This window comes from Gavia stellata, chromosome 30, assembly GCF_030936135.1.
Source record: "Gavia stellata isolate bGavSte3 chromosome 30, bGavSte3.hap2, whole genome shotgun sequence".
Taxonomy (NCBI): domain Eukaryota; kingdom Metazoa; phylum Chordata; class Aves; order Gaviiformes; family Gaviidae; genus Gavia; species Gavia stellata.
In genome coordinates this window covers 4,035,751-4,104,338 of record NC_082623.1, presented here as the reverse complement: position 1 = coordinate 4,104,338, position 68,588 = coordinate 4,035,751, and the positions used below count along the sequence as shown (strand labels likewise).

General features: G+C 51.6%; 4 protein-coding genes across 6 annotated transcripts in view; 2 read left to right on the top strand and 2 right to left on the bottom strand.

Moving 5' to 3' along the window:
* The window catches only part of TAF8 (TATA-box binding protein associated factor 8), a 5,428-nt gene extending 4,273 nt beyond the window's left edge, over window positions 1–1,155 (bottom strand). The window contains exon 1 of one of the 2 annotated variants that reach the window (XM_059831164.1): window positions 1,096–1,155. In XM_059831164.1, the coding sequence (XP_059687147.1) occupies window positions 1,096–1,155 (60 nt within the window). Of the gene's footprint in view, window positions 1–1,089 lie in introns of both variants that reach the window. The other variant, XM_059831165.1, reaches the window with a different exon arrangement.
* A 32,516-nt stretch (window positions 1,156–33,671) lies between these two features.
* CCND3 (cyclin D3) lies at window positions 33,672–47,899 on the top strand. The gene is made up of 5 exons (XM_059831166.1): window positions 33,672–33,869; window positions 35,676–35,891; window positions 43,977–44,136; window positions 44,732–44,874; window positions 47,732–47,899. Exons 1-5 carry the CDS (start codon window positions 33,672–33,674, stop codon window positions 47,891–47,893), a joined length of 879 nt encoding a protein of 292 aa, XP_059687149.1. The 3' UTR covers window positions 47,894–47,899.
* A 3,310-nt stretch (window positions 47,900–51,209) lies between these two features.
* BYSL (bystin like) lies at window positions 51,210–54,304 on the bottom strand. The gene is made up of 7 exons (XM_059831223.1): window positions 54,031–54,304; window positions 53,780–53,948; window positions 53,547–53,685; window positions 53,045–53,178; window positions 52,744–52,904; window positions 52,100–52,202; window positions 51,210–51,862 (listed from the first exon to the last, which is right to left on the bottom strand). Exons 1-7 carry the CDS (start codon window positions 54,302–54,304, stop codon window positions 51,514–51,516), a joined length of 1,329 nt encoding a protein of 442 aa, XP_059687206.1. The 3' UTR covers window positions 51,210–51,513.
* Window positions 54,305–54,471: 167 nt separating this feature from the next.
* Window positions 54,472–59,159, top strand: MED20 (mediator complex subunit 20). Of its 2 annotated transcripts, none has more exons than XM_059831124.1 (4): window positions 54,472–54,497; window positions 54,650–54,804; window positions 56,524–56,777; window positions 58,506–59,159. In XM_059831124.1, exons 1-4 carry the CDS (start codon window positions 54,484–54,486, stop codon window positions 58,719–58,721), a joined length of 639 nt encoding a protein of 212 aa, XP_059687107.1. In that variant the 5' UTR covers window positions 54,472–54,483; the 3' UTR covers window positions 58,722–59,159. The 2 variants fall into 2 exon arrangements, with proteins under 2 accessions (XP_059687107.1, XP_059687106.1); XM_059831123.1 differs by having other exon boundaries at window positions 58,479–59,159.
* The last annotated feature ends 9,429 nt before the right edge of the window (window positions 59,160–68,588 follow it).

The following is a 68,588-nucleotide window of genomic DNA, read 5'->3' as shown; positions in this document are numbered from 1 at the left end:
TATACACATGTACATATGCATACACACGTGCATACATAAATATACACACATCTACACACACAGATCTACACATACACATCTACACACACATATATATACACATGTACATATGCATACACACATGCATACATAAATATACATACATCTGCACACAGAGATCTACACATATACATCTACACACACATGTATACACACATATGCATACACACGTGCATACATAAATATACACACATCTACACACACAGATCTACACATATACATCTACACACACATATACACACAAACACATATGCATGCACACATGCATACATAAATATACATACATATACACACAGATCTACACATATACATCTACACACACATATACATATGCATACACACGTGCATACATAAATATACACACATCTACACACACAGATCTACACATATACATCTACACACACATATCTACACATGTACATATGCATACACACGTGCATACATAAATATACACACATCTACACACACAGATCTACACATATACATCTACACACACATATCTACACATGTACATATGCATACACACGTGCATACATAAATATACACACATCTACACACACAGATCTCCACATATACATCTACACACACATATATACACAAACACATATGTATACACACGTGCATACATAAATATACGTACATCTACACACACAGATCTACACATATACATCTACACACACACGTATATATACACACACGTACATATACATGTCTATATAGACAGGGTGCTGCAAGCACCACCCAACGCGGAACGCCTTTTGGGGCGCGGCCCCTTTAAAAAAGCCGCCCCACGGGCACCCCCGCCTCGCTGCCCCCTTCGCCGGCCAATCCGAGCGGAAGAACTTGAGCCAATCAAGCCCCGCTGCCGAGCCCCGCCTCCCTCAGGCCATTCAGCCAATCAGCGCCTCCCTCCCTTCAGCCTCCGCCTCAAAGCCCCACGGGCAGGCCATAGGCGCCTTAGCGCCATGGGAGGAACAGGCTGCTGTCGTTCTGCCCGGCTCCCGCGGGAGACGCCCTCCACAACGACCCCGCGTCCCGGCGAGCAGCCGCCGTTACCGTGCCGGAGCTACCGGACGCTGTGTCGGCCATCTTGGAGCCATATGGAGCTGTGCGCATGCGCCAGGTGCGGACGGGGGTGTGTGCGCGTTGAGGCGCGGGGCATTGTGGGATTTGTAGTGTGGGTGGGAAGGAGCGCGCCGGGGCTGCCCGCCCCGCTGCCCGGCCCCGCCCCGCCCCGGTGCTCGCTGCCCGCTCCCCCCCGCCGTGCCCCCACGGCAGGGTGGGGGTCCCCTGGGCTCTCCCCTGCACACCTGCGTGCCCGCAGCCGCTGCCGGGTGGGCCCGCGGGAGAGGGGGGGTGCTGGTCTCGCAGGTGGGCTCCGAGCGCCGGCTGCAGCCCGTGGGCCCGCCGGGTGGCGTGGGGCAGCGGGGCGGGGGTCTGCAGTTCGGTCCGCCTTGTCCCGAGGTTCAGACGGGCGCCTCTCTTCATCGCCTGAGGCGTGTTGAAGCTTGTGGTTCCCCACTTCTCTGGGCACCGTGGGGGGAGAGCCCCCGCCCTGCCTCCCCAGCCCACCCAGGGAAGCAAAACCTGGCGTAATGGCGTTGCAGTGGCACCAGGATTGCCCGCGTTCCCATTAGGAAACTATTTACTAAAGAAGCTTGAAAAGGACTAGCTGCGTGCCAGGAACCCTGTAACCATGGGAGCGCTTATGGTTTTCCTGTTGTAAGCAGCATGTACTTTTAGCTGAACCTCGGTGTACCAGCTTGTGTGCTTAGATCTTTTGATCAAAGCTTTGGTGTCAGTTGAGTGTTTCAGAAAGACAGAACAGGAAACCCCCACACTACAACTCCCACCCCTTGCTTCCTGTTTTAAGTACATGTGTGGGAGAGCAAGAACATTGTAAGAACCAATTACTGCATGTGAGAGGGGGGGGAAAAAAGTGATGTAAACAACAGCTGCCACGCTGGAAATTAAAGGTCCTGATCTCATTTGGTTTGGATGGCAACGCAGCTTCCACATGCTGCTGGCTTTTCAACAACAATAGCAGCAAAATCTGTTAACAGATAGGGAATGTGAGAAGGCAGAGGAAGGTGGAGGCTGGATTGTTCAAAGCAAACACGCCTGCAGAAGCAAATTTCTTGATCATCAAAGGTAGGAGGCAACATAGTTTCAGAGACTGAAAATGTGTCATAGAGCGCAATCTTAAACCCTGTGTGCTCAGGGACAAGCAAAACTGTTGGTGGAGTAAATTGTGCCAAAAATATTAAGAGTACTTTGAAATGGCTGTGTGTGAGGGGGTCGGTGCTGACTAGGGATCTTGCTGCAGTTTGCCTATGTGAATTCCCAGGGTGTCAGTGTTCTGCCAAACTGAGGCAGCGACTTTGCCATCCCTCAGCAGGGATGTCTGTCTCTGCCAGGGCTTTGTCGCGGAGGTGGGGCAGGCTCTCACCCCCCTAGCATGTTAAGGAAAGAGAGAGATGCTGAAGCCGTGTAGCTTCCAGCTGATGAACTTCTGGAGGTCTGCATGCTAGTGAGTAAGCTGACATCGTGGATGAAGCTAAAAGAGGGGAAATGTGAGCGCTTAATGTTGGTAGGTTGCAGTTTGCTGGGTAACTCTTGAAGTGTCAGACCCCAATTGTTTGGTTGATAAGGGGAGTGAACGCTGGCAGGTCTGGACTGAAAACATTGGTGTAGCGCTGGTGCTGCAAAGACAGGCTTGAGTTGAGCCAGAAATGTCTGTAGCAGCACTGGGGGAGTTTCAGACTGGTTGGTACCACACATGGTTCCACAGGAAGCGTTGTGCCCCTTAGGCTCAGCTTGCCATCAAGTTAATTCAACCAATTTACAAGTTGCTCTTGTAGCAAATCTAGGGGATGAGTAAATGGGGAAGCAAGTGTGGACAGGTGCTTTTGCTGATGAATGTTGTGTGCATCAGAGTACTAAGTAAAGCAGCATTTTCTACTTGTAATATGCCAGCCATCACACTCAGCAGGGGAAAAAAAGAAAAATAAATGGTGATTAGTGGTGTGGTGCTAGATCCTGAAATATTTCAGGCAGAAGATCAGGTAGGGGCCCAGTGTGGAGTGAGGGAGTAGCACGCACGTGTTTGAGATGCGCGCAGGTCAGGACTTCAATCTACTCTTATCTCTGCTACTAGGTCTTTCCTTCACTCCCACATCTGTGCTGTGAGGAGGATGAGTGTGTTATTTAGCTGAGTTATCTTACTGAGATTGTGAGGGGTGCAATATAAATACAGCAGATGATAATTGATCCATAACTCCTGGTTGTTTTATTGCATGAGGACAGTCTCTTCTTGGTCTCTTGTCACCAGTACTTTGTAATGTCACTTCTCAGCCTGTTGTTTACAGCACTTTCCTAGAATGAAACAAACCTGGCTTTCAGTCCCTGCCTTCAGGAGTGTTTATGCATGTAACTGCTTCATGTAAAACACTGACACAATCCTGAAGAGTACAGACTGAGACCCAGCACCCTTCTCCTGCCCTGGAGAATTAACTGCTGATCTGTACAGCCACACAGCTTCTCTCTGTGCCAGTTGACTCAATTTTTTTTCTGTGCAGTGCTTGTTTCCGTCCATATGGATGGAGGGCATCAAGTGTCTTCCTGAGCAGACCTGGAGCATCTTTCTGGGAGTTGGAAAGTGGAGAGGCTGAGCAGTTAATGAGAACATGGGCATAGCATTTCTTCCTCCAGTTTTTATAGGAAAGGAGGAGCCTTGCAGAGGCAAGATTTCAGACCCCCCCCCCATCTGTCAGCAATTCCCAGCTAGTTATTTCAAGTCTTTCTGAAATGCCCAGCTCACACCTGAGCATTCCTGAGGGAGCCTTGCCTGACCTAGCCTGTATTCCTGTCAGGGACCAGATGCCCCACAGGACAATTCAGGCTGGAAGGGACCTCAGGAGGTCTCTCGTCCAGTCTCCTGCTAGAAGCAGGCTCAGCCATGAGGTCAGCCGAGGCTGCCAAATGTAAACCTTCCACTTGCGTCATGCGTCCCCACAGCCGTCAAGAGCAAAGGGACGCCAGTAGCTGAGCTGTGCACCAGCTCTCCCAGCTCAGGCAGGCTTCAAGGAGTTTTCCCCAGGCGCAAGCTCCTTCTGCAGCTGAAGAATCTGCCTGCCAGGACAGAGGCAAGGCCAGTGCAGTGCCTTCCGTCACAGTGTCACACGAGTGTCTGCGACCAGGCAGGGTCCACTGCTCGTGTGTGTGTGCTGCCTCTTTCCTTGGTGTGTATGCTCATTCAGATGAGCAGCCACAACTCTTCAGTGCTCACCTGGCACCCACTGTCTCCTGCTGTGAGCTCCCTCTACGGAGGTGGGTTGCAGCAAATGAGGCTGCTGAAATTCCAGCACAAGCATTTATTTCCTGCTCTGGCTGAGCTGTTTGGTCTGGCTTGTGCATGCCCCTCTGCATTTGATGCCTTTTGCTGATGCTTTCCCTGTATGTTCTGCATTACCTGATTTATTCATGTGTGGGAGCTATTGTGTAAATAAGAGTACTTCACAGGCCTGTGCTGCCTGTTTTTTACTCTCTTGGGAATATTCTTTTTTCCTCCTTTCCAAAACTTCATAGACAAATTTCAGAAAACAAAACTATTTAAGTCTCTAGCTCTTAGCTCTCTAGGGGCTTTGGTTTGGGAAGCGGGGGGGGTGGCAGAAGTTCTGCAGTGAGGGATGCTAGGGGAGGCTGGGTGCTGTGGTTAGTGGGGCAACACGTTGTATTATGGTGGGCTCTAGTCCTGGCTCTGCAGCCAGCCTGCTAAGTACCACAGGCAAGCCTCTGCTCCACTGCATTTCATTTTCCCATCTATAACTACTGGCATTCCTTGTGAGATGCTTTCAGAGCTGATAAAAAGCAGCATCTGACATTAAAATATTCTTGCTGGTGGCGCAGTACCCTTAAAAGCTCTTTGCAGAGCAGTGCAGTCCATGTTGGACTCATCACGGGCAGAGTATCCAGAGCCTGGCAGAAATCCACCAGTCCACAAATTTGCAGACAGCCTTAAAACTATGGGTACAGTATCCCTTTTTTTGGTGTGGGTACGTAATTCTTCCCTTACGCATAGCTCCCCTCTGACTGGTGGGGTGGGAATAAAAAGCTTCTGTAAAGGTCCAGTTACTCAGTGATTTAAGAGCTTCTTGCATGTCTCTGAAGTACTGGCTGCTCTGAAGTAGCTGTTAGCAGCCACCAGAGGAGACTCGCCAGCCGAGACAAGGGGACTAGCAAAAAAGCAGCACTTCAGTGACATGCTAAAAGATGTTGCCAGGGATCCAGTTTGAAAGGGATGGAATTTGGAAGCAGAACCATGCTGGCAGCTTGTGTCCATAGGCGGAGGGCGGCATCTTATTTCAGAGCTCGTGGGAAGTGACGCTGCCACTGGAAGAATTTGCCAATTTAATGTGCCAGGTTCCTCTGGAGTGCTGTGAAATCGCTCATCTGGCAGCAAACCGAAAAAATGCAGGATGGTGATAGTCTGTGTGCCTTCCTGGGCATGTTGTGTTTTCCCAAAGATTGGAACATTTCCTCTTGTTTCCCGTTTTTTGTTGTTGCTAAAAATACTTTCACATTGATGTCAAACTGAGAAAGGAAAAAAGTTCATGTGTTTTTACTGAATCGCATGCAGATTATTTAAAACAAGAGGTAGGAGTTAGGATTCCCAGGTCTGCTGATGCTAAATAGTTGTGTGAACCCAGACAAGAAGAATATTAACCTTGTTGAGATACAGCTGAACAGTTATTCTGATATGTACAATCCCAGAGAGGAAGCTGTAAAGCTTGCTGAAATTCATATTTGAGAAGAATAACAGGAACTGACAACTCTGGACTCTTTGGGCAGGGAAAGCCCAAGGCTTTGTAATTTTTTGAGCCTGGGAGGTGCTCAGCGTAGCAGAAGAGCCTGCAGAAGGCTGGCTGTATGACCCTGATGTTTTCAAATCACAACTTTGAGAGCGGTGGTTAGTCAGATGGAAATTACTGAGCTCAATGTAGGGGTGCATTTCTGCAGCGTGTGTTAGACGGGAAGCCAGGCCAAGTGATCTAACGTCCCTTTGTGCTCTTAAATTTCACTGTGCCTCTGGCTTGTCAGAGATCTGCCTTGGACAGGCCCGGAGCAAAGCATGGGGTTGCTGCAGGTTGGTTTCCTTGCAGCACCCGGCGCCGAGAGGAGGCAGCTGCCACCTGCATGGTGCTGCTGTCCCCTGGCTCTGCCCCAAGCCACCCAGCACCGTTGCCACCAGAGGGCATGTCGTGACCGATGTCGTCGTCTTTCTGAGCAACTTAATTCAGAACCCACAATAGCCAACAGTGAATTAATTTACTCTGACACCCCTTAGCTGTCAGGATGTCACCAAAATCCTCCCTGCACCCGTTTGTTGCTGAAGAGCTCCTATGAAGCCCCTAAATTCCTTGACTGACCAGATCTGAGGGGTTTTGTCACGCAGTTTAACAGTGACAAACAGTTGATATGCAGAGGAAGCTGCTGCTGGGCAAGGAGGGAATAAACTGCACATCTGAGAATGTTTGGGGTTTTTTTTTCTAATGACATTGGCTTATGCCTTGCAGAAATGAAAACTCAAATGCGGAGAGCTTATAGCCCTGTTGCTGCTATTGTTTTTTATTATTTTATTTACTATTTTGAGAAATGTTATTTGTTTGTTAGTGTTATTATCCTCCTCTCTAAAACAGCAGTGGTGTTATTGTTGGCAATATACATGTATATTAATTAAAGCCTCTTGAAGTAAAACCCTTGCAGATTTCTTGCTGGTTTTGTTATTAGGTAGAGAAGGCTGATGCCTTGGCAGAAAGGACTGCCCTGCCTAGGCTCGTAGTGAGGCATGGGCATGCGGATGAGCTCTCCGGATAGTGCTGAGGGGTCACATCTGGAATTTACATTCACCTTTCAGGAAGATGTAACATGCACAGAGGGTGGAGAAGAGTTTCCAGAATGCAAAATGCATCTCAATGTGTGAGTTAGGTGTTCCAGCCATGGAGTTCTTCAGAGCGAAGCTTGAAGCCGTTTGCTCAAACCTATAAATAACCACAAGGGGAGAAGGTGTCTGGTGGTAGAGGGCTCTTTGATCTAACAGAGTCATAACAAGATCCAGGTGCTGCAAGTGTGGGTCAGCACAGTTAAAACAGGAAATAAGATGCATCTCTTCATAGGGGAATGTAATTGGGCTCCTCAAGGGTGCGGTATGCTCCCAGACATGTCAAGGCTCCAAATCGAGACTGACTATCTTTCCAGAAGATAATGCTGTAGTTCAACTGCAGGTTGCTGCACTAGACAGGGAAATGAGTTGTTATAGCCAGGTCCCAAGCAGACAGCCAGAGCTAGTATCCCTTCCGAGGTTATACTACATGGCAGTGTCTGTGCTGGAATGGGACCCCAAAGGGAACCTGGCTCTCCTGCCCTGCACTCAGGCAGGCTCCCCCCACCCACTGTCTCCTTTAGCACATTTTGCTCCTTAAGGGTGAGCCTGCAACATCAAGAAGGTCCCAGGAGCTCTGTTTGGCCAAACTGGAATGTCAGAGCATCTTTACTGCTTAAAGTGGGCCTGGGGTGATTGATATCTGCTGGGCCTTTTATTTCAACACTACTCAGCTGATGTAAAAACTGTTCCTTCCCATTCCACCAGCTCATAGCTATGTTTCTGAGTCAGTGCCATGTCTAATCCACCAAGCATGTAAACCCACACCTCCAGGCTGTCCAGAGTTTCCGCTGCTGAGAACTATTGCAGACCTCTGGTCAGCTTGTCCTGCCTCATTAGTGACTCAGTGGATAATGTTCTCCATTCTGTTCCCTCTGTTTGCCTGAAGCTTTAGGGTCCAAAGGTGATGAGGAGATGGGTTAAGTCTGCTTTTGTGCAACCAGTTAGATGTGAACTTTATTTTCTGAGGGATGGCAGATGTTAGGGTTTGCTGAGAGAGCAGGCAGAGGAACACTGCCAGGTTTAGGGTATGCTTTCCAGTGCAGATTCTTACAGACAATGCAAATGGTCCTCACCTTCCCTCCTGCACTGGGGAGGATAGTTCTCTGCCCAACCTTATCTGCAAGCTGTCATTCTGACTTCCCATCCTTGCTTTGGGCAAACTGTTTCCAGCTGCTTTGGACACACCAGATGCTGGATGTAACAGCCACTGATGCAGTCCCTTGTTGTCAGGGATGCTGTAAATCAAAATACCCCCAGCGGTGTCAGGGAGAGCCAATGGCATGTTCACCAGAGAGCCAGTACTTGTCTGGCCCAGCCTCTCTGCCTTGTCAAGGGATGATGATGGTCTGGCTACTGGGGACCCTTAAAACCAGTTAGAAGGACTCTGGGAGAAGAGATGCACTGCCTCTGCCTTGTTACTAGCATGGACTGATCGCAGTCAGATCCATATGTATGACCCAAAACTTTCTCAAATCTTGACTCCTCCTCTTCTAATTCATCCTTGATCAAGAAGTGGCAAATGCAATGTGTAACTGCAGCAAAACCAGAATGATCCCTGTTTGCTGACCCCTGTATCCACATTTGACATATTTTAGAATCTTAGAATCATTTAGGTTGGAAAAGACCTTTAAGATCATCAAGTCCAACCATAAACCTAACCCTGCTAAGTCCACCACTAAACCACGTCCCTAAGCGCCTCATCCACATGGCTTTTAAACACCTCCAGGGATGGTGACTCAACCACCTCCCTGGGCAGCCTGTTCCAATGTCTGGCAACCCTTTCAGTGAAGAAATTTTTCCTAATATCCAGTCTAAGCCTCCCCAATGCAACTTGAGGCCATTTCCTTGTGTCCTATCACTTGTCACTTGGGAGAAGAGACCAACACCCACCTCACCACAACCCCCTTTTGGGTAATTGTAGAGAGCGATGAGGTCTCCCCTCAGCCTCCTCTTCTCCAGATGGAACAACCCCACTCCTTCAGCTGCTCCTCATCAGACTTGTGCTCCAGACCCCTCACCAGCTTCGCTGCCCTTCTCTGGACATCCTCCAGCACTTTTGCCTTGGGCCCTGAGCCCATTCCCTACCTCAAGTACCTGCCTGACTTTTAAACATCATCTTCAGGGGGTCAGGCCTTCAGGCTGTCAGAGGAAGTACTGCACAGCAAGGTGGGCACTGTCTCTCTTGTAAAGCAGATTCAGCATTAGAGCTAGGCCAGGACCATGTCTGTCTCCCATTTGTTTTTTGCACGCTTCCCTCTGTGGCTAACAGCTTGCCAGATAAAGCCACCTCTGCTCCGAGCCAGAGCTGCATCGCATGTGCCTTTGATATTTTGCAAAGAGTAAGGTGTTGCTGCTGGCCTTACCCAGGGTGAGGTGACAGCCTTACCCTGGAGCATGAGCACTGGCAGCTCTCAACTCAGAAGAGGCCACTTACCACATTTGGGTTTCTTACTGCTGCCTGACAAATATTGCTATCGTTGCAGGAAACCACATGGTGGGTGTTGCCTTTTCAGGGTAGTGGAGGGGGAAAGAATCCTGCTCCTCCACACACAGGCCCGGGGATGGGGCTGTGGTGGTGGGACACCTCTGCTCTCCAGGACGGGCTGCGAGTAGCACCTCTATCAGAGCAGGGCAAAGCTGTCCACGCTCCCCCTGGCAGGGAGCATCCAGGGCCAACATGAGTAATTCCTGCAGCAGATCATGGGCTGTGCTGTGAGTGGGCTGACCTGGCTCTGCATCAGAGTAGAAGAACGTGAAAGTTTGGAAAATTCCTCTGAGCTGTGGTTGTGTGACGTTGCCTATCCCAGCTGGGCTTGGGGTCCTTTTTTTGAGTGCTTCCTATTTCCAAAGGATAGGAAAGCTGTTTGGATGAGTTCTGAAGAGCCCCCACACCTCAGCTCGGTCTCATGCATGGACACGGCTTGCTAAAATTCTCCCAGGTTGGACTGAGGGGTTTTATTAGCTTTTGGAGATGCTTCCCACCGTGATGGGTGACGTGGTACGAGCTTTTGTCTGCTGCTGGGGTGCAATGCCTAGAACACCAGCCTCAGAGGGCCTGGTTCTGGCTCTGCTGTTGGTCTCTGCGTATAGAAAGACACTTCCCTTTCTGTGCTTGTTTTTCCCCCATCTTTAAAAAGTGGTGGTGGTGGGAAATAGCTTAAGAATCATCAGTGATTTGACTGGAAGAGTTGCAAAGTTAGATAACTGCTTATTGTTACAAGAGTGGGTGACAACAATGGGGTTGAGAGGGACTGCTGTCACCTTTACTTGCCCATCAGATCTGTCCTTTCAAGAATACTGGTGTTTCTTAAGAAAGCACTTTGAGCAAATGTCTATATCTGTAAATTTGAGCTCAGAGTCTGATGAAAGTCACTTTTTTCTTCCCAGTTTGATCCTGGAAATACAGAAGCAGTAGCAACAGATGAAATGTAGGAACTTTTGTGAACTTTTTGGACCTTCTCAACAGGTTCAAGCTGAGTTTAGAGCTTGGGTTTAGACTGATTCTTGTTTGATCAAATCCAGCTCCCCATCCCCATTTTCAGTTGAAATGAAAATCGTCACTATCAGGGCGAGAAGCTGGTAAAAGATTCTTCCTAAGAACAAAGCCTGAAGTTTATTCATCTGTGCAAAAAAAAGGATCTTAAGGGAAAAGGGAGGCTTCTTGGGAAGAAATACTGAAATAGGCAGTGGGGAGAGCAAGGAGAGGGAGGTTTGTTAAATCACTTAAATAGCATTACTTTTCTTTCAAGGACTTTTTTTTCCTCCCCCGAAGAAGCTGGCTCTTTCATGGCCTTTCTTGATTTCAGAAGGAGCTGCATTGCTTAGTGTCTCTAAAAATCATATACCCTTCAAAAAGTGCTTCCTTTTCTAGCACAAAGGCATATTCAAACTGGAATTAGATGCTAAGTATCTTTGCGCAAATGGCTGGAGAGACCTGGCCAGCTGTGTCTGTATGCACCTCCTTCTCTACCTGTGGCCATGGAAGAATCCTATTGCCCCTGCGGGAGGTACGGCCAGGCCACCTTCACACTAGTAGCTCCATGAAAAGCCTTGGGTGTTGAAAAAACTCTCTACCCTCTCCTGCCTGTTCTCACCTCCTTGACAAGAAAGAGAGGCTCCAGATCATGTCATGGAATAAGCCTAAGCTGAGAAAACTTCCTTTTTTTCTCCAAACGGCTCTTTCCACAGAGGCTTGACCCAAAGGCTGTTGGTCTATGGGAAGTCTTGAATCAGTCAGACCGAATGGGAACTTGGAACTGAATCCCACCAGACGTCTGCAGTCCTCCAGACTCATGGTGTAATGTCACTCCTCAGGCCCTCCCTGTTAGCCAGGTGGAGCAGTTTGTTTCTCTGGGGGCTTCAGAAGCAGCAGTGAGACACGGGGTGAGGCCGAGATAGAGGGTGGCGGCAGCTGTTCAGGATGCATTGCTGATTCTGTGACATCTCCCACCCTTTTTGGAAATCGAGAGTTTGGAGCGAGACAGAAAGAAAGAAGAAACAGCTGCTGATAAAGCTTCACATAGATGACAGCCCTATCCTCAACGGGCTGTGACCCACAGCCTGTCTCCGGGGATCCACACCAGCTGGGAGGCAACGATAGGCTTCACTGCTTATTCTGTCTGTTCACCTCCCTGTTCTGAGCATGGGGACGGATATCATCTCCCTTCCTTCCTCCTCCCTCCCTTCCTCCCTCATGTCTCCATCTCTTCCTCTCTAAGTCTGAAGTTTTCTCCATAAACTCTGTTAACTTACCCTGGCAGAGTTTCTGGTTTGGCTCTGCTTGCCGATCCTCTGTTGTGCAACTCCCCAGGGACTTGTGGCCTTGGTCCCCTTGAGGGTCCCACCTAGTGATGGTGGGCTGGGAAATCCCAGAGTATTCTCCGTCCTAGGAAATGCAATTTTGAAGAGGCAAAAAAATAGAGTGAAGAAAATGTTTGTGGCTAGAAACTGTTGACCCTGGACTGTGCTCCCTGGACAAAGTTGTCCTCAGAGCATGACTGTGTGTCACTTGGGTTTGTTTGTGAGGACCTCCATCAAGCCAAGAGGATGCTGGTGCCACCCCAAGAACTGATCTTCCCAGGAATGGTGGCCATAGACACCTACTGAAGCGTAATGGAGAGATTATTTGCTGGACCTCAGGGCTTGTGTGGCAGAGAAGTTGCTTGGACTAGGAGCAAGGGAAGCTGCTCCAGCAGCAGATGTGGAACAAGTTTTCTGTGGCTGTGAAACTACCTAGTTTGGCTGGAGGGAAGGGGATCTCTGAGTCTGAGGGCAGCAAAACCTATATTGGTCCATGGAGATGGGGAAGAGCAGATCTGTGCTGGGGAAGGCTCCTTGGGCAAGGAGGACTGAGATCTGCACTGGCTTGGACTTGATGATCTTACAGGTCTTTTCCACCCACAGTGATTCTGTGATTCAGAGGGAGGGTTGTACAGGAGAGCGTGTGAGTCTGGTGGAGCATGCACTTCCTCAGCCTCACTGGCAGCAGGGTCTATTTGGGGGTAAATATTTAAGACTATGTCTCTGAAGGTCTGATAAATTCAGTTCCCACGACCCAATCAAAGATCCTGTGGCTTCAGAGTATACGGAGGGCTTCAGGCCACGTTTCACGTGCAGACAACTGTCACCACATGTAATTTTGTTTCTTTTCTTTCTTTTTTCTTTTTTTTCTATAATAAATGAAGGGGGTCCCCACATCTGGCTGTGGCGGTTAAACAGGCTCGATTTAATCACAGACTGATATAGGACGCAGAGAGAAAGGAGGGGAAAGAGGTGAGAAACACAGAGCACCTGCTTACCCCCAGCCAGCGTGCCCCGTTCGGGGTCAGGCTGCGCATGCGGGAGGGCCAGGAAATCCACAGCCGGTAGCGAGGGCACGGGGACAAGTGAGTTGCCCAAATCCTGCCTGGGTGGAAAGTCAGATGGTTAGGACCTTTTGCAAAGGTTTTCTGCAACCTAAATCTGAGTGGAGTGGAAGTATGACAGGGACATTGCAAAGGGGCTGGGACTGGCAGGGAGGGCTCATGCAGATTCATTGCATGGCAGGAAGCTTCCGAAGGGGCTTTTGCAGCAGCATGATGCGTGTGTTGGGAGGTGAGACAAATCTGATGCCTCATCTGTCTCCCAGAAAACAGGAAACATCTTCCCTGTGAGAGCAGGTTGCTCTCTAACTGCATATTAAAGATTGCCTGCTTAAGCAGCAGGAGCAGCTCTTGCGGAGAGCGACAGCCGGCTGATCCGGTGGTCCTCGTGTTCTGGCTGCTGCAGTCCTCTTTGCTCTGCCCCCAGTGTCAGGGCGAGCACCATCTTTCTAATCCAGGGCAACAAAGGAGTGGGCAAAAAAACTTTGAAAACTGCACTATCCTAGTGCCATTTTCCATACCTAGTGGGAAGGATGCCAAAAGTGTGACTTCCCAATCTGAAACTCCCAGACCAAGTCTTTTTCGTGCAGTCTTCAAAGAGTCATAGCAGTGTTGATCCTCCGAGCAAACGCAAGGTGTTGGTTCTCTGGGATGTCCCGTGTGTTAAGTGGTTTCTTGAGCATGGGTCAGTGGGTTCCCCTGCTGAACTCTGAGGTGCTGAATTGCACCTCTCTAGCCCTATCTATCGGGTACAGATAGATAGGTCACTGTGTATCTGTTCCCAGATGCAGAAGTGATTCTCAGTTAGGCTGGCAAGCGGAAATGTCCCAGCTGGGTGGAAAATACACAAGGTCCAAAAGAGAGATGAAACTTGTCTCTTCCGTGAGGAATCCCTCATCATCAGGATTTTGGGGCTGGAACCCAGAATTGGGAAATGCCATGCAATCATCGAGGAGCTGGTCTTCCCACCAGGAGCCAAGTGTTTTGCTGAGAGGGTGATGGGTTTTGCCATCCAACCTAGCACTGGGTTTCTTTTTTCCCCTTCTGCTCATCTTCTGCAGCAGCTGAGCACATTAACTGAGACAGCAGTTTTTCCTAACCCCCCCTTTTCCTCCCTCCCCTCCACCCCCAACCTGGTTATTGATGAAAGTAGATTTGACATGTGATAGGTCCCAAGATAAAAGCAACATTACAAGAGAATGTAAGCAACAGCTCGGGGAAAGAAAAAAAAGCCCCCAAAGAGTTGAGCAAGGCATGACCAGGGTATCTGGTGTCAGCCCCAGCCGCTCCTCGGCCCCAGGTGCAGCTGGGAAGAGGCCACTGTTCTGGAAAGGGTTAATGCCAGGACTCCTGCTAGACTTTGGAGCCCTTCTGACAGCGGTTTTGAAATCTGATTTTTCTTTCTGCAACCGAGTGAGGTTTTTATCAACTTCCTATTTGAGAGCAGAAGTCAGAGCCGGTGCAAGAAGGTTGGTGCAGGAGTGCTGCCTTGTGTCCTTCTGCCCTGTGCCTTTGCATTTATTTGAGGTAACCAGTGCGCTGGCAATGCAAGAACCACAGCTTGGGCAAATGGGAGATTAAGGGTCAGGAATAGTCCCGGAGTTCAGCGAGATAAAGAGCCCCGTTTTATTCTTTGCATCAGACCACAGGCCAGCCTGCTCCTGGTTGCTCGCTGCAGCATCGCTGGTCTCATCTCGCCTGTGTGCAGCGTTCAGCTGTCCATGGCTAACGGCCTGTGTCAAACTCCCTGTGCAAAGCAGCGAAATAACTGTTTGTGCCTCTGCCTGTGATGCCCAGGTGCTGAGACCCGCGGCGCTGCCTGAACTCCAAAATCGACGAGGCCAAATCAGCTCTGTTGTGGGCTTGTAGCCTAACACCACCTGTATCGCCATCACGAGAGGGGAGAAGCAACACATCCCTGTGCAGATGATCCTGCACTTCTATTTGCAGCCACAACAGCGTTGGCTGCGGGAGGCCTTTTGCTGGGAAAAGGCAGGCAGAGTGGAGCAGGTCCCCCATTTCATGCAGAGGTACATAAACCTGCTTGCTCTAACCCAGGCATCATTTGCACAACTTGTGTTGTTCCTTTCCATTTGTGGCTGGGGCTTTCTCTTGCAAGGGCTTTTCATCTGAAATCACTGTCCTAAACTCAAGTATTCAGGGACTTACGCTCGACAGGACAGCTCGGGTTTCTATACAGACACGTTTTATGGGGGAGCTGGGCCCAGGCAAGCACAGATGGACTCAAGCCTTATGGAAAGTACCTTTCAAACCAGCCCTGTTTAGATTTCTAGCCTGAGCCAGAAAATAAATAAATAAATAAAGATGGGACGTCTGGCCTTCTGTTGGCTGATGTATTTAGTTGCATTGACAATCAGAGCCCGTGTCAGCCTCTCCATTGGAAATACCCCAGAAAGTCTCAGATTTTGCAGAGATTTCCCCAAATTCTTCAGCTCGGGAGATGACGCTTCTCATCTTTACCCAGAAACTATCTCAGCGTTTTTTCTGTTATCTTGCACAGGAGAGAGCCTGTGATGGCTGTTCAGGCCACCTCTCTAGCCCTAGCCTGGTGGGGTACAGATATCTAGGTCACTTCCCCTGTGTCGCATGGCTTGATCCAGGCAGGGAAGGATGCAATCCCAATATTGCTTGTGATGTCCCCAATCACGAACGCCTTCAGGATGAGCACGGAGTTCAGCAGAGGGGAGTCTCAGCTCTGGCTGGCGTCGCGGTGCTGCTGACACGCAGACAGCTAATGGAGTATGAGAGCAGCAGTGTCAGCACCAGAACTGGAAAAATCTTACGTGCTTATAGCTGTGACAGTGTGTACAGGGAAACTACTGTTGAGATACGTTGTGTAACGTTCATGCTACTGTCTCTTTTCAAAGGTCTTGTGCCACATTTGTTTTCTGCCTCCCTTGCAGTTGTTTTTCAACTCTGATGCAACTGTTACAGCTCTTTGAAACTGTCAGCTTGCAAAGCTGAAGGGTTAAACATAGGACACATAGAGTGGGCCTAAATACAGCAGACCTCTTTGGTGGCTGAGGACCGCCAGCGTAATCGCTGCTCTCAGAACGCTCTCTCTGCTCCAAAGCAGTGGTTTGCAGATTTAGCTCAAAGCATCATCCACGTGTGCAACCAGACATATCTTCCTTGGGTACCTTGCTGTGCCTGCAAGGGCTTGGCTAAGCCAGATCTGCAGGTGTGAGAAGTGACAAGAGATGGGGAGTGGAAACTAGTCTCTCTTTAGGGCACCATTGTAGTTTTCAGCTGTGCATCCAACCATCAATCTCTGCAGGTGAGCAGAGATCGTTGCTGAGCATCTATTTTCTCCTTCTTAACTTCTACTGTGCAGGAAGTAAATAAACACTTATGCATACTTTTAACATATTTGTCAGGTAATGGTGGTTAAAAATAAGTTTGCATATTGTGGGGCTGAATGGCCTGAGAGCTGCTTCACGTTGCACATGGGACTCCATTGAAATCAATGGGGTCTCAAGGGTATAACTGATGGCAAACATCAGCCCTGTCTCTAAGCCTTTTGTATCTCGCGTCTCAGCTGCTGGCACACGGGAATGGTACCCTGCAGCCCTGCCATCATCAGGCGTAGGCTAACCTTCCCGCTCCTGGGTGTGCGGGGGCTGAGCGCTCTCTTGCTCGCATCAGAGAAGGAATCATCCAGGATTTTGATGGTTACAACTGCAAAAGATAGGAGTCTGGTCTTTGTCTTAAAGCATCTCCTTAAACCTATCTAGGAGGAGAGCCCTGTCAGGTTCAGAAGTACAAACGCACAGTTCCTGGTTTACAGTTTATGAGCTAATTAGGATCAACAGTAATCTCAAGCAGCGTATGCCTGAAAATGAAAGGTCTACAGCTTCCATGGACATCAAATTGGTATACAGAGCTGAGTAAATCTACTGGCCCGAGTAGGAGTTTCCAGGGAACGCAGTTAGTGTTTCTGGTGTCTCTGGTTGATGTGTTCACAGTAATAGCTGACACTTAGATGAATGTGTCTCCCCTCTTTCAGATAGATCATAATCTCTGTCCTGAAACAATTCATGCAGACACTTGGCATCACTTCATAACAACCCAGTAGCAGGGGACAGTGATACAGAGGAGAGCACGGCTGTAGAAGAAGGGAGCTGCCCTGGCAGGAGACCGAGGAGTGTCTGCAAAAAAAGGCTTTTCCCTGTGGAGACAAAAAAAGTGCAAATATTAGTATTGGAGGTTATTGAAAATCTCTTGCTGTAATGCCCCCAGCAGCATGGCTCTCTCCAAAGCACTGTGCATACAGACAGTAAGGCAGAATGGATTTACCGGGGGAGTGTAAGGGGCCAAAGCAACCGGTATTGTGTACATTTTAAAGTAAAAAGATTGGGGGCAGAGACTTGTCACACATGCTTTTGGGTTTGAATGAGCTCTCTTGAGTCCTGTCCCAGCCTTTGGCTTTGGCAGCAGCCTTTCTCCTGGGAGCAGAGGGGACTGAATATCTCAGTATTTCTGTAGATTGTGGTATAGCAGTTGTATACAGTGGTGGGGTGCTCTGTGCAGGTAGGATGTTTTCCATCAGTGTTTACACATGCTGATTTCCTCCTCTGCATTGTGCATTAGGTTGATAACCAAGATTTTTAACCTGGTCACCACCTTACTAAGCAAAACCATAGTGCCTGCATTTCCTGTTAACCTGGTACCTTCGTTTCTTCAACAAATTCAGCACAGCAGAAGGGAGAAGCAGCATGTCCAGCTCACTTTTCTGAGAAAATTGTAGCAAGGGCAGAAAGAGGTGGTTGTCTAACAGCTCCCAGCCATACCATACAAGAGATTTTTGGATAGGAAGTGAAGAGCGACTTTTCCCATGGGAACTACAGGGGGAAGCAAACTGAACTGAATGGAGGCCTCATAAATCAAAGACGTACGCCTTTGACTTTCTGCACTATAGCCTTGGGCAGCTGGTATTTATATGCCCAGTCAAGAATTAAAAAAAAAAAAAAAGGCCACAAAATGCAAGAATTATAAAAAATGCTGAGTCCTGTGAATGTCTCCTTCCATCAACCTCAAAGTACTGCAGAAGGGGAAACTGAGGCAAGGTGTGTGGAGTCCATTTGCTGAGGGTCATGCAGAACCTCTGCCCCACAGGGATGAACACAAACTGATATAGCTGTTCTTAGACATTCACGCTCCTCACCTCCACTCTTAGTGAGAGGGGAAGGGGTCAGGCAGTACGACTGGCAGGGACATCTATGTTTTGTTCCAGTTATAAGCTAAACATGTATTCCATGTGTTTTCTTCATCCAGAAGCAGCAGCAGTATTTCCACTGCCTGCTTGAAAAATCTACACCATCAAAGCACTTTGCAGGTATTAACTAATTCATCAATGTTAAACTGCAGCAATGGGATTTTCCAAAGCTGTCATTATTGGCCTAAGCTGGGAGCAAAACTCGCAGCAGCTGTGATGGAAATAAAGTTAAGCACTCTTTAAAATACACAGGCCTAGGGAGATGTGATTCAGTACGTATGATCTTACTTCTCCATCCACCATCATCAAAGTACCTTCTAACTTATCACTGATGAAAAGCAGGTTATTTTCACTCAGTTCAGCAATCGGTTCACAGAGCCCTCTGGTATTGTCTCCGTGATAACTGCCCTTCCCCAGCTCACAGCCGATAATCAGCAATGGCTTTTTCTCTGTGCCTTAGCCTAGACCCTAGCTCAGCGTCCCATCCCTTTTACCCATCGCCAACCTCAGCTTGGGGTGTGGGGGTAAGTCTGAGGCTTTGTGCTAGCTCTCGGGGCGAGATTCATCCAGGTGATCTTTAAATGCTCCTTTTGTTCATAGACCGTCCTGCCAGCCTGCGGTTCGCAGCAGTTGAAGTGCGCTAGTGCAATGCATCTTTACCTCTTACAGGCCACGAGTGGATTCTCTTGTGTCTGTACATATCTTCTATGCAAACTGATCGCCTGCTTGGCCTGCAATTTTGATTGCACAGATATCTCTAAAAGTACAACCATCTCTTTCGCCCACCTTGCTGCCCTCAGTCTTCTCTGTGCGTAGGGATATGAGCCTGTCAATTCCTTAGGGCAACCTCTCCCTCTCACCTGGGCATTTAAAGACAGTGCCAGGGGCGCACTGAAGCACTATCAGTCACTGTACCGGTGCAGTTGTTTGTCTTCTTTCTCTTTTTGAGGGCAGCTAGTTTCTAAGAAACCCAGGCAGGGAGACAGGAGCACAAAAGGACCTTTTGCTTATCTCTGACCCTGCTGGCACGGACCATGTCGCAGGGTGGCCTTCCTGGCCCAGATAATGCAAAAGCTGGGATGCACGATTAGGCATTGAGACGCCATCTGCAAAGATCTGGTAAAGACCTGCGAGGTGGCAGCGAAGAGAGAAAAAATAAATAAGGGAAGTTTCCTCTGCAAAGCGTGGTGAAAAAAGGTGGAGGGACGTGTGTGAGGTGGTGGGGCAGTGCCCTGGTCTGGGGAGCAGGAGGGGCTTTGCCAAAGAGTCAAGGGACCCTACAAATGTTTGTAGCCTTTGCAAGTTTCGTGCCGATGAAGGGTGTAACGAGCTGGATGCTGTGAAGATCTGTCCCCGACCAATGCCCGCTCTGTGCAAAACCCAGCCTCGCTCCGCCAGCTGCGGGCAGTGGTGAGCAGCCCACCCCCCGCTCGCTGTGCCTGTACTGGAGCTGGCTGAAACTCCCCAGTGCAAACAATTGGAAGAAAATGCTCATTTTTCTTTATGTGCTTGGAAGTCTATTAGGACGAGAGAAAGGGTGACCCCACTGCCCCGGCTGTAGCCACCCCTTTGGGCACAGACTGAGAATCGTGGCCAGGAGGAACCAAGTCTTGGACTTGAGCTTTGCCCTCCCAAGTCCCAGGTCATGCCACGGTGTGTAAGAGCTTTCCAGACACCATTACCATGAGCAGCAAGGCCAGGCACGGCTGGTTTCCAGCGAAACTGAAGCTCTTCTGTGTGTTATCTGGTGTCTGCAAAGGACTGAATCTATTTCTCAGTGGAAGTGTGATTTGGGTCTCTTTCCTCCTGAGCTGCCTGCTTGTATGAGACTTGTGGGAATGTAACACTGTTGGTACCTTTACCTGATCAAGTCAGACTCTGTTGGAATTGGCCAAAGAATTAAGAATTTATGGGAAAGGGAGGACAGACACATGCAGCAGGATTGCATATGGCTTGTTTCTTTAGAAAACAAGACTAGAAGCACTGAAAGGTCTTGGGTTCATCCTGATGCAGAACAGGAAGATTTTTGTGGGATGGGAAAAATGTTTCCTGCCCAGCTCCAATCCCTGCCGCAGCGTAGGGAGACCCATTGCGGTAAGCCTGGGCTGCAGCGATGGGGCCTGGACAGACAGAGAGAGGACCACAGGGTGTGTTTATGTCCAGCGGCCTCAGTAAAAATTCCCCTTTATGGTATCACGGCCAAATCCTGCTTCTTCCACTCCACAAAGGACAGGCAGTACAGCATGACCTTGAGGTAAACAAGAAGAGAGAGATTAACTGGGCAGAATATAACATATGTATATATTTATTTTCAGGTAGAAAAATCAAACACTTTCCCAGCCTCTTTGGAGAAAAACATCCTCTAAAGTTTCTTGTTTTGCTGAGGCTTCTCTTTCTCGAGCCGTTTCCAGCTGCTGCTGTGGCGGGCGGAGGGACGGATCCCCGGTACAGATGCTGGTGGCCCCACCCTGCCAGCTGAGGAGTTGCACTTTCAGTAGCCATGTACCAGGGTGACTTGGGGTCAGCTGGGGTGTAGCCTGTGATAGTTATCTTTGTGGGGCCTTGAGAATATTATTATTATTTTTTCCCCAGATTGTGGGTTCCCCCCCCCTTCTCTGTTTAGGCTTTAGTGACCTAGCTCTGATTTCCTTTTTTAATTAATTGCAGTAGTCTCAGTTTCTGTGTTTCACGTAGTAATGAGCATTTCCTTTATTATGGCTATCACTTGTGCAGCGTATCTGTCTGCTCCCCAGAATGGCTGCCTGCTCTGGTAACCCCTGGGGCTCAGAAGATGTAGGTCTAGTCCATACTTCACCAATGTGAATAGCTCCTGAGCTGTGGGAGGTTTATTTGCCAGCATAGTTAGACCAGTAGATGCTCTTATACAAATACGGTCATACTTTACATTAACATGCTTTATTTTACATATATACTAATTTAAATGTAGTTATACTTAAATGGTTTTGCCACCACAATATCCTTTGCATTCCGAAAAGAGGTAAAGCTTTTATCTGGATGGAGCAAATGGAGAAGCCCACCTGATTCTGAGACAAAGCCAACCTAAATCTCTCCCGGGCAGGGCTTTCCTGTCTGCACTTGCCCATTCCGTAACACAGCTTTGCAGCCAGCCAGGTCTTGTCCCTGATCTGGCAGAAGTTAACCTGGTCAGAACAGGGCAGCCAGCACAAAGACCAGCTTCCGTGCAAGGAAGGGAGGAGGACTGGCATCGGGCAGGGGGGAGAGCGGGACAGCCCCTTTGGCAGCAGCCCGGACTTCAGCGGTTTCACCCAGGAAACCAGATCCCAGATTGTCCTTGCCCTCCCTGTGCAGTTGGCTTCTCACGCAGCTCCTTTGCCTGCCTTATCTAGCGAGGTCGGCACCTCCTCAGTCCCTCCTTGTGTGCATCAGGACCCAAAAGGCCCAGATCTCAGGGTGGGGGTGCTTCTAAACCCCTTGTAAGGCAAATAATAGCCGTTGGTTCCCCAGTACTGGAGCTTGTACCACTTCAAGCAGGCAGGCCACTTCAAAGTATGTTCTGGGAGTTGTCACTATAAAAGCTTGTACTCAGCTATTAAAGTCTCTAAATCCTGACTGAAACTGGTTAATTTACACCCAGTTAATTACTAGGTCCCTTTCCAAGGGTCTGATCCAGTCATTCCATTGCATGATGTCATTTTCAGGGAGAATTAAATCCTTTGCGTACATGTTTATAAAGACATAATCTTGTAGCATCTTTCACCTGGGAATTTTCTACCATCTTGAAGCCCTTTAACACCATTAATAAACGAACACCATTAATGATTAATCACCTAAATATGAATGGAGTAGGCTTAGTGCCAGGTAAGCGCAGAATAAATGCATTTGCCGAGTTCCATTTGCACATGTGTACTCTGGAGTACCTGGCAGCAGTTCCACTGAATTCAATGCAGACTTACGTACCTCCATTATCTCATTTGGCTGGAGGGAAACTGAGGCATGTAGCAGCTAAGTGGTCTGCCCAGGCTACTGAGCAAGGCAGAAAAGAGCTAGGAAATTAATCCCCAAGCCCTGATGCTTCTTGGCTCTTTCCAATACGTACTTTTTCTTTTCACTGTGAACATTTATGACAAATTTTTTATTGTACATCATATTATCTGGGTGAAGGGAATAATGCTCCTCATTCTCTCCGGGAAACTTGTTAAGATACTGGAAAATAGAAATTGCTGTGCTGATGAAACCTAAGGCTCATTTAACAGTCTCCTCTCTCTGAGAGGCCAGTATTAGCTGACTCAAAGGAAGGCAGAAGAATCCTGCACAAACAGACTAGGGATAATTTGCAAGAACCATTATTGGTGTTGAATCTGAAGCATATGGTTTAGCATCTCCTCTCATGCATTTTTAGAATACAAGATAGTCTTGATATCCAGAGAATATCCAAGCTCTTTCTGGCTTGTAATCTTGCTTAGGAATCACAAGAAGTTGGCATTGTAGGCTCAAAAGGAAGTGGCAGGAGCCAGGAGTGGTTGTTAGCTGTCAAACCCCAAAAGGTCATGCTTAGGTTGGTGCACTGAGAAGAACGAGGTAGGAGTGCTGTTGCAAATGGAAAACATTTCCATGCACTACACTGTTGTCTCTAGGAAACCTTTCAAGCACTCCCAGGCCCAGCAGTTTGCTAAGAAGACCAAGATCTCATTCCTTTCACTACGGTTGCCAGCAGAAAGGGCTTTTTTTTTCCAAGTAGAACCTGCTCCTGGCTCCACTGAAGCTGGTCACAGCTTTTGTTCAAAAAATTAAGCCCTTCCGTATTCAGCTGTGCTTTACACAGTAATACATCGCCTGATCCTTGCCTGGGCACGAGGGAGCTCCTGCTAACCCTGCATGCATGGAAGGGGACTGACTGATTCCTCCGAGCGACCAAACAGCTGCGTCTTGAACCAGGCAGCCAAGTGGTAACTGCAAATGTGCGTACAACTCTTCTGCCCTGGAGCGTGACCACAGGAAAGGGGCTCCGTCCAAAATAGCAAGCAATGCATTGATGCCCTTCAGCAGCTCCAGGCGATTCAACGGATTTCACGGGGGGACCTCGGGCTTCGGCGGGGTGGTGGTGGCAGGGGCTGGGGGAGGCTCCCAGGGTCTCCTTACTGCTTGGGTATTTGCTGGGCACAGCTAGTGCGGAGGAAACATCCTTCCCCAGCCAGTACTGAAGGAGGGTCTTGCTTTCTCTTCTCTCATGCCTCAGGGTGCAACCCCAGCATCTCCCAAGAGGCTGCTCCCAACATCAGGCAGGGAGGAGAGTCCTCTTTCAGTAGCTGTTTCCTCACAGGGACTCACAGGACCGGGGGTAACTCCAGTTTCCTTGGCTAAGGCCCTTGAATTACAGGGCATACAAGAGATTTAAGTAGCAGTGAGGTCTAACTGTCATCTCCCATCGCCTCCAACTTGTTTACATCCCTCTAGGGCCTCCTGTTCTTTCCTCCTCTGTAGCTATTAAGAGTTTGTTCTTTTCTGGCACGGAAAAGGCAAGATCCCAGCTGACCTGGAGTCTTTTGGTAATTCTCGGAGGCAGCTGCAGACTGACTGTACTCCTCAGCCTCGATGAGGTCAAGTCAGGAGCTGAACTCATCAGTCGCCGTTTCCCAGGAATTAGCTGCTGTGCTGTGTGTTTGACTCCCTCCCGAGTTTTCAGACCATTATCAAAAGGCTGGCTCGGCCAGGCCCCCTGTCTTTACACTCACATTTTGCACTACAAGGTTTGTCAGCTGCCAAACAGGGCAAGACAGTGGTGCTCATACATTGCAGCCCATAACTGAGAGGCCAGGTCCTCCAGAAGACAACGGCCAAGTCACTTCAGAGCGCACTGGGCTTGGCATGCATTCCCAGATGGCTGCTTTCAGGGGGGCACTGAGTCTCTTGCAGTTTCTGTTCAGACACCCAGAACTGTGTATTACATCCATGACCCCAGGATTATACCTTTAAATCAAACAGATCTTGTCTCTGTGAAATCTTCATCATAGGCATGGAAGGGGAGAGGGCAGGTTTCTAAAAGAGCTCAGCTTTTGCTGAGAATAATCCAGACCCTGCTTCTTCCACCACTGCCTTGAGAACAAAAAGATTTGCTGGCTGCTGAGTGCCTTTGAAAATTCAGCCTGTGATCTAGCTTTTATTTTTCTCTCCTTGTCCTCCCTTTTCTTTCTCTTTCTGGCTCTCTAAGCATGCATGCATCTTCCCAGTTTCTGTCTCAGCCTGGGCTGAGAAGTCAAAATCTCATGCCAATTTGACGTTTGCCTTTTCTGAATGCAGGAAGCCCCTGGAGCTCAGGTGGGAGGAGAAACAAGTCACTGCTTTCTATCATATGCCCCGCTCAGAGCTCAGCCTGGGAAATCAAAGTTCCTTGGCTGAATCTGACCAGCGGTCTCCTGCTGTCACCTTGCCGGCTGAGTCTCACACATTTGTCACAGGATGAGCAGAGCGATGCAGTTCATCTTCCTCGCTTTGCCCAGTTCTCCGCATGCTTCCTCCACTTGCTGTTTGCAGCTCTCCACCCGTTCAGTTCTCCCCTGCTTGCCCTGGTGCGCTGGGTGGTGGAGGTGTGTCTCTCCATTTCCTCTCCCTAGGGTCACATTAGCAAATTCAGCTTGGCCAGGGGACTAGGCTGGTCCAAAACACAGAAATCCAAAGGAGAGACTCCACAGATCTCTGTTCCAAAGTCACGCTTGCAGAACAAAGGCAGGGGCATTCCAGGTCAAGGAACAGCAAAGCTAATGCCGCTGCACCCGCCGGGCCGTGACGACCTGTGTGTCCTTGTCCCCACATTCCTTGTGTGTTCGTCTGTCACATGTTGCTGATTCCCTCATAGGCTTTCAGCAGGCAAGGACCACGGCTTCCCGGAAAGGTCACATCCCCTGGCACTGCTCGATAATCCCTGTGGTGCCCCTGTGACAGCCATTTATCTGGCCGTGTAACACCTTACGTGTCCAAAACAGCATCTCTAGTTCCAGCATCTTCAGCTGCTTCTAAAGCTGCTGGGTCAGCATCATTCAGCTGCTTGCAATGGGCTTTGGCTCAAATGCACTAGGAAGGAGGGGATGTTTTTATGGTAATGAAGTTCCTAGTAGGCCTGGCAAGCCCTGCGCTCCTTTCTGCCTGACTCAAGCTGTGCAGATAATCAGTGACTCCGATGATGGGGCTGTTCAGCAGTTCTGCACTTATCATTGCCCTGAGCCTGGACGTGGACTGGCAAGGTGGCCGTGCAGCAGGGAGTCTCCCTCGCCAAAGGGGCGAAGAAGAGCCAACAACAGTTGCAAGGTCCCCTTGTTTGCTGGAAAATCACCCGGGGAGGAGTGACTGCTCAGCATCTTTACAGCCCTACATCGCAGAGCAGTGGAAAGTATGTGCAAGTGAGCGCCATACGGATCAGTGCCCGGGGGAGAGAGCTGTGTCACCAACACCAAGCACACCAGAGCACGCCTGAGCAGGACGCGGTGCCGATGTTGTGTATGTGACCTCTTCCATTGCGGTGGGGCTTAAGCAGACAGAGCACCACGCTGGGACTTGGAAGTTGCAGGCTCCCTGTCTAGGCCTGGCCCTCATCTGCCGGGGAGTGATGAGCAAGTCATTTCAGTGCCCCAGTTTCCTCATCGGTAAACGGGGATGCTCCCTTTGCAGGTCTGCTAAGCACTGCCATCCCCTCATCTTTTCTCCTTCCCCAGCGGCTTATGTTGTGCAGTTTCAAAATACTGATAGCAACAGAGGGTTCTTCAGTGTGGACCAGATACCATGGATTCATCCCTGCGTCAGCAGCCACCCAGGGTAGGGCATATCCAGCTGGATTTCAGGTCCTCCCCCCCGAAAGCTGTCCGGCCCAGCCCCTAACACCCGCAGCAGGCTGTTCACTGTCCAGACGTTAACACTTGTTTTGGGGACATGGTCTGCCAGCTCACCTTATAAATAATGCTGAAGAGCGACAAAAATAAACTCAGAAGCACTCATGCCTGATTGCAGGAACCTCTTTGTTTGTCAGTTCGCAGTGGGAAGGAAGTTCATATTTTAATTGCTACAGACAATATCCTGGTAGGAGGCTGACTCTGGTGTCGCACTGTGGTAGATCTGAATCCCTTCTGCTCAGGCCCTTGTAGTCAAGTGAGAAGGACAGTATTTCTGCTCACACGTATAGGGCAGGAGTGTAAGCTGCAGACTTGCTTTGGGCAGCAGATCTACTTGAGGTGGCTGAAGCCTGGCTCTCTAGCAGGAATAGTTGAATAGGATACACCACCACTATAGGATACAGCCATTGAAGCCACTACTGATTTCAGCTTGTGATGTCTCAGGAGGCATCGTCTTCACTGCTGTGATGCTAGGAGAGGGCAGGGTGGACAGGCAGGAGCAGCAACTCCTATGCTGTAAGGATCAGAGCAAATGCAAAGCAGTAGGTAAGTGTTGGAAGAAACGGTTAACGTATCAGGCAACTGCTGGAACCGCTCCACCAAAGATCTGCCTAAATACAGCGGGAATACTGCTTGCCCAGTGATGTGTATGCATTCACAGAATGTATCTCAGTAGCATGTTGCTAATGTCAGTAATTATTGATGATATGAATGCAGAAGCATACCTAGATAATACACAACTACCAGAACTGCTGGGAGAAATGCATCCGTATTTTATTACAGGTACTAGCATCTCAGTGAATTTGATCTCTATACATCTGTTGGGATATGCAGAAGTACCTGGCTGTGACAATCACAAGAAATACAGTGACATTTGTGCCTTCAGGGAAAGGCATTCTGGGAGCATAGTCTAATACTTAGAGAAGGAGACTTGTCTTCAAAGCTGCAGGTTATCAGAACAATGGCTGTGCTGCTGTGTGGATTGTATTTTATTTCCATTTATTAACACAGGGGTGTGACATTCCTCTTCGCGGTTTGTAGGTCCTTAAAATTTTCCTCCTTTGGCTTTGCAGTTTGAACTGGAGGGATGAGCGTACTTCTTCGCTGCCTAGGTGGGGGAGGACACATATGCTATGCATGTGTTGACTTAATGTGGTAAAGCCGGGTTGGCAGCATGGATGTGGGGCTTTGGGATGGTCCCTGGGGTGTCAGAGCGGAGGGTCTGCGACGCACAGACACAGCTGCTGTGCTGGACGTGAGAGCGGCTCAGCTCGGTGCCCGCTGGCTGCGTAGGCATATTCTGGCTGATGTGGGGTTGGTACAAGATGTTTCCTTTCAGTTACACCAAGGGTGAACCGAGCGCAGCCAGCACGCTCATGGTAAAGGCTTCTCGCCTGCAAGGTCTGCCTCTAGTTCAAAGCTCTTCTAGCGTATACTCAGCCTGCGCTGGAAGGCAACAGCAAGCCAGGTGCACCACAAGTGGGGGAAATCAGTGGGGTATCAATTGTTTTCATTCTACCCCCCAAAACACTTACATGCACGCAGCATAGTCCTCCCTGCCTCCAAGGAACCAGATCTAGCACCGACTCGACTGGTCTGATGAGATTCCTGCCTGCCCATCGCTGGCACTCCAGAGCTCGGTCCCGCAGTATTTCCACTGCAACGCTGGCAGCGGGGTAGCGCACCCCCTCCGAGCCCACCCTCCATCCTGTCCTGACGTGATCCCCTCTGCCCTTGTGAAGGGAACAATCCTCCTTGTCCAGACTCGGGCAGGTACCCACCCAGTCTCCATCCCTATTTACCACTTGGCCAAACCAAGATTAAAATCCAGCCATCCTGCCTGCCAGTCCAGTGCTCAGTCTATCACACCCCATTCCCTCGGGAGTGCTGGCTGGCTCCAGCCCTACTGCCGTGATTCTCCTGCCTGCTTTGCTTTGTGGGGTCCTGGAAAATGTGGCTGGGTGCTACTGTGCAGCGAACCACTGGGACGCAGGCTTGAGGTGCTGCAAAGAGCCTCATCCCATAGCAGACCCAACTTCTTGCAGCAGGAGCACCAAGCCCAGCTTTCAAGGATTTTCCCTTCTCCCTGCTCTTGTTCCAGCTGGGCCAGCCCCCTGCTCCTCATCGCTTCACCAGGCAGGACTCATCCTTTCTCCAGTACAACCACAGCAAATTCCCTTTCTGCCTGCACTGCTGAGAAACCTTGAGCTGGCTCTGACTTGCTGACTGGCAGTTTGCGTTGGCAAACAGGCGCTAGGCACCGGGCTTGCCACATCAAATGAAAAATATCATGCAACCAAAAATTCTGAGAAAAACCCAAACGCATCTAATCTACCGAATAGGGTGCACAAGACGTAGACAACGAGATCAATTCAGGGCAGGGCAGGAAAAGGCAGGAAGGATGGACAAGGGAAGGGTGTTGTAAAAAAAGATGTATTTTATATGTAAAATTTTAGGGCAGTATTTTTAACAATTTGCATAATTGGGGACCACAGATAATCCCCTGAAATGAACTAAATATATCACAACTGGGGGCTTTCCAAGCCCGGTTTGCTTTCTGAAATTGATGGTTTCAGCTTTGCATTTGTTCTATGGTCTGTCTTTCTATCTTTACCAGCTTAATTTGGCTGGTTTCTAAAATGCCTGTTTTGGGAGCAAAACTGAACATTCACCTGGGGATGGCTCACCATGGTACGAATTTGAGTCAATGAAAATGTGACTTATTTTAGATTTCGTTAGGAAAAGGGAACTCAGGCAGAAAGCAGCTGCTAAAATGACAGATGAAGACAAACTTGTCCAAATGCTTTTCATAAAAAGTCAGGTGAAACTACATTTAAATCTCTGCTGTCCTAAATTGTTAGATGAGGCAAACTGAGCTGGCTCCACTGCAGTCAAATCTGGCCCAGCTGCTCCGAAATGGAGACACTCCAAAGCCACTTCTGGAAATTTTCTCCTAAATGATTTGCCAAAAGATGTAGTGACTTGCTTGCTAAGTGCTTGTTTACAAATGTATCATCTCTTTTCATCCACTCATACCTCTTTCCAATCACTTTGTTCTGTTTTGGAAGCCACCTAAGCGAAGGGCTTCCCTGCATCCAACTGTTTCCCTCCTTTACTAATCCTGGTTAAGGAAGTCATATTATTAAATTGATATATATCCCAGGAACAGGGACGCTTAGATACAGAAGTGATGGATATAGCGTAAACCCAAACAGTATCAACAGTCACACTTTTGTTTAAGTAGACAATTGGTCCAAACTGTACTAAAAGCTGCTCCAATAAGGGGATTTAAGTCGATGAAACAGCTGTATTTTGATATTTGAAGCAGCAAGCTTTCTTCTTCAGAATTCTCGTGTTTATCATTACTGGATATATCTAAGCATTGCTGAGATTCAGTATTCAGATGATATCACTCCGAACTAATTAGCTGTACTCAAAAGTCTGACCAAGTCAGAGGAAAGGGAATGCAGTGGTTGCCAGTAATGGGAAAGATATTAGGAAACACGTCCCCTGGGTCAAATGTTAAACTTGTACTCAACCAAACCTCCCTTCAATCAGTGAAAGCATTTTTTCTAAGTTAAGAATGAATAAGATATGAGAAAGGAGAGCCAGCTACGGAGGGAGACAGCAGTCTTGTGTTTAAGCACGGGACCGAGAGCAGGAAATCCTCAGCTCTCCTGCCCACTGGACCAGGGAATGGCTGAATGACCGGCAAGATGCCTCAGCTCCCTGTGCCTGCGGGCTCCGATTCACGTGCACTAGAGCGAACATCTGCGACGGGCCGACGCGCTGCGTCCCTGCAGCGATCTGCCCTGCCGCTGCCGCGTCAGCAGGTGAAGCTGTGCACCCCACGGCCTGACCTGCTGGGACTGGTCCATCTTTATCAGCAGTTTAAGTGCGTACCATGGACCGTAAACTGGGCCGTCTCCTTCTAAAGCAGCAGGGACTTCTGGCAGGCACAGACTGTGACACCAAACTGCCACGGTGCGCTTTGCTAGCCCTAGTATGCCAGAATCCTTGCTCTTTCCTGCTGGGAATGGTTGCAATTTCTCTCCGCCTTAGGGAAAAACGGATGTGAAAAATAACAGGTTAGGATGTTTGAAGTGCTTTGAAATCCTCAAACCAAAAAGTGTGCAATACTGTCTTCACTCTTTCTCACACATGCACAAAATGGTACCTGTTTTTCATTTAATTTGGGGGATTTCCTACAGCAAATTATATAGTTATTTGCTCATTGGATTTGGTTTTCAAGACCTTCACGTATGTTAAGCAGTTTCATTTTGCTGTCACTGATGACACTGGAGTTGCAGTATGACCAAGGAAGAAGATGGCTTAGCTCTTGGTAGATCGAAATTGGACGGAAGGTAGACATAAAATACAGACATAGAAACTGGGGTAGAAAAGGTGCTGATCATGTTTGTTGACAGCCTTCGGGGCCAAGCCCAATGCTGATGCAAAGTGACATAGATAAAAACTTTCTGCAGCAAAGAGCTTACAGACATGCCCGTGTTGAATGGCCAGCCCGATAAATGGCATTAGCCTCGATCCAAGCCCACACGTGATGCCAGCTGCCCATCAGAATCAGACCTGCATCTGCGTTGCCCCTTTAAAATCTCCAGCTGCTGGTCACTCTTTTTAATTCATCATGAACATACCAAAAAAATGAGCCCCTTTTATGATTCAGCAAAGAATAACATTGCTGGTTCGAGATCCTGGAAGTCTGGAGGCCATCAGGTTTTTTAATTTTTACTCTGAAGGAATTTCCTTTTTTAATATTGCTGTGCTCTCTCTTGCCAAAGCCAGGAAGCTGACTATCTATGGACAGCAGTGACCAAAATTTGGTTTTCCTGGAATTTTCTCTTTTCCCTCCGCACACCCACACAATAGGCTTTTTAGGATGCCTGCAGTCTGTAATTTGCCTTTCTAGCCTGATAATATGTGGCTTGCAGAGGCATCAGTTTTGCCAAGTCATCATCTGGAAGGAACACTTTCTTATGCAACAGGCTTCATTCTCCCCCTCCGTGTCCGATGGCCCACGGTTGCCACCGAGCCCAGCTCCAGCCGAACGGGCTGTGTCCGAACCGCCATGCAGACACTGGGAAACAGGAGGAAGACCATGAAGTCTGGGAAAGGGCCCGAAACTTTCAATTTCAAAAGGCACAGCCCAGAAACCAAAAGGACCAAGAACCCAGTGCTGTGGTTTCCCTTTGCCTGACTAAAGAAAATAGCTGCTGTCTATTTTTACTAAAAATGTGGGACATGGGGCCCTTCTCTTCCCCTGCACAAATGGGGGATGCTGCTCACAATGAAAGAGTGGGGGAGTGGAGCGGGGGGGGGGTCATCCCGGATTAAAACCAGCTGACTGGTCCACAGAAATCTCTCCCGTAGATTCTTCAAATATTTCTTGCCCACACCACTGGAAGATTTATTTGTAAGGTGAAAGAAAGTTAGTTGGGAAAGGGATTTGGGAATCTCATCTCACCTACAAAAATTCCTCTTTTTCATTTTAAGGCAGGGATGGGATTGATCTAATTCTCTTCCCCCTTTCTTTTCTCCAGTTCCGCGTCACGGTGCTGTATGGTGTTCTCAGGGCATGCAGCACAACAAATCAATGCTGATGGCATCATTAAAAATTTGCTATGTATCATATACCTTGCAGTAAATGAAAACCATCTGCACAAGTGTAGAAATGGGATTCCGGCGTGTGAAATGTGTGTTATGTATGTGACCTTTGTGTTCACTGTCATGAGTAGTATTTTGAACCTCTAAACCTAACATCAAAAAGATGTTTTTCATTTTCAACACAAAAAAAATCCTGAGCAGGGAGAACAAAGACTTCAGTCTTGTTTTACTTACGCTTATTAACTTCGTATGTTTGTTCTTCATTAAAAGACTCTTTTTAGATGACTGAAAATACAAAAAAAGTACTAAATGTGTCAAAATGGCACACATAGAAGTGACTTGGTGGGGGGAGTAGCTATTGTAGCAAATCACTCCACTCCTTTGGTTCTTTGTTCCTTAGCCTAAAAATACATACAAGTGTATATACTGAGGAATACTCCAGCAGAACTGGTCAGAGGTGTCCCAGCTGAGTCCCCTTTGTATAATACAGCATCCCAAAAGTCCTCGATTTCTACAAACTCCATTGCTCCTTTCCCTTCTGAACAGGAGCAGCGTTCTCCCCAGGACTGCAGATACGGATTATTGCCATGAGTTGAATTTGGGCTTGTCTCTGTCCAATTCCCTGTATCATGCTCTCAGCCCGGCGGTACTGCACTGTAAAACGGAATATACTGCCCTGTGCAACGAAGTGTTACAGGAGTGTGTACTGCTGAGGTGCTTCATTTCAGAGGGTAGGGCAGTCAGAACTGGCAGGGAATGATGCAATCCAGCAGAGCAAGAGATGCTGGTGGTCTGGAATGTATTTCCCACCTCTCATTTGGTTGCAACCGCTGCTGCAAATGCCGCATTGCGGCACCATCCCGCTGGCGAAGAGGCTTATGCAGGCAGGTCATCCCATTCGGGCACGTTGCCTTCGCAACCGGTGTTGGGAACTTTCATTAAAAATGGACCTCCTGAGCTAATTGTCTCAACTCAGTGAGGAGCTTTTAATTTGCAAGCTTGAAGACAATCCATTCCCCCTTCCAACTGGAGAATCTGTTGTACGTTTTATACTGTTTTCTGACCCTTCCCCTTGGCACTTGCAAAGTCAAGGTATTGCAGTCTTTGTAGCCGGTGAGAAACACCAGAGAGCAACGTGGTGGCCAGAATTACAGCACATTGCCTTCAGCTTCCCATACCAGAAAGCAATTACTACTGGGTCAACTAGAAGCAGACTCAGGTACCAGTGCAGAGCAAATCCTATGCTGTTGAAGTCACGGTGCAAACTTACTCGAAAGACTTTAAAATTCCAAGAGTAAGTAGCCATTCAGTGTACAATTTGCAAAGGTATTTCCAAACAATTGTTAATTATTCTGAAAAACCAGCCAAGCCTGACAAACCCTTATCTCAGCAGACACTGAGGCTGCTATCTCCCACCGAGCTGCACCAGTAGTAACATGAGGGTAACTTGTGGAAGACAGCAGGCTCGGTAGGGACCGGCTCCAAGTATGCACACAGCTGATTATTTTCACAGCCTTGAAGGACTTCGGTCACGCACACACACTAGTATAGGGCTAAATACTGGAAAAATTACTCTTAGAAATTTGTAAAGATTGGGCTGACAGAAGCCTCCCTGCAAACTGCGGGACTGTCCCTCTGCAGCCTGGCTGGCCTGCAGAGAGCTCGACACCGCCTGGCACCGGGGAGCGGCCCCTGGAAACCAGGCGGGGTACCGTGCGGCCGCTGGCGCCGCAGCGGAGGGCCGGGGCGAGACCCCGGGGCGGCCGGTCCCGACTCTCCCCCCCACCAACATGGCAGCTGCGCCCCGCGGCCGCCCCACGTGCTGTCAGCCCGCCGGCGCGCCTCTCGCCCCGCCCCGCGGAGGCGTGGTTACCGCCGGGTTTCGGCGCGTCGCTGCCGGTCTACCCGCGGATTGGCGGGAGGCGGCGCTGGCCCCGCCCCGCGGCGCGCCAGGGCTGCCCGGGCACGGCGGGTCGCCCCGGGGTGGGCGGCGGCTCCGCCCCCTGGGAGCGCGGCCAGTTCCCGGCGTCCCGCGGCGGCTGCAGCGGAGCCGGCGGGGTGCCTGCCTGCCCTGCCCGCTTGCCCGCCCGCCCGCCTTGCCCGCGTCCATGGAGCTGCTGTGCGTGGAAGCCGTCCCCCGCGTGCCCCGCGCCGGGCGCGACCCGCAGCTCCTGGGGGACCGGCGGGTGCTGCAGAACCTGCTGAGCCAGGAGGAACGCTACAGCCCCCGCGTCTTCTACTTCCACTGCGTGCAGCGGGAGATCAAGCCCTACATGCGGAAGATGCTGGCTTTCTGGATGCTGGAGGTACGGGACCCCCTGCTGCCTCCTCTCCCGCCGCAGCTCCGGCTCCCCGCCCGGTCACCGGCGCTTTTCCTTGCCTGCCGTCCGCGCTCGCAAGCGTGCGCGCTCCTGCTGCGGCGGGAGAGGGCTGGCGGCGGAGGGAAGCACAGGACAGACGCACCCGACCCGTCTTCGCAGGGGGGTTCAGCGAGCTCGCCTTGTGCAGGGCTGCAAGGGACCACCCCGGGGACAGGAAAACCCTGAAGTCCCAGGGTCAGGTCTCCGGTCCGGGGGGGGCATGCCGGTGGGGAGGAAGGGGGCTGCACATGGAGGGTCCGGAGGCGGGTGAGGAAGGCAGTCTGCAGCGGGGCGGTATCCCTGTGGGTGCTGGCTGAGCCACAAGATGTGATTGCCCCATGCAGGAGGAGCAGACACCCCCCCCCCCCGCCCAGAACCCGCAGCCTGTGCTCACCCCACCCCGGTGGTGTGCTGCCATGCTGCTACCGGACCCCCTGTTTGCACCCTGCTCCCCAAAACTTCTGGGCAGAGAGCTCAGCTGTGCAGCCGGCAGGCTAGAGACGTGCGTTTCCTGAATGGGGCTGAAAATGCTTGGTTAAAGGGGGAAAATAATATCACTACCATTTACTTCCCTAAATTAAAAATGAACGCGGCTCTCTGCGGGACGCAGTTCGGTGGGGGAAATCTCACGGGCCTCTTCATGAGATGATTGGAGTGAACAGTCTCAATAGAGAAAGAAAGAACAGATTCTGCACAGGACAAATGATGTTGGGATCGAGCCTGCCTGCTCTCCGCCCCGGCTGCTGTTGCAAGAAGCTGCCTGCTTCTGTCAAAAGAAATAATGAACACCTTGCCTTTTAAAGTTTGTTGGTTTGGTTTTTTCCCCCCTGCTATTATTGTTCTGTTTCTGCAATTCCCTTTCTGAGAAGGGTAGTTAGATAAATGCTGCTTTGGAGCCTGTTCCTGTGAAGCCCTAAAGGCAGTCAAGACGTGGATGACACTTGGCAGTTGTCACAACCGTGCGCGTCGGTGTCCCCGGCGCTGTGGCAGTCTGTGCAGGGCGGGCAGCCGCTGCTGGAAGGAGGATGGTGGCGTTTGTTGCTGTATAAGGAGAAACCTCAATATTTTTATGGTTGTGTTGAAAGAAGGAAGTTAAATATGACCAGTGTTTTGCTACTGGTTGAGAGATAAGAGCAGAAGACTGAAATTCAGAGCCCCTGGATTCTGTTCATGGTACAAGCGTGGCTGAGGGAGGAGGAAGGCTTTTGGACTCAGCCATTGATTTGGGCTCTGCCATTGATTCTTCTTGTGTCTCTGGACCACTTAAGGTGGAATTGCCAGAAGCGACTGTGGATCCTGCCCTGTTAGCTGGAGATATGCTGGAATTGCTCATTTTCTCCAGAGGTCCCCAGTCCCCACAGAGCAAAAAATGGCAGCTTTGCTGAACAGCTGGGAGACATCCCCAACAGGGGACGGTAAAAAAGGGGCCGAATAAAGCGATTTTGCTCTTAATTTATTTGTGCACTCTTTCTAGCTACATAGAAGTTCTGCTACGGATAAGTTCCCCAGGAAGATGAAGCCTTAAGGCATTGGTCAGACTTGTTGCTGGTGTAATCCCCCTGAAGTCACAGGCCTAACACCTGTAGCTAACTTACTCCTTAGCACCGAGGTGCCTTCAGAGCCCTGCAGATAAGTGTGAAACACCATCACGGCCAGAAGCTTTGAAGCTGCGGTGCAAGCAGGATCTGGGGAGTCCTGTGCTGGTTAAAACTTCCTTTTATTTTTTTTATTTTTGTAATTGGGTTTTGTCAGGTGTGCGAGGAGCAGAAGTGCGAAGAAGAGGTCTTCCCTTTGGCCATGAATTACGTAGATCGCTACCTGTCGTCAGTCTCCATGCGGAAAAATCACTTGCAGCTTCTGGGAGCGGTCTGCATGCTCCTGGCTTCCAAGCTACGAGAAACCATGCCCCTGACCGTGGAGAAACTCTGCATTTACACAGACAACTCCATCACGCCTCAGCAGCTCCTGGTAACCACCCCTATCTCAAAGAGCCCTCTACCTCCTCCCCAGCTTTCTTATCTCCTGCATCCTGCTACTTGGCAGCATACCTGCCTCCGTGTTGGCTCCTGTCCTCTTTCTCCCATTTCTTCACCTTCCTCTCTGTTCCCCAACCAACATTCTCTCCTCCTTGCCCCGGTGGGTGTGATGTCTGTTGGTGGAGACCTTTCCATCCTCCCTGCTGTGGGAAGCAGAATTGTCACCTCCAGGTTACAGAGAAAGTCCCTTGTGCCTTAAGTGCTCGTTGCCAGCGTGGAGCTGCTGCGCTGAGCTCACTCTCAGGCGCTGGTTCGCTCTCGAGTGACAGCTCCAGAGAACAAAGGCTCCGGTCTGCGCAGTCGGTGGGGCGTGAGGTGGGGGCTGCTGCTGGGGCGTGCGGCTCTGACTTGCCCCGGCAGCAAAGGGGCATGATGTGAGGGATGCATTTCCACACCAGCAAGAAAAACGAAGCTTTAAGTGGAGAGTTAACCAGCAAAATGGGTGGGAGCTTCTCTGACCAGGGATCCAGCTGGCTGGGTTGGACCATCAAGGCTGACCGTGCTGCCAGGGTGGTGGAAATGAGTGGGACCTTGCTGCTGGCCGGGTCCCGCTCCGCGCCCTTGAGTTAAGGCAGGGCTACTTTGCCTCTCCCGTCGTACACTCAGCCAGAAGCTGTGTAGGCTTTGAAAGGCAAAGCGTTTTCATGCTTGATAAAAGTTCAAAGCAAAGATCCAAACCTCTGAGTTCAGCTTCACCAATGGGGGAGGAAATTGGAGAACCCCTTTTCTTGGGGGCCTTCCATGCTGGTAGATCAGAGCCCTCGGGAGGAAACGGCCACCTCGCTTCGAGTAACAAACATCCCTGGAGACGGTTTGCCTACGAGAATTTCTCGGGGTTAGTCATCGCCTTATTAAATATCTATTTTTTTGGGCTGGGGTGGGTGAGATGATCTGAGTGTGATTTGTCCCCAGGGTGGGGAGTGAACCCACAAAACTTTCAGGTGTGAATCGGAAGGCAGTTCTGGTAACTGGGGAACTCTAGTATGAACATGGTTTTTCCAGGTGCCAGTGAAGGCTTCAGAAAATCCCCTCACCTCCATACCTCTCTCCCTGTAGTCATTTGTGGGTGGTTGTTGCCTTAAGTAGCACTCGTGGAAAAAAGTATGTGGATCATTACCATGAATGGTGGTGAGGGATGGGAATGCATGGGGGAAACACAAGTGCTCGTTGCTTCTCTGGGCGCTGACCTGTGGTCGTGCTGCGGCGGCGTGCTGTGGCATTCTGCTGCGGGGGGCTGCCACAAAATCTCTGCGTGCAAAGGCTTTCTCCTGCTTTGTCAGTAAAGCTTCATCCTCCAGAGCACCTTCTCATCCAGCCAGGGGTTCTGCGTGGGTATCCTCCCAGGGCTGGGATCCATCACATGAAGCTAAGCCCAGCCTGTAACGAAGGGTTCCTTTTGGCCTTGTGATAATGAGTGGGTTAACATTTTAGCTGGAAAAAAAGGCAGGGGGGAATGGGAGTTGGTTTGCATTCACTTTTCTGCTGAGCCAGCAAAAGTTGCCTCTGTTGCAGAGGCAACAAGCTGAGCAGAAGGTGCCTAACAGTCCTCTTGTAGGCAAGCGGGCTGCATTTCAAAGCACGGACAGTGCTCTCCCTGCCCTCAGGAGCATGAAGCTGATCAAAATGCATGTTGTGGGCCAGTGTCAGATTTCTGTCCCTTCAGAGTGACGGATAAGCTCCCTGTCCAACAGGAATGCGGGCTGCAGGAAGGTGAACTTACTGCCACGCTTCACCTCTTATCTCCCTCTCCGATTCAGACTTTACAGGGAATCCTGCTGCCATCGTCCCTGCAGACTAGGGGAGATCCTCACAGCAAATTCTAGTGATTTCTGCAGCGTGATTTCCTTGGGCTATGAGGAATTGGTCTTGATGGGCTCCTTGTGCGTATCTCCCATGGATCCCAGTGGTATTTCATGATGATTTATTCTTGGTGAGGGTTTGCTTTTTTCAGTTGAGTCTTGAGCTTTGTTTGTAGCAGGCTCCTTCCAAAGGAGAACAGTTAGGAGATGTGCGGGTGGGTAGTGGGCAGAGCATGTGCACCATCCCTGGAGGCTTTCCTTCACTCTCGCACCCAAACGCTAATGCCTCCTCACTCGGAGCCTTTTTTATTTCTTCCCCCAGAGGTTTGTCAGCAGGAAGCTGTGGCTAAGCAGTGCCACAATGTTCGTCTTCCCATCTCCCTCCTCCTGGCAGCATTGGGGTGGAGATGGAGGTGGCAAGTGCTGTCTGCCGCCTATTGCTCGCTTCTGATTGTGCAGGTCTCGGTGCTGGAGTTCTCCTTTCCGGTACTTTTTTCCCACCAGGATCCTGGGACACTCTCACAACAGGAGGCGCAGCCAGACAGCGGGCACGGATCTTTCATCGTTGTGCTCCAGAATCAGTATGTAGTTGAGGTGGACAAGAATGGCTTTGTTTTGGGGGTCAAAAGTCCTTTCTTGGGATAGCCAAAGGTAGCATTTTCAGGCAAATAGGATCCCTTTTCTCGTTCCTTTGGGGATGGCCGTGAGTACTTGGCAGTGGAGGGGTGTATTCCTGGTAATCGGTGCTAGCCAAAGGGCTGAGCAGAAGGCATCACAAACCAGCCAGAGCCCTTAAGGGGAGGTGCGGAGGCATTTGCAGACCTCTGGGCAGGAGATGCTCTGTAGCCCGTGATCTGATGGTGGTCTTTCCCTGCCCGCCATGAAGGTTGCTTTCAGTAGATGATTAACCCTGTTTGGAGCAGATCCTGCTCCAGTCTCCCATTGCTCTCCACTGTAAAGAGGGAGTGGAGGTAACACCTGAAGATCCATGAAGGTTTTGTCTTCGCTTTGGGACCTGACAAGAGTTAATACCCTGATTACAAAACCAGGGCAAGCTGCTGTTTTCCTCCTCTGTGCTAATTGTGGTAATCTTACTTCTCTTTCACAATCTTGCAGTGGAAGAGGGTGGGGAGGGGAAGGGGAGCTTCTTCATCAAGGTTTGGACAATGGCGCATCCTGGCCTCTTCTCATGGATCGGTGCCATTTCAGCTTCCAGCGTGTCCCCCCCGGCCTTTCGGAGGAAGCTGGCTCACTTTCCCAGTAGGTTTGCTTCCTTCTCTTGCCGGGATGCTTGGCACCAGCTCAGCGGTTTAGAAAGGACACATTTGAAACAAAATCTTGATGAAGTTATTCTAGGGAGAAGGAAATGATGCAACGAGGGACTTGTCCATTTGGAGGAAGTTGGATTTCTGTCAAGGGCGTTATCTAACCTACCTTTCTTTTCTTTCTTTTTTTTTTATAAAGGCTTTTCTGGCCTGTGCAAGAGGGTGTTCAACTGCTTGAAGGTTGGGGAGAGCAGCTGTAGGTCACCTTCATCTGCCTGGTTTGCTCCTAATACATTGGCTTGCCTCTGAAGTCTTTGACCTAAGGTCAGTTTTGCAAACTGCCAGGTATTTCCTAGCAAAGACTGTAAGCAGGACCAAGCCACTAGGTAGGTAATGAAGGGAGCAGCAGTAACAGCAGGCCATCAGGAGTGAAAATAAGAGAAAGAGATAACAGCTGGGTAGAAAGGGATGTTCACTTGTGATAGATCATTGACTTTCCAGAAGACATGCTTGTGTTTTACTGTTTTACCTTCTGCTTGTTGCATGGGTGGGAGAGATGTGACAGTTTCTGCATCTGAAGTTGGCACCTTTACCCTTGACATCCAGACCTGAACTCTGGTCAGGGGATGGAAACAAACGTTTGCCCCAGATTTCCTATTTGCAAATGGACTTTCATGGCTGCTCATTTCTGTAGCTGTGTCTCAGCTGCTGGGTAGGGTGGGTGGCCAGCAGCAACATCAGCAGCTCTTTCCACCCTCTTTTTGAGTCAGCTCGCGAGCACAACGGAGCTCAGCCTGCTGCCGCTTCGCTGGTGTCTCATCAAGTCTGTGATAATGTAAAATGGTACCTTATCGACTTGAGTGACAAAATCGAGCGCAACTTCCTTTTCTCCTGCAGACAGGGCTGCTGCAGAGAGGAGCTGGGCGCTCTGCTCCCTGTGCAGCCTTGCCAGATAGGTTTACACAGACTCCTCGTAGGCACAGCGGGTGTGTGGGTGTTGCTGAGGGTAGAGCTTGATGTACAGAGTGACTGTCGCTACATGAAAAGGCGAGAAGCTGGTGTGACTGTCACATCCCAGACTGAATTTGCAGAGCTGTAAATTGAGTAAAACAGTCTCTGCTTGTGACTGGGGTCTGTCTTAGCGAGAGGGTGCAGAGGCAGCAACCAGGGGCTTGAGGCTGTTTCACTGCAACAGGACTGGGCTCTGAGCTCGCCTTGTCAGAGCAGGGGAGGCAATGGGAAATGGTCGCTGCTTTCCTTCCTTCTTTTTTTTTTTTCTTTTTTGTGGGATGCAGCCAGGAGAGATCAAGGGAGCAAGCTTGCAGGGGAGAAGCTCAGCTGCCATACAATTTCCACCCCTATAGATGCTGGCCAGGCATGGGGAGCTGTGCCCTGGGGGGAACTTGCAGAAGGGGGACCTGGTGCATTCCCAGCGATGGGATGCTCGGTGGGCAGCGCTGGCAGCTTGCAGCCCTTCCACGAGGCGGGTGGGCTCCGCAGGCTGGAGAAACAAAGGAACATTTTCCACTTTCTTCCTCTCTTTCATTAGCCAGGCAGAGACTGATTCAATTAGGTGCAAAACAAAATGCCAGGAAAAGGATGTTTTGCTATACTGAGTGGTGCTGCTGTCGCAAACCTGCTTGCCTATCTCTTGCAGCCTTTTGTTCTGCTTCTTCCAGAGATAAAGTGATTCAGAGATTCTGACATGCTGTTCTGAGAGCGGGAAGTCCCCAGGGTTAGCAGGAGAGAAGTGAGGAGCAGGGTGGTTTGGCAGGAGAGACGCTTCCCTGAGCTAAATCCTGTGAGCTGGTGACAGTCCCTGGCGCCTGTCGCCTTCAGCTGGCATCTCGAGTGCCGGCTGGGTCTTGGGATCAGGCCTTTTGTAACAACGAGGTTTTTAAGAAGACGATGAACCTCTGTAGTAGCTGGAAAAGAGCTGCTTTTGTGCATTGCAAATGGACAGGCTGTTGTCCTGGATCAGTCCTGGTGTGGCAGGAACCAGCTTGTCCCAGGTGAGGTCTCACAGCTGAGCTGATCTGCACCCTGGATCTTCTTAGGGCAAAATGTGTCCCAGCAGGGACAGGCTCTCTGCCACACCACTATGAACATCGTGCCTCTGGTGACTCCCCGGAGCTGGCTTGCAGCTCTGGGAGGAAAGGCAAAGAGCGAGAGCCCGGATGATGCTGGGCTGGTGTCCCCTCTGTGCTCAGGAGCTCCCCTCTCAGGTGTAGGGATCCCTTTTGGGTTTGTTCCACGAGCAGTGATCTCCAGGTCCTCCTTTTGACCTTCTCCTTGGCTCTGCAAAAGGGCTGTGCTCCCAGCTCTCACGGAGAGGTCAGGCTGGAGCTGCCTCGGCCTCTCGCCCTCGGGACAGTGACTGCTGAAGGTGTCGGCAGTGCCCTGTGCCCCTTCCCAAGAAAGTGGGCTCGTGCACGAGCAAGCAGCCGGCTTTCCCAGCCTGGGGCCCTTGGTGGGTTCCAGATGAGCAACAGGTAGGGACAAGGCACCAAGCTCTCCATCTCCAGTGGCTCTTTCCTTGTGTCACCTCACTGTGTTGCTGCAGTTTAACCAGTGGCCAGCACTACCTGGTTTTAATTCTTTTACCCAAGCCTGATCTCTCCTCTCTGTGCCAATTCCCCCGCTGAGCCAGGCACCCTCGGTGACTTGTGCTGTGATCCTCAGGCTCTGGAGCTCATTGCTAAGTCTTTTCTTGCTTTTATCCTGTGGATTTGGTTTAAAAATATAGAAAACTAGCAGGCTGGCCATCCATATGGGAGAGTAGCGAGCGTGCGCTAGCAAAGCACCGCTTTCTGCTTGGTAAAGTGCAGGCTGTGAAATGGCAAATGGTGCGTTTGGCCTCATGGGGGATTTGGAGCAGGTTGAGCAATGCTGTTCATTTAAGCAACTCAAAACTGGTATTGTTGTGTAAGGAGAAAGAGTGGGTTTAAAAAAAAAAAAAGAGAAAATGAAGATCTGCCCTTATGAAAAAAATCTCACTTCTTCAAATCCATCTGTTCCGGCAGCCCTTTGGCACGTCTCTGCGCAGCATTGACCTTGTAATCCTAGACTACTTGGAAAAAGAATAGATATTCTGCAGGGAGGACTAGGCCCTGAAATGGAGATATCTATACAAATCCCAGTTCAGCTCTGTCCTTCCAAACCTGGAGCCTCAGCTCCTGCAGGGTGTTTTCCTTTCCCAGCACATCTTCAGGTCACTGTCACTCCCCTTCCTCTAGCAGGGAGGAGGGACATGGCCGCATCTTCGGGTGTGCCAGGAAGGCCACAGGACCCTGTGGCCAAAACCAGATTTGCTGCTGATCCAGAGCATGAGAGAAATTGGGGGCCAGAGATCTTCATCGTGGCTCGGGACGTGGGGGAATTGGGACCGGCAGAGAGGCTCGGGCGGCTGGGTGTGGGCTGCCCGTGACATTCCTGCCGGGATGGGAACGGAAACGATCCTGGGAAGTCGCCGCTCTCGCCTCTCCTGAGACTGCTCTGTCAGTGGCATAGTCGTATCCAGACGTAACATCAAAGCCGCTCAGCCCAGTGAGACCAGTACGTGTGTCACCTCTGAGTTTGATTCAACCTCTACTCTAGCTAAGTCACGTAGACCGTGACGTTGATGGCAGAGCAGGGAACTGAAGGCAGGGGTCCCAAATTCTGTGCTAAGGCTCAGATTGTGGGGTTCTCCTTGTTTATACCTTGCTGGAGGGGTGCTTTGGTACCAAACCTCTGCAGGACTTGCTGGGTGATGGCTCTGCCAAGTGCTTGCCTGTGGCTGCTCTGCGCTTTGGGTTCCTCATCGGTGTTAGGACTAACGCCCAGAGCTGGAAGGGCCTGCGAGAGGCTGAGCAGATGAGAGGAGCAGCCCGGGCTCCAGCTGAAATCTGCGGGGGGCACCCGGCCTTCCTGCCATCTGTTCCCCACTTTGCAGATTGCACAGAGACTGGCTCGTGGAAGATACTACAGAAATCTCTGTTAGATGCTTAGAGAGAGCACCACAACATGGGATGGAGACATTGGCAGCCACCTGGCATGTAACTGGGAAGCACCAGTGAGCCATTGCTTGTATGTCAGTGGGAGAGGTGGGTGTTAGCATGGCTGTTTGGTGCCTCTTCCCCCGAGAAGCTGCTGGGGATGCTCTGTGGAGGCTCTCTTGGCAGAGAAGAGGCATGATGAGTAGGGGAGGTTCTGCCAACATGCTAGTGCCCAGCCTGGGACCTCCTCCATAGGGCTGCGTGCCCAGTGTTTGTTGGGCTGAAGACCTCAGCACCTAGTCACAGCCCCTGACCTCTGTAGGGACTGAAGATCTCGTACAGGAACTTAGGCTGTCTGGGTGCAGCCCTGAAAGCTCAGCTGTGCTTCCCCCACCTTCCCTTGCTTCAACGTGTTGTGCAGAGGGGGGGCTGCAGAGCAGCTATTCCCTCCTGGGGCTCAGTGGCCAAGGAGCCACTGTAGGAGGGAGTCGGGGCACTGCCCGGCTCTGAGGGGCACACAGAGAGGTGAGCTTCTGTGTTCCCTTTGCTGTAATGGCGTTAGCCCCAAGCTGGATTGCTCCTGGGAGCCTGGACATCAGCCGCTCCTTTCGGGAGTGGAGGAATATGGGAATGGTATGCCCACTGCTCCTTGCTCTGTTTTTTCCAGTGTGGGCTGTTGCAGCAACCTTGCAAAGCAGGAGTGTCAAAGGCTAATCCGACTGCACCTTGGAAAGAAGAAACCAGATCTATCGCTTCCTCTTCTGATCTTTACTCCAGGCTTTGCACAGCCCAAGGCTGGATTTGTGCCATAGTTGTGGACCAGGGACGTTCCCTCTTTTCTTCCCTGTCTCATGGATTGTACTGTTCTACTGGCCCTTCCCCAAGCATTGGCCTTATCTGCCCTTGAATCTGGTGAGTGTTTCTGCCTGGCCTAGCCCCGCTGAGTAACGTTCTGTCTGTCTGTCTGACTCCGCAGGATTGGGAAGTTCTAGTCCTGGAGAAGCTAAAGTGGGACCTGGTCTCAGTGATAGCGAATGATTTCTTGGCTCACATCCTCCATCACCTCCCGCTGCCTAAGGACAAGATGGAACTGGTGAAGAAACACGCACAGACCTTTATTGCCCTGTGTGCCACAGGTGGGTGCCCGTTCCCGCTGGAGCCACCCGCCAGGATGCTGGGGAGGGTGGGCTGGCCACTGCAGGCGGCATGGCCTGGGCTTGAGTCAGGCTTGCTGGGTAACCTGGGGCTGGTCTCCAACGCCCTGGCTTTCTGGGGAGCGGAATGCCTGCCTTCATTCAAATCGGAGCGCTCTTCTGCTCCATGACTTTTTCTATCCCTGACAAAGTGGGATAATGGTCCTGAGGCTCGTAGTGGGTGCCTGGAAGATGCCAGGAAAGAGCAAAGCCGCCATGCCACCCCTCCTGCTGCGTCCAGGGTAAAGGCAGGGTTGAAGCTGAGCTTTGATAAGCCTTGCTCTAAGTCACTAGAGCAACCTCATCTTCAGGACTTCTTTTGGAGAGACGGGCCCAGAGAAATAGCTTAATGAAGCTTACTGCTCTGATGCTCAGCCTGTTCCCTCTCACTTCACCCCCATTTCTTCCCACTAAGCTGGAGAGACCCCTCTGCCTGGCCCTCCCTAGTCTTCCAGGGAAATGGCAGTCCCAAGAGCCTAGCATGTGCATCCTTGCTAACAGCTTCTTTTTGCCCCTTGTGTCCCTGCCCTGGCTCTAGACTACACTTTTGCCATGTACCCCCCCTCCATGATTGCGACAGGCAGCATCGGAGCGGCGATCCACGGCCTGACGGTCTCCGTGAACGATTTCACCGGCGAGGCCATCACCGAGCTGCTGGCCAGCATCACTGGCACGGAGGTGGTGAGTGTTCATGAGGGGAACAGCAATGCGGTTTTGCTGCTGGATCTGGTGGAAATCCTTCCTCTTTCTGCTGCTCATTCTTAGGGGGAGAGGAAATTAGGCTGTTCCTAATGATGCTGACCTTGGTTTGAGGAGTGCCTAGAGATGAGTGAGCATCTCTAAACGCCACACCCTTGGTCAGTCCCGTGGCTGTGGTCGGCTCCCGGCCTCCAAGCGCTGCCTGTGCAGAGCGGGGTGAGCTCGGGAGCCTTTGAAAAGCAGCACAAAGGGGAGCGTCTGTTCCCTGCGCAGGCAGGTGTTGGTGGGATCGGGTTGACGAGGTGGGATGGGGCAGAGGGAGAAGCCGGGCTCGGCATCTGCTAACCTGCGCCGGTGTCTGGTTGCAGGTGCCCAGACTCGGGAGGGAAGGGGGTCGGGGGCATGAAGCGTTTCAGGACGCTGGCGCAGAGGCTTTGCCAGGGGTGGCGGGATGTTGGGGGGATCTGCCTGCCCCTCCGCTGCCCTTTGAATGGGGAAGGGGGACCCTGTTGGGCTCCCCGTTTCCAGGTCGCTCCTGCTGCAGTGAAGCCATCGGGAGCCTTTCTTCTGCCGGGGCCCCTTTTGATCTTTTCTTCTGCCTGAGTGCTAATGCTGGCAGCCGGGCACGGGGTTAGTTACAGTCCCCTGACAGCAGCGCCGGGAATTGGAAGAGGTGCTGGTGCCGCGGCGGGTGGGAGGCTGTGACCAGGCTTTGTCCAGGCAGGGAGGGGACGGGGCAGGAGGGCGGCTTTAATTTTTTTTGTTTGCCGGAGCCTTTTTAAAGAGTGAATCAGCGCAGCCAGCTGCTCTCAAGCTGCTGCGGTGAATGGGGCAGGGCCCGAAACCTGCTCTGGGTCAGGGCTGGTGGAGGGAACAGGTGGGAAGCAGGGAGGGCACCGCCGAGGGAGGGGAGCCGAAATGGAGCCCAGCACACCTCTGCTGCCCTCCGGCCCACTCCTCTCCTTCCTCAGCCTGGAGAGGGCATCTGTTCTGCCCCACACCCTGCCCGGGTGCGAGGTGCTGCACAAACAGCCCCTGCCCAGGCAGGACGACAGCAGCTCCTGTAGCAGAAGGAAGCCCTGGGGACGTGTCCGCAGTGTTGCAGGGCTCCCGGGGGAAGCACCCGGCCTTGGCCTCCCGTGTTTGTCGTGTTGATGCCTCTCCCTGATCCTGGACTTGCCGTGTCCCTGGGCTGTGACTCAGTTTCCCCTTTGGCTCAGCACTGGAGGAGCGCTCCCCTTCCTGCAGCTGCTGAGGCTCAGCTGGGCAGTGCTGGGGGTGCAGGGAGTCTGTGGGGACGGAGGGGGAGGATGGTGCAGGGCTGCGCCAGCTCCATGGCTGGCAGGAGCTGTGCCTTTGTGATGAGGCTGGCTTGTTGCTGGCTGTGGCAGCACTTCGGGTGACGCTTGGAGCCGCTCTGGACCAGCCCTCATCCCTCGCGGAGCAGAACCAGACCCATTGGGTGTCTGAGCCAGAGCCCCATGGCATGGCTACCCTGTGGAGTAGGGGGCACATAGGCTGGGGCAAGCTGAGCTGCCTCCTGGGCAGCCCCCGAGGCTTCGCCAGCTGGCAAAGGAGCCTGGCTGCATGTGGCCAAGCCGGCTTTTAGCATCTCTGCCAAAATTGTGGACGGAGAGCCTGGTTGCGGAGAGCCCAGGGTGCGAGGCCCTGCAGCGAGCTCGCCCCAGGGCTGCAGGCGGGCAGGCTGGAGGCTGCGCTGACGGGAAGCGGCGTGGGGAAGGGGAGGTGGGCGTTGCTATTTTTGCTCGCCACATCCTCTGTCAGTTTCTAAGAACCGGCGGTGGATTCCTGGTAAGAGATTTCGGTGTGTGACAATATCCAGCGAGCGCACGTGGCCCCGCGGCGTCCAGCTCGGCTCTGGCCACGAGGTGCGAAATGCCACCTCTTACCCCTCGGTGAGAGCCGAGGCACGATGTGGGAGCCGGGCTGGGGTGCACCCGTTGGTGATGTCTCCCACGGCTCTATGGTGCTCTGGTGTCAAAGTGGAGGAGTTTCCTCCTCTGGTTTCAGCTTGTGTGGGGAGAAAGTGGAGCTGGGTATGCTACGGTTTTTGCTACGTGGCCGCAGCATCGTTCTGGTAGTGACCCAGCGTCGACGGTGTGTAGCGTTGTAGGGAACACGTGGCTGGGGCGGCTGTTGAGTCTGGGAGGGTCGGGTCCAGCTGCTTTCGAGATCCCCAAAGTGACGCAGTGTGCGTCAGCCAGAGCACCCAGAGGGGATTCACCTTGTCCTGGCTCGGATGTGGGCAGGGACGGGAGGAGGCAGAGCCACGTGTGGCTTCTCTGCAGGGGGTGGGTGACCGCAGAGATGCAGGATCACACCGAGCTCCGGGATATAGGGCCTGGGAGAGGCAGGTGGGGCTCCGAGGTCCCTGTGTGCACCCGTGGCACTGCACAACGTCCATTGCTCGTGGATCTGGGAAGTCTCAGTTGTAAAGGTCGATACCAGCCTGCGCAGAGCTGTTCTGCTCTGCCCTCTCGGTCGTCAGCAGCAGCTGACTGCTATGATGCTGAAATCACACGCTGCATCCAGGCACTAGCCCGGATGCTTTGGGAAGCTCTGATGGGCATGTTCCTCGAGAACGTGGTCAAGCAGGGAGGCGGGGAGAAGACAACCAGAGCGTGGGGCTTCTCCTTGGGAGGGGCTAAAGCACAGACAAGCTGGAGATGCCTCTTGTCGGAGAAAGGCTTCTTTGTCTTGTGGATTTAGATGCTCCAGGGGCCAGAGACGTAGCTCAGCAGCTGCTCAGAGCTATTTATAAGGCTCCCACCTCTGAGCAGCAGAGAACTGAGGTCTCTTGTCTTGCTCCCTCCCGCAGGACTGCCTGAAAGCCTGTCAGGAGCAGATTGAGGCAGCCTTAGCTGAGAGCCTGAAACAGGCGTCCCAAACCCAACAGGAATACAGCTCCGCCAAGACTGCTGCTTACCCGGCCAGCCAGCCCACCAGCACGCCTACAGACGTCACGGACATCAACCTGTGACCAGCCTCCCCTTCCCGAGAGTCACCCCGCCGCAGCAGCACCTCGCCCTGGACACCGAAAGGTCACTGCATCCCACCTACCCATCCATCAGCCCCCTCCATCTGACGCCTGCTGAGGATTTGTTCCGCTCGCTGGGAGCGCGGAGCAGCATCCGTGCTTGTCTGTCGGAGTGAGCGGCTGGGCTGGCGGAGCTCAACGCTGCTCGTCAGCTTCTGCAGGTGGCCGGGGTGAAGCGACCGTTTGCATGGTGGCAGGGCACAAGAATTGCTGGGGAGGGGGAGCAGGACCCAAAATGAAGTTGTAAGATGTTTCTCAGTTCGTGTTCCTCGTAGCCCGGCTGGCTGCTGTTCGCCAGCTCCTCGGGGGTGTTTACCGTGACGACTTCCAGCCCCGCGTGGGCCATCAATCATGGATAGCGACCCTCTTACCATGACCTACATGACCAAAATCCTTATGACCCCCCCACCTCCCTCCCCGGGCTGGGATACTACTGGCCCACGTGGCTCACAAGAGAACCCAGTGTCCGGGAGGAGGGAGCCGGTGCTTGTTGGCCCCTTGGTCCCAATTGCTTCGTGCCAGATTGCTGGAACTCCTGGGGGGTGGCATGGCTGCTTCTGCTTGGAAGGGGAAACGTGTGGCTTGTTTCTTGTTGCCGTTAGATTTGGGATTTGCGGGTTTTCGGCTTGCTTGGGGGCCATGCTCCCCGTCTGCGTGGACAGCAGAAGAAAAGTCCTCGCCTCCAGGAGCAGCCTCCTGGGCAAGGTTTGGGCGCAATCCCCTTGGCTTTCCGCTGCCCCACTGAGGCTGCTTAATTTATTGTTAACTGCTGGGAATGAGGAGGGAGGAAGACTTTGCAGTTCCTTGGCATGGGGCCTGGATGCTGGTCTCCTCTCCTTCCGAAAGAGTGCCTTCACCTTTCATCCCCTTCCCTGGCTCCCTGGGCAATGGGAGACTCTCACTTGGAAGCTGGTTGGTTTTTTAGGTAGCTTAGGCATCAGACTAGGTTTTAAGAAATACATTTGAATGTGCTGCTATAGTCTGAAATGCATCTTCACTCCTCCAAGGCAGGGATCTCGGATCGTGTTCAGGAGGGGGCTGCGTTCCATATATCTCCGTGGGGGTCCAAGCTGTATCCTTACAGGGTGGAAAATTTGCCGCGCACTTGAGTTGAAAAGCAATTATTGCATTTTTGTATTGTTGTTGTTGATCCCATCTGTTAGTTTTTATAAAAAGTGTTTAAAAAAAAATAATGCTGCTTTTCTAAGAGAAAACCATTACATAGTAGAATTGTATTAACCAGGAGAAGCCAGAAAGACTCTGCAGGGATGGGAGGCAGACTGCTGCTGCTTGGTGACCTCTGGACACATGGATCTGTGGCTGTTGTCCTCCCGTGGGGGATGTGGAAGAAAAGGTAGAAATCTTCCTTTTTGGATGCCACTAGAAACAAAAGTCTTATCAGGTAGAAAAAGATGGGGCTGCTGTTCTTCCCCTAGCCTGATTTGTCAAGAAGAGCCATCTGCCGCTGGCTCCTGCTAGCAGGAGGGCCGGGGGGCGCATGGAGCCTGTCTGTAGAAAAAGAAAAATTTTTTTTATATATATAAATGAGTTTTAATTTAAGAGTAAACTGGTTTGGTGTTCACACACAAGAGTTCCGCTGCTGGGAGAATCAGAGGACCGTATGATGTTGCAATAAAGTATTTTAAACAAGTATGAATGCCCCAAGGGTTTCCCTTTGTGATCCGCTCCGCGCTGCGCCTTGGGAAGACCTCGGCCTCCTTTTCCCTCGCAGATCTGCCTCTGCCCTGAATCGCTCCGGGGTGGGACCCCATCAGCTGGAGGATCCCCTCAGGCTGCTCCCAGAGGCTCCAGCCCTGGGGTTCCCAGGGCCGAAAGAGCAGGATGAAACACGGAGCGGGCAGGCAGGACACCACCCACCCCGCTGAGACGTGAAGGGGTGATGCTGCAGCAGCCAAGGGATGCGTTGCGCTCGCTGAGGCCCTGGGGATGCTCACGGATGGCGGTGGATGAACGTGGAACTGAACGCCTTCCTGCGGGCAAGGTGCCTGCCTACAGAGCGGCTGTGGGAGAGGAGGCAGCGACTTCACGCCCCCGGCAGCTTTGAAGCCTCCCTCTCGCCGATCGGCGCTGCAGCAGCTCGGGCGGTGCTGCAGGGTGGCGAGAGCTTGCTGGATGTGCTGTGTGAGCCTGGGCTATCTCTTGTGCTTATCAGCTTCTGGCTTCTTTAAAGAAAGGAGATAAAATCAGGAAGCCAAGGAAAAGGCGCTGTGGTGTGCAACCAGCCCGGGCGGCCGGGCTTTGCGTGCTGCTCCACTTCACATGGTTTCTGCTCCTGCTGCCGCTGTCACGGGAGGAGCCAACTCTGGAGAGAAGCAAAGAGCAGAGGCAGCCGTCCTCAGCACAACCTGCTACTGTAGGAAGCTGCAGGGGCTTTTCGCCATGGGCTGCACCAAGCAGGACTTTGTGCTGGTTTCAGGGGCAAGGCCAAACCTTGCAGCACCGCAGGGTCACCGTCAGCAATTCCCCCAGGGTAAGTGCAGAGCCTCGTGGGACACGGCAGGAAAAGCCCCCGCTGGGTTTTCCAGCGGAGGTGGCATGCGTGCGTGGGCAGGTTGCCATGAGCAGGCCAGGCACGTGGCCTCGATGGCCAGGCGAGGACAGTAGCCCCATGGCTTCACCAGCCTTGCTGAGTAGAGGTACCCCCAGAGGGGCAGCTGGGGAAGCAAGTCTTTCAGGAAAAGCCCTAGGGAAGGGGGATGGCAGGCATTTTGGAGGCAGGGTGGCAGTGGGAACAGTGCCAGGCAGGAAGGCAGGCTCCCTGCACTGCTGGGCTGCTCTTGCCCTCACCTCTGGCCACTGCCATGCACACATTCCCCATGGTGGCCTGGCTCAGGCCCTTCTGCTGGCTGGCAGCAGCCCTGATGCGACGGCAGCTCCGCAGCCCGCTCCTGCCTGGTGACAACCAAGCCCTCGGGAAACCCTCAAGCACCAACAAGAGCATTTTCCCCCCCCAGTGCAGTTTTAGGCTCTGGGAACAGTCTGGGCATCCCAGCCCCATCCCTTGCCCGCCCTCCCTTTGCCCAACCATGCTGGGGCGGCTCAGGGCAGAGGACAGGGAGGGGTTGCAGAGGGGTCCCTTCTCCCTTTGCAGCTGGGGGACGGCACCCACAGTGCAGACTCCATGAGAACCCCAGGGCTGGTGACTTTGCTCTGCCACCTGCTGGGGAAGGGACAGGGCAGGACCACAAACGGATGCGACCACAGAAGGGTGCGGCTGCGGGGCAGAACCACCCCTGACTGTCAGACACGGCTCCAGTTTTATTTTCCAATACAGGAACAGGCCAAACCCTCCCAGGTGCTGGTGGCACCGGGTTCCCAGGTGGGCGCAGGAGCTGCCCTGCCTCATGACAAGCAGCGCAGGGAGCACAGTCCAGCTCTGTGGGCGCAGCCTGCCCCCAGCGCCTGCTCAGAGCAGCAGGATCCCCAGGATGGATGCTCCCACACGCCTCCCCACGGCTTTGTTCACAGCGCTGGGCTCCCAATCACACCCAGCACTGTCCCGGGAGCGGGGCGGGCTGCAGCTTTTCCCTGCCTCTTCCTGCTCACTCCATGGCCACAGGCTGCTGCCCCTCCACATCCCGCGTCTTGGAGTTCACCAGCTCCCTCCGGATCTCCGGCGAGATCTGCGGGTGGCTGTGGAACTTCAGCAGCTCGAGCAAAGCCTCCTTCTGCTCCGAGGAGAGGTCCTCCTTGTAGCGCTGGGCCAAGGCCAGGAAGCTCTGGTGCCACAGCACGGGCAGGACTCGCTGGTCTGTGCGGAAGGCGAGGAAGTGGAAGACGAGGGCATCCACCACGCGGAAGGGCAGGGCGTACTTCTTGTCGATGAGCAGCCGCAGGAAGATGCTGTTGGCGCCGCTGTACTGCATCTCGGCGATCTTCAGCATGGCTGCGCTGCGGGGACAGAGGGAGCACCGAGGTGAGGGGAGGCCAGGGAGGAGCCCCAGAGTAGCAGGCACCCAGACACAAGGATGACAAACACAGCGCCGAGCTTTGAATCTCAACCCCTTGAGGAATCTGAACAAACCCCCCACCTCCGAGATGCTGGAGAGGCCGAGGGGCAGATCCGAGGCATTGCACCGGTGTCCCTAAAGGAGAAACTCTCCCCCCCACAGCCTCCCAGCGCGTTACCTGGAGTGGAGGACGGGGATGGAGCACTTGGTGAGGATGCTGCCGATGATGATGGCCTCCCGCAGCGTGCAGGTCCCCGACTCGCACAGGGGGATGAGGATCCCTGTGGAGAGGGAAGAGTCAGGCACTGCCTGTCTTAATCACAGCAGGCAGAACCCTGCGATTAAGCCCCTTCTATCCCAGGACACACCTGACCCCAGGAAATACCAGCTCGTCCACCAGCTGCTGTTACAGGGGTTGCAGCATCTCCCTCCTATGCAACCAGCCCTGAACACCCTCAGGTTGCCAGATGAGACCAAGATCAGACCCGAGACAGTTCATAACCTGCCATCAACCTCCAAAAGAACCCAAATACCTGCCAGCGCTTGCTAGCAGCACCTGCGTAAGCTTGCAGCACTCAGCACCCTCCTGCGCTGAACACCGCAAATGAGCCCCTGGGGCTTTGGAAGACGCCTTGGCCACCAAGGGGAACTCCCTGCATCTCTTTCACGTCTTCTCCGCCCCACTGAGCCCCCAGGGCCACACCACGCAGGGGACAGTGTCCTGTCACACTGGGCAGCGGCGTGCAACATGTGCCCTCACTGAGCTTCCCAGGCAGCAAGAGGCTCCCAGGTCGGAACAGCAGCCCTGCAGGGAGTCCCTACCTTTGAACCAGGCTGCTGGCTTGAACAGAGCCTTCTTCAAAGCCATGTAGAGGTGAAAGTTGAGGCGCTTGTACTCTGCGATGTCATCCCTGACCCGTGGCAGCAGCACCAGGTTGTAGAACCGCTGGGCCATCCTCTCTTTCAGGTTGGATGAAAATATCCTGAGAAAAGCAAAGCACAAAGCGAGGTGTGGGGAAAGGAGGCCAAGCAGGGCACAGGTTGGTATTTTGTAAATCTGGTTCCAGTTATGGAAAAAAAAAGCAAAAAATCCCACGTCAGCAGCTCCCAGAGATGATCTTACCTGGTGGCTTGGTACATGGCAGCTGCTGTCCACGTCTCCGGCTCTGTGATGTAAAGGATCTGCTCCCAGTTGGACAAGGCAGGGATGATTTTAAATGCCTTGGGGAGTTTCCCACTCCTGTATTTGGACAGCACCTTAAAGCACATGGATACAGGCCAGGCCATGACATATGGGCACTAACAGCAGGGCTGCAGGACTTGTCTCATGACCATGGGAAAGTTTTGCCCTCCCTCAGCATTTCTAGTAAGAAAGGACGGTCCCAGGACCTAAGAAAGGACCATCCCAGGCTCATCCCGAGCACGGCGCTCAGGAGGTTGTCACTCAGAAACATCCTGAGCCATTCAGTGACTGATACAACACAAACTGCAGTTAATCCATAGAAGTGCCTGTGTAGAGTGAGGATGGAGATTGTCTGTCTGAGGCAGAGCAGGACCAGAGGCAGCAGCTGTGGGGCTCAGCGTGGTGTTCGCCCGACCCCAGGGCAGAGCAGCTTTGGCCTTACCTCTCTGACACCCCTGTAGACCTCCAGGACGCGGGGATCGAGCTGGGGCATGGGGCAGCCCGATATCTCCGACAGCGCTGTCTCCACCTCCGTCTGCTTCTCCGTGATCTTCTCCATGATGATGTCCGCCAGCGTGCGCCTGGGGCCAACGCAGGAGGGGCGCAACTCAGGGGCTGTTTCGGGGAGCAGCAGCGGCTGCTCTGTCCCGGCCCCTTCTCCCGCTGCGTCCTCACCTCAGCGGCGGGTTCTTGTTCATGAACATCTCGATGGCCTTCTCGTCCTCGGGGTCCACCGCCACCTCCCCGCAGTACTCCCCGCTCCGTCCGGCCGCCACCGCCTTCTCCAATGAGGGCCACTCCTCATCGTCCTCCGAGTCCGAGCCGGGGCCGCGCACCGCCGGGCCTGCGGGGAGCAGCGCTGGCTGAGCCCGGGGCCTCGCACCCTCGACGCCCGGGGGTGGGCTGGGGGCGAACCGGGGGCTCACCCAGCGCCGTGCTGCGCTGCTTGGGGGCGGCGGGCGCGCCGGGGCCGTGCTCGGCCTCCAGCTCCTCCTGCTGCCGCCGCGCCTGCTCCAGGATGCGCCGGGACAGCCGGGCGTCCACATAGCCCTCCCCGCCGCCGCCCTCGCCCTCCTCCTCCTCTGCCTGGCCGCCGCGCCGCTTCCCCCGCGCCGTGGGCCGCGGGGCCGCCTCCTGCAAGATCTGCTCGGCCAGTGGCAACGTGGGGCCGGGGCCCCGCGCCCGCCGGGCCTTGGGCATGGCGGCGGGGCCTGCGAGGAGCTGCCGCCGCCCGCTCCGCCACCGGCCGCGCGTGCGCCTCGACTCCGCCCCTTCCGGCGTCGTCTCCGCCCCGCCCCTTCCGGCGGCACGTCGGTCCCGCCCCTTCCGGCGGCGCTTCCGTCCCGGCGGGTCGCTGGGCCGCGGCGGGCGGGTGCAGCATGGGGGTGACCTGGTAAGGGCTGGGGGGAGGCGGCGAGGGGTTCCCCGCCGGGGGGGGCGCGTCCTGGGGTGCCGCCGTAGCGGGGAGGGAGCCGGGAGAAGCCGCCGGCCGGGCCCGGTGCGCCGCCGGCGGGTCTCTGACTCCCCGTTCTCCCCCGGTTACAGCGTGGCGCAGGTGCCCGTGGCGGAGGGGAAGAGCGTGCAGCAGACGGTGGAGATCCTGACGCGGAAGCTGGAGCTGCTGGGGGCCGAGAAGCAGGGGACCTTCTGCGTGGACTGCGAGACCTACCACACCGCCGCCTCCACCATCAGCAGCCAAGGTCAGCGCCGGGAGAGCCCCGGGCCGGGCCGGCGGACGGGTGCTCTCAGCCGGCCCGGAGCCGTCTCTGCTCCCACTGCCGCCTCCAGCTCCTCAACAGGGGGGCTGCTGGTGAACCCCGGCTGCGGTGACAGCACGGTCTCCCGTAGAGCGAGTGTCTGCTGTGGGTGAGGCCACGGCTCTGTCCGGACCCGGGTGGGCCGAGGCTTTTCCTGCAGGTCATCGCTGGCTTATTTGTCACGGGTTTATTTATCGTCGTGGGGAAGGAGCAGCCATCTCGTTGCCTATAGAATGCCTCCTCTGCTGCGGACAGTGCGTGCTGCGGTTCCCGTCGGCCTCTTCTCTCCTCCGGGAGAAGGCGCGTCCCCGTATGCGGTGCTGGGGGAGCCGGGAAGGGTCGGCGTGCGGCACAGACCACCCTGCCGCGGCCGGTGCCCTGTGCTGGGGCTGCCCTGTAGCAAATGCCTTGTTGCGCCCTTCTGCCTGCTCACTAGCGCTGTCTTCCCCGCTCCCTGCGTGCCCCCGCCTTGCCCTGCCCTGGGGATGACCATGTGGCGCGGGGGAGCCCTGCCTCGAGGATTCCTGCTCGAGCCTTAGCAGCCCTCTTGGGTATCTTTGCTGTCAGCGTATTTTTTCCGTTAAACTTCTTAAAAAGCTACCTCTGTCTGAGTTGCTTTGGAGGCTGCGTTTTGCTCTGGAGAGGGTGGGCGCGAGCCTCCTGGCAGCATCTGCCTGTCTCCAAGGGACTCATTTGAGGGCAGGCGGCAGCAGCCGGCCTACAAGCTGGAGGCAGTAGCAGAGAGGAGTGCCGGCTCCCAGGGTGGTGGGGAGCAGCTCGAGGGCAGGTTTGAGGCATGAGATGACCCAGCTGCTTCCAGGGGATGTGCTTGGAGGACCCCAAATCCTCTCTTGACATAGGACGGCCTAAAAAGGTAGCTCAAAGGTGTGGTGTGGCCTGCTCACCTGAGGGGCTGTTCCAGCCTCTTTCTTTCTCCTAAACACCTGGATTTTCCACATCCTTTTAAAAACACTAGTGTGAACATGACCACGGTGGCTCGGTGGCTGTAGAGGTCCGCACTGAGCCCGTGCAGCCTCAGGGCTCTGCTCAGCCGGTTTGCCCAGCCAGATCCATTTGAAGCTATCAGAGCAGCTTTTTGCTGCTTTTTCTGCAGCTGGAATTTGCATGGCCACTTCCGTAGAAAGGCTTTTTTGACCCATGTGGATAAATGAGAATTTTTTCTACCTTTTAAAGCATGATACAAGCTGGACACCCTGTTTTCCAGATCGTGTCCCAGCACATCCTCCCCCAGCAGGACTGATGGGTGAGTGGGAGGAGAGGCAAAGCCCAGCCTTCCTCCAGTGACTGCGGGCAGGAGGACAGTCTGCAGGTGCCTGGCCCCACATTTGGGGATGGGAGGTGGGTGGTCTTTGCTGACACCGCCCCCCAGTCTTGCCTCCAGCTCACCCTCTGGTCTCTGAGTCGTATTGGCTCCTTATCCTTGGGCTGCAGAAGACTTTTTTTCTCCTTTAACTTTAAATCTTAGGAAGGAAATACAATCTATTCACTGAACAGCTGGATCGCATAAAGCGTGTGTGAGTGGTACAAGGATCCTGGAATTAAAGCAACAAGGAGGACGCAGGAAAAAACAGATGCTTCTTTAAAGAACATACAAGCGCAGGACTTGGTTTTATAGCCCAAATACCATTGCTCTTATTTCAGGGCAGACAGGCAAGCTGATGTACGTGATGCACAACTCCGAATATCCCCTCAGCTGCTTCGCTCTCTTTGAAAGCGGTCCCTGCCTCATAGCAGATGCCAACTTTGATATCCTTATGGTGAAGTTGAAAGGCTTCTTCCAAAATGCCAAGGCAAACAAGATAGAGAGCCGAGGCACCCGCTACCAATACTGTGACTTCCTGGTGAAGGTGGGCACAGTTACAATGGGGCCCAGTGCCCGTGGGATATCTGTGGAGGTAAGAATTGTCTTTGAAGGGTATGAAATACAACTACAGGCAGGGAAATCTCATGTCGGAGGCTAGACGAGAAATCCCCCATCCCTTCTGTGCCTTGAGTTTATTGCTTGTTGCTGGTAGTTTGTACTAGATGCATTCATGTATGCAGCAGGCAGGGTATTTATCTCCTTTTCACAACAAAGTTTAATTCAGGCGGGTACTTTGGGGCTCAGCTGCAGTTACAGAAAAGCCTGTCATTGAAGTGTCAGTAAACAAAACCCCGAAGGGATGCCATCAAACTAAAAAGCTACTTGAAGTCCTGATGCACAACGCTAGTAGCGCACTTCAGGTTAATAAGCATGCCGAGGGGGACAAAACAACCTCTTCTCTGCTAATTCGATGCTGATTTGGGTTTTGCTTTCTTTCTGCATCTCGAGCAGACAACAGCGGAGCTGAGCCCTGTGGAGCAGGGCCCTCCTGCCCCAGGTTCTGCTCACGCAGTGTAGAGATGGTCTTTTCCTCACCAGGGAGCTTTTGGCAGGCGTCAGTCCTACCCTGTGGCATGCCAACCTGGATTGCTGCACTGCGGGGTGCACCGTGGGCTCGAAGCCTGCTATCAAACCACTTCCACGCTCTCCGCTCAGTGCCGTGACTGCTGATGAGGCTCGAGAGCGTCGGTTGCCAGCTGCTGACGGGCGTTTCACGGGGTGGAGGCTGGGCTGAAGCAAACTCTTACAGGGAGATTCTTCAGCGTACACGAAAGGGGTACAGGAGGATCTAGGAAGGCATTTGGGGAGGTGGTTGACTGAGCGCGAGCATGAGTCGAAGGCTCACAAGCTGTGGACAAGCCTCAGCTGGGCTGAAAAAAATCTCGGAAAAAAGACAAGGAGCTGGGCTGCGCTAGTATGGGAAGGGCAAAGCAGAGTAGGTCAGATTCCAGACATCTAGATGTATTGGTGCCTAACAGTCTTCAAGATAGCTGAGAATTAGATGCTTAAAAGTCCTTCAAAATCAGAGCTTATGCTTTTCTAAACACACAAATCCTGTTATCTGATACACAATTAATAATCACACTGCGTCTACTCAGGCAGGTGTTCCTAGCCAGCAGGGACGAGGATTGAGAAATTGCTTATTTCTTCACTGCAATAAGCACAGATGTTGCAGTGTCAGTGTGTTGCTATTAACCTGGAGTTAAACAGAAGCTTGTTTTACCCTAAACTTGAGTTCAGGACCAGATTTGCCAGGTGGTCTGGCTGCTTCTGTTTTCATTTAGTAGGTTTTTCAGGGTTTGCATTAGGACTTATGCCTGATTTGGGACCAGACTCATATTTAGTAAAATACTGCAAGTCCTTAAGTCCCAAGGCTTTTTCCAGTACACTCCTGAAAGATGTCACAGCCATGCGAGTCGTCTACCTACCAGCATGTGGGAATGAAGTTTGGTTTTGGGATGGGATAAAGTTAATGTGGCATTTGAACCCATGTCCCAAGACCTCCACTGTTGGGGATTTAATAAAAGCAGTGCCCTACAGGGTACATTTTACCTCCCCTTCCCTTTTGAAGGGATTGCTCGTATGTTCCCAGCATGTTCTGTTCATATATATTTGTCCATCCTTGTTATATGCTAAATATTCTCAGATGTTTTTATGAAAAGCATTCTCTCTATAGTGAGGCAGAGAGAGGAAAGCACGTTGCCTCCTGCGTGGTTATTGCGCCTGCCATGAGCTTCAGGGCTGTGGTTTCTGTTGCCAGGTGGAGTACTGCCCCTGTGTGATAGCCAACGACTGCTGGAACCTGCTCATGGAGTTCATGCAGAGCTTCATGGGGAACCACACTCCCGGCATCCCGTCTGTGTTTGGCACCAAGCACGACAGCATCTACAGCCCAGCGGACACGATGGTTCAGTACATGGACCTGTTCAACAAGATCCGCAAGCAGCAGCAGGTGCCTGTAGCGGGGATCAGATGAAAGGACTCCCTGGAGCCTGGTTTAGAGCGACTGCATCCTCTTTTCTGCCTACCCCTGTGGATCAGGAGTCCCTCCAAAAAGCAGCACTGGAGGCAGCCCAAGGTTGTTTTCTTTTTTCTTCTCAATCTCTTTCTCCTGTTTCAAAGCAAAGGTCTTGAATGCTGTGCGTAGTTCTTGTTGTCCTCCTTCACGTTCTTGAGCGTGCCTGGGATCGGGCCCATGGTTCTGATGGTTCTTTGTACAGTGCTTTGTGCAGGGGATTACTGTTCGTTGGCAGAAGGAGGGAAAAGGAGAAATTCCAGCCAAATGCATGCAAGGGCAGAGTTTCCTTGACTGCAAACAGCTACATGAGGGGTTTTTATCTCTCTCTCTCTCTCTCTCTCTCCACGTGAAAGTGTCTTGTTATTTTTCATAAAAATAAAAAGCTGTATTTTGTGAGGAGATGGAGTCTTTCTGCACGGCAAGTGTTGTGCTGTTTTGTATTGTTTATTTACAGCTTTTGAAATTTTCTGTTGCATGGAGACAATTCTTCAGCAGTTTTATCTTTGATTTGGTGCAAGGGCTTTATACCCCTGAAGCAAACTAATTTCCCTGTGGCAAAATCTACAGGAATTCTTGCATTCCTATTATGGGTATGTTCTTAGCTTGCCTTCATCTTTTATATCTGATGGGAGTATTAAAATCTCCTACCTCTCAGATGATACCGATGAAGCCTCGTGATAAATAAATAAGCCTGGTAGGAGCTCTCTCATGCATTGAAAGAGAATACTAACCGCTTTATCTCATTGTGTGAAAGGTAGGTAATAAATGTCCTATCCCTGCACAGCATTTCTCGTTTGAGAAATCCTGGTGACTTCAGCAGATTTAATGGAGTAAGGAAGGATTTGGGGAATAAGAGCCAAAAATTTATTGGAAAACTTAACAATATGATATCAAATTAATTTTTTTTAGTAGTGATTGATTTTTACAGCAGGAAACCCAAGGAAATTGGATCCCTTTTGAGCTACCTGTCCCCTTGGTTTTACATATTTGGCATCAGCTTGTAGCTGTCACTTTTTCTTCTCCTCCCTGGTCTACCCCCTGCTCGGTCTTAGAATAAGCAGAAACACCCTCATTCAGCCACCAACCTTTGCGCTGAGCTTCCTTCGTGGTTCCTGGGAAGGCTGTGTGTAGCACCTCTACAGCCCGTGTCCCGGACATGAAGGGCAGGTGTACAGAATGTCTAAGGATGGTTTTAGGAAGGGATATTTGCGAGAAGGACAGTGGATTCCTCATGAAGAAGCAGTGTGCATCTTGCTCACAGAAAATATTATTGGTTCCTTGCCGATACATGGGTCTTGAAGAGTCTGAAGAGCAAGTAAAATAGAAATAGATTTCTCCTAAATAGATTTTTTTTTTTTTCCTTCTGAAGCAGTGGGGGGGAAGGAAGCTGTTTTGTTACTTGATTTGCTGGCTGGTGGAGAACTGGTTACTTAGATATGACTTCTTTGTGATTATCATTTATACCTGTAAGTCTAATTAACTGTTAGAGTGCCTAGAGCTTTTAGTGCGGGCATTTAATACATTTAATCAGCACTGGGTCCAGAAAGATCTGGTTAATGGCGTAATAAATGGCATAATGTACCATAAGTGTGTTAGAAATTGCAACATGCTGAATATACTGAATTTTTGCAACTCTTACTTCAAGTTCATGACGTGTACTGACTTCAATGGGACTATTAATTGCCATTGATGAAAATTCAGTGAGAATCTGCCCTGCTGTCATTCCCCATAGTTAAGTGTGGCTGGGAAAACTTACGAAAACAAACTCTAGTCTCTGTAGAAATATTTACTTCTGTCTCTTGTCCATTTTAAGTCTTAAGGTTAAAAAAAATACCTTTTAATCATCAGATTAGTCATGCTGAATGTTGCTAATACTTTATTAATTCCCAAAAGATCGGTTCTGTAACCAGAGATGTCAAAACTCTGGTCACATGTCTTAAAATGTGTGCTGGAATCTCTGGGGACTTCTGTGCTCTTATTAATACATTGTACTGTTCCTAGAGTAATAAAATGGGACCCCTTGAGCTACATTCTGCCTTCAATTACACCATTACAGCCATTGACGTCAGTAGGTTTCCACGCGTGTGAGGAGGGGGTAGGACTTAGTCCTTTAAGTCTTAGCAAAAATGTCTGTTGTTGTAACTGCATTCTGTGAACGAGGGGATCAGCTGCCCCACACGAGGGGCTTTCTACTTTCTTGATGGAGACAATGAGAGTTTTTCAGTCTTATTGCAGTAATCCTCCTCATTCTGCTCCCCCCCCCCAGCATCAATACAGCAGGTTAACGTGGCTTCGAACATGCTAGTCTGCATCTTAACAAGTCTTCAGGGGGCTTTCAGTTGTGTTACATTAATGGGTTGAGCCAGTGTAATTGAAAACCACCCTAATTTTGCCTGTCAAGGCATGGTCTGGAAGGTTGTTTTCCTGTTGCTCCCCAGTGTTTTCTCAGAGAATGCAAAATCTAGAGGGAGAGGCTGCCAAGCTGTAGTCCTGTACCACTGCAGATCCTTTTTTCTGCTTCTGCACCTCTCAAAAATCACTGGCAATGTTGTTGCTTTCTGTGAGTTGAAGCCTGACCTAGAGGGGACTTGGGATCTTGGGGATGTGGGTCTCACTCTTGCATCGTTACAGCTTTCCCCCTCCGAGCTCTCAGTGGAGTCTGGGTGATGTCGCCAGGGTCACCGACACTTCAGTGGCAGAGAGAGAGTCCAAGTCTCGCTGCCACCCTGGGGATGCTGTGGGCTTTTGTTCTGTTTTGTGCTGTGGCATTTTTTATGAGGAAGTACTTACATAGCAGCTGCACCCTGCTAAGATGTACAAAGAGAGTGAGGACATAAGGGCCTCGTTAATCTTCAGTTTTAATTCTTAGCAGACATTACAGACTGAGGGCTCATTCCAGTGGGGAGCTGTTGAAGCGTTGAGCATGACTGTGGATTTCTGTGCAGGTATGGGTTCAAAACAGACCAACCACTGGTCAGAAAGGGAAGGTGTAGAGAAAGGATGACAAAGCTCACAGGAAGTGGAATTTGTGGGAAGGCTGGCTAGTGAAGGAGACCACAAGGCTGTGGAGTGTCCTTGTGCCATGGCAGAAGAAAGCAGGCTCCCACCTGTCACAGTAAATTGCAGTGCTTTGCCTCAAAACTTCCTGGGACAAGATGGGGGTGGGGGGTGGAGGGGGAACCCTTTGTCCCTGTGCAAAGAAATTATATCTGTGACACCGCTGACCGGCGCTTCGTGTCATCAGTGCTGCGCGGTCCACGACTGCTTGCTTGCAGCTTGGCCCCAGCTCAGTGCTGCCCGGAGAGCAGGACTCGCCGCTCCCTGGCAGTTTCCCCGACTGTACCTCCTGCAGGCTGCAAAAAAGAGAGTTGTCCCAGTGGGCGCGGGTGACTCCCGAGTGTGGCTGTCCCTTGCTGGGGACAGGCTTCTCCCCCGGCCCCAGTGCCGAGGTCCCTTTGTCTCTGAAAAAACACGTTTCCATCCCCTCATGGCTCCTGCAATGAGGCAACGAACGTGTGACCTAGGGGCCTTCGAGTGACCCCTGGCAAAGGCCAGTATGGCTCGTGGGCCCTTGTCTGTGTGCCATCAGTGCTGTCTGGCCCCGTGGGGTGCCCACCTCTGTCCCCTCAGGGGCCCCCCCATCACTTTAGGGGCCCTGTGGGGTGTCCCCCCATCACCTCAGGTGCCCCATCACCTCAGGGGCCCTGTGGGGTGCCCCCCCCCATCCCCCATCACCTCAGGGGCCCTGTGGGGTGCCCCCCCCATCCCCCATCACCTCAGGGGCCCTGTGGGGTATCTCCCACCCCACACAGCCACCTCAGGAGCCCCGCGGGAACGCGCCACCTCCCGCGCTGCCCCTTTAAGAGTCTCTTTGTCTCCGAAACATCCTTATTTACCCTCCTGTGACTCAACCAAACTTCAGCCTGGGATTCACAAAGCCCGGTACGTCAGCGGCCGGGGCCGGGCCCAGGCAGTCCCCGCCCCTCGGCGCTGCCCTCCCGCTACTCGACCGTAAGCCATTGAAGAGCTCTCCCTAGCGGCTACGCAGAGCTCGTAAGGTCCGCCAGAACTCTCTCTGCCGCGGCGTAGACTGCGCAAACGACGTTCGTTGGTGCGCCGCTGGCGCCGGGCTCCGCTCTACGCTATTGGCGTAAGTAGCGGTGCTGAATGGGGAGCGGGGCGAGGGGGAAGGCGGACGCGCTGTGTGGCGTGCTCTCCAGCCAACGGCGGGGCGGGGCTCGGCGGGCGGCCAATGGGCGGGGAGAGGGCGTGGCCGGCGGCGGTTGGGGTGTCTCGCGCTGGGTGACAGCTCGCGCGTGCTGATGATGGCGGTAAATAAAGGGGCCGATGCGGGGGGGGGGGGGGGAAGGCCGCGACCCCCCCGAGGGCGGGGGGGGTGGAGAGGAGCGGGGGACTGGGGGGGGGCACCCCGCTGTGAGGAGAGTGCTGAGGGGTCCTCGGGGCCCCCCCGGAAGGGCCCCCCCTCAGTGCGGCTGGGGGGCGCGAAGGGGCCTGAGGCGGACCCCGACCCGCCCCCCCCGCCCCGGTGGCTGCCGCCTTTGTCTGCGGGCGGGAGCCCCGCGCCGGCCTCGGCGGCTCCGCAACTTTCCCTTTGTTGAGGCGCGGGGGCCGCGGGAGCGCCCCCCCACCCCACCCCCCCCCCGGGATCGGCCCCTCCCGGCCGGGCCCTCACGGGGGCTCTACCGCCCCCCGCCGGCCGGGGGGGGGAACAGCGCGGGGGGGCGCGTCCCGCCGCGGGTGGGTGCGCGGGTGGGTGGGGGCCGCGGGTCGTGGCCTTGCTGCCGGCGGGGAGGGGGAGCGCGCCTGAGAAAACTCCCCGCAAACCCCCACGCTGTGCTTGGAGGGGGGAGAGGGCACAGAAATGGGGAAAATCGGTGCTGATTCATATTTACTCAAAAAAAAAAGCTGTGGGTTTTGTGCGTTCCCCGCCCGCCCCCAAGGTAAACAGCAGAAGTTAATAAGGGGGGGCTGGGGGCATCTTGGGTTGAGGTCTCTCCGTTGCTGGTGTCCGCCTGAGGTAGCAAAGCATCCTTGAAAATCGCGTTTTAAACATAATTCAAAGCAGAGGGGGTCGCAGCGATTTGCATCCCCTCCTGCGACCGCTCGCATAACCAAAGAAAATAACTGCTTACGCGTTTGAGCCCCTACAAACAGGAGCCAATTTTAGAAAAGCTGCTAATTTTAGGAAACGCGCCTGCTAATCGTGTTAGGTGCAAGTGTACGTAGGAAAAAGCAGCATGATCTGTGTGTTGAAACAGCTCCTGATCTCCAGGTACAGTCGGTGGGGGAGTATTGACAGTCGTGATGAAAGCGCCCAGTTATTTTGAAATATATAAGGGAGGGGGAAACAAGCGTCTTTGCTTTTCAGAGCTACACTTGTACTTTTAATCAGGGAAAGGTGCTACGAGTTCTTGAAGCCGCTGAGCTCGTCTTGCATGAGATGTTGCGAAATTTGGTCCGTTTATATACTGCTGCTTCAGAGAAGATGCTCGCTGGAACCTGAGGAGCGTGCGGTGAAAGATGTGATAGGCGCTACTGATTCCTCAGCCCAGGCAAAACTCTAATTGACTTTGGCGGGAGCTTCTCCTGAAGTAGTATCAATCGTTTTCGCGCGAAGGCAAGGCAAAAAATAGGGACCAGATTAAAAGGGATGATAGGGAGCTGGGACTGGAAGCAAAAATAAGGTGTCGGGGAGGGGGAGGAAGGGGGCTGTTGGTGGAGAAGAGATCTGAGCTGCTGCTCGAGAAAAGGAAACGCACAGCTGGGACGTGAGAATGAGGACAGAAGAAGGAGCTGCAGGAGCAGGGAGGGTGAGAGCGGGTAAATGGGTGGAATTGCGAATGTAAAAACTCTCTGTGTGTGCGAGTGCTGTGGATTAAACTTGCCCTGGGATTAAACAAGTGTCTAACAGAAGTGGTTGGAGTTGCACCCTGTCTACAGCCAGCAGTAAATGCAGCGCTGGGGTTTGCGCTGAATTTCTGCTGCTCTGCCTTTGGCAGCTACGCTTGGGGGTTGCTGTTGGTTTACAATCGTCAAATGAGTTGGTATGGTTTAAAAAAAAAGGGGGGGGGTCAGCAAAAGCATTTGGTGGTGTTTTTAATTGCTTTGAAAATATTCTAGGTGCAAATATTTGAAAATTATGTGCCAAACATGAGCAGCATTTGATGTCTCTGAGCTAGGCGTGCTTTCAAACATGAGGCTGCAAATGGTAAACGCTTGTTTATTTTCCCCCTAATCATTCTTCCTATTAATATGAGCTGACTTCAAGTGAAAAGGGCGTTTTGAAGTTGGCAGCTTTTCAGGTCTGGAATAGTTCTTGGTCTTGTGCAAGTTCTGTTTGTTACAAAGAATTTTGCTTATTCAGGAGCAGGGCTTAACAATAGTCACATATGCAACGGTTTATAGAGTGTTACAGCTAGTAAGTCAAAATCGGGGATTTATTTAGCTGTTGTGTGTCCAAAGATCGTTAGTAAAGGATCTGTTGCCGCAGTTGCTGCGGAGATTCAGATTGCATGTGGTACAAAGCCCCGTGGTTGACAAGACACGCTGGAGGCCTGTGAGAATGGAGAAATTGTGAATAAGCCTCATGTGCTGCGGCTTGCAAAATGAAACAGCGCTTGGTCTGATTAGTATTTGGATTGGTAAACTCGAAGGGAACAGCAAAGCATCTATCTTTCCTGTGTTGTACTGTTAATCATGGGAATACTGCTGACGGGAAAGAAAAAAGGGCATGTTTAGCCTGGTGTATCGCCTCTCTGCTTCTGGGTGTGAAAGCCTTGAGTGCAGTTTCTTGCTGCAGTGGATGTCTTGCAACTAAGCGTAATCCTTCGCTTGGTGTCTTGTTTGCAGCTCTCTGTCCACATCAGAGGTTGCAGGTTGTTTTACCCACTGCTAAAACACACACACTTGTTAATTGGGGTTTTTTAAAAGTAGTTATTGTTTTGTCTCAGCACCTCAGAACGAGTGACAAGAAGCTCTTTCTCTAGTGGCAAAGGTGGTATAAATTACTGAATATGTCTCTTAAAATCCTATTTTTATTGGTCATTTTTTTTCCATTCATTAGCTATTTTTATACTGAAATTTCTTAGGACTTCTGCTGGGACTCATAAAGTGAAAATTAGTGTTTTCTCAGCCCTTCAGAGATGTTAGTGGATAGATTTAGAATAGCTAACAAATGGAAATACTACGAAATTCAGCTTCTCTCTTATAAGGTACGTGCGAATTCTTTCACATGCATTTTTTGCTTTGGGGAAGTGCAAAAGGGTTTCTGAAGTCTGAGTCAAAACAAAACTAAGGTTTTTGTTTTAAAATCGTTCGTTAGAAATGAATAGGGAGATACTAAGATAAGTGTTTGAAAACTTTGCCTGTAACTGGGCGCAGCAATTCAGATCGAATGGGGGAAGAGGAAAATGGGGTGGCTCTAGTCACAGCTCGCTCTGAGCTGCGTGATGGGACACGCTCTGAAAGATCCCCCCGATCCTTTATTTTCTGTGCAGGAATCCTCTCCAGCGGATGAGAGACACTGGAAGTTTCTCACTCTGTTTAACAACCTTTGTGGTTTTCATCTTGAATATTTCATCAAGGGTCGGTTTTGGTGTTTTGGGGTTTTTTTTTTCCTTTGGGGAATGAAACCTTTGGAGATGTTCTTGTCTCAGCAGCCTATTGTTAATTGCTCAGCGTGTAAACACTTCACCTTTCCTAAACACTTAAGCACAATGAACAGGCTGTTGAGTTGATGCGGGTAGGTTGTATAGAAAAAAGCCCCCCCCCTTCAACGTCAGTGAATGCAAGACCATCCTCGTTAGCATGAAACCCTTAACGAATCATTGCTCTGGAGTGTACTAAGCAAATTCAACAAATTAACAGAAACCACTTCCATTTTAAAATCCGATTTATAGATCAGAATGTCTCAGCTGATTGTTCATATCTCTGTGTATACCGATGCTAACGCTCTTCACTTTTGTTTTTATTAGACTTTAGATCAAAGATGGCTCATGCGAGGCTGTTAAGTCGTATGTGGCTTGCGAGCCATTGAATTACAGCCCCAGCATGCAGGCTTCATCACGTAACTGGCAGCAGAGCTATGGAGCAGCTATAACACACCACTGAAACAAAAAAGATTAAAGTGAGAGTGAGGGGAGAGAAGGTGAAAATGGAGGTGGAGATTCTGTCCTTTGCCAGTGTCGTAGGGAAATAATTTCTAAGTGGTCTACAGCTAGTTATTTGTATATTTGCAGTAATTCATATCATAGTGTATTGAGGAAAATGCAAATTAAAATGTGCGCTCTATTACACTGCATTCTGCTGGTTTCAAAGGGAAAAAAACCCTTTACTTTTTGCTACAGTGCTAGGAAGTGAGCTAGTATCTTCGGTGGGCATAAGATAGGTAGAAAAAAATAAACTTGTCTGCTTTGTGCTAAGTGCTCTTAATTAGCTTTTTGCTTATAAGATGGTAATGAGTGCACATTAACTATTACACCTCCAATACCTTACAAAGATCACTATGAAATCTCTCAGAAAATGGCAAACTTGTTGGGGCATACGTTGAGATTTTTTTAAAGAAGGCTCACTAGAGAAATTCCTTTAATTAGGTAATTATAATGTAATTCGCTGAGAAGTCTGTCCTCTTAAGAACTTTATTGAGAAAGTAGAAGAAAAATACAGGCAGCTATCTGAAAAACAGAAGCTTTTTCCCTTGTTCCTTCCCACGCTGCGCATGCTCGCTTTCTTGTCTTGCTGCCTTGGCTGTGTAATTCAGCCGCATTTTCAAATGAAGACAGAAAACCGGAATACGGGGATCTGACAGCTCAAAGTTAGTATGAGTGCATTTGAAATGTATCTTGTGTAATATGTCAGTCATGACAAATGTACTCTTTAAAAAAAATCCTGGCTAAGGAGATGCTTTTTCAATGTTTTGTAACTTTGCTAACTGAAATGCAAAAGGGTGCTTTAGCCAAAGCGAAAACCACGTACTCAGACACAGGAATCCCTACAGAAGGTTGGAATTACTAAATAACATGCTCCACCTTGGTCTTTAAAAGAAAATAATAGTTTGATCTATTATAGTATACTTCGGTGTGTAGAATATATCACAAAAACTTTTACACTCAACCTCTAACTAAGCATGCTGAAAAAGAAACTTTTTTTTTCCCCCCTCTGGGTGAAGCCAGTGGTGGTTTTGAAAGAACCAATTTAATGGAGAAAAGCTTTAGTGCATTTCTGTTCTTTTCAGGCTTTTCAGTCAAACCATGGAAGATCAAGTCAAGAGTTATGGGCCACAGCTGTGTTCTTCCATTGAGACCTTCTATAGGCCATCAGCTGAGCTGATTAAGAAATGGTGACCACAGCTCCATTCCCTTATTCACTCTGAAAGGCAAATCCGTCCACTTGATTGAGAAGCATTGCCTTGCAACCATATTTTCCCATTCATTTTCAGTGGGCGGCTTAGATTTGATTAAGAAATACTGTCCTATAATTACATTCTGTCCGTCTCTCTCATGCTATGAAAAGCCTCTGAAGACAATTCAAGGTTTTGAACTTTAAATAAAAACGGTGCGGAAGGAGGGTCTTTGCAGCCTGGCTAGGTGGGTATGCAGATGAAGTGATAAGTAGCTTTTAGCTAGAAATACTAAAAGAGTATCCTAAGAAGGGCAGTCAATGCTGGCTTGTGTTTCTGTACTGCTGCGGCTTTGTTCCCCGCTTTCCTGGAAGGGATCAGTCTCTCTAAGCCTGACTCTCTTGCAATAAGTTTGTGACAAATGTGCTTTCCTTTTATTCAAACAGCAAAACTGTATTTTATATTAA

Bases quoted from the DNA above. Each gene is read 5' to 3' on its own strand.
- CCND3 (XM_059831166.1), top strand. From the start codon at position 33,672: ATGGAGCTGCTGTGCGTGGAAGCCGTCCCCCGCGTGCCCCGCGCCGGG. The intron at 33,870-35,675 runs GTACGGGACCCC...GGGTTTTGTCAG, and splicing joins TGGCTTTCTGGATGCTGGAG to GTGTGCGAGGAGCAGAAGTG. The intron at 44,875-47,731 runs GTGAGTGTTCAT...TCCCTCCCGCAG, and splicing joins GCATCACTGGCACGGAGGTG to GACTGCCTGAAAGCCTGTCA.
- BYSL (XM_059831223.1), bottom strand. From the start codon at position 54,304: ATGCCCAAGGCCCGGCGGGCGCGGGGCCCCGGCCCCACGTTGCCACTG. The intron at 53,686-53,779 runs GTGAGGACGCAG...CGTTGGCCCCAG, and splicing joins AACAAGAACCCGCCGCTGAG to GCGCACGCTGGCGGACATCA. The intron at 51,863-52,099 runs GTAACGCGCTGG...CTGTCCCCGCAG, and splicing joins ATCCCCGTCCTCCACTCCAG to CGCAGCCATGCTGAAGATCG.
- MED20 (XM_059831123.1), top strand. The intron at 54,805-56,523 runs GTCAGCGCCGGG...CTCTTATTTCAG, and splicing joins CTCCACCATCAGCAGCCAAG to GGCAGACAGGCAAGCTGATG. The intron at 56,778-58,478 runs GTAAGAATTGTC...GCCTGCCATGAG, and splicing joins CCCGTGGGATATCTGTGGAG to CTTCAGGGCTGTGGTTTCTG.